General features: G+C 35.1%; 2 protein-coding genes and 2 long non-coding RNA genes across 5 annotated transcripts; 2 read left to right on the top strand and 2 right to left on the bottom strand.

Moving 5' to 3' along the window:
- Nucleotides 1–14,589: 14,589 nt before the first annotated feature.
- Nucleotides 14,590–15,702, top strand: LOC114308807 (putative fasciclin-like arabinogalactan protein 20). The gene has a single exon (XM_028254476.2). It carries the CDS (start codon nucleotides 14,590–14,592, stop codon nucleotides 15,700–15,702), a length of 1,113 nt encoding a protein of 370 aa, XP_028110277.2.
- Nucleotides 15,703–39,553: 23,851 nt separating this feature from the next.
- On the bottom strand, nucleotides 39,554–45,992 carry LOC145807498 (uncharacterized). Its single transcript, XR_014350639.1, has 2 exons — nucleotides 44,295–45,992; nucleotides 39,554–39,856 (listed from the first exon to the last, which is right to left on the bottom strand). It is a non-coding gene; the product is annotated as an uncharacterized LOC145807498 (long non-coding RNA).
- A 972-nt stretch (nucleotides 45,993–46,964) lies between these two features.
- On the bottom strand, nucleotides 46,965–48,789 carry LOC145807499 (uncharacterized). Its single transcript, XR_014350640.1, has 2 exons — nucleotides 48,528–48,789; nucleotides 46,965–47,100 (listed from the first exon to the last, which is right to left on the bottom strand). It is a non-coding gene; the product is annotated as an uncharacterized LOC145807499 (long non-coding RNA).
- Nucleotides 48,790–51,586: 2,797 nt separating this feature from the next.
- Nucleotides 51,587–61,627, top strand: HDA9 (histone deacetylase 9). Of its 2 annotated transcripts, none has more exons than XM_028254491.2 (14): nucleotides 51,587–51,864; nucleotides 52,093–52,205; nucleotides 52,305–52,422; nucleotides 52,897–52,971; nucleotides 53,055–53,274; nucleotides 57,102–57,165; nucleotides 57,780–57,872; nucleotides 57,976–58,084; nucleotides 58,265–58,314; nucleotides 58,401–58,491; nucleotides 59,880–59,950; nucleotides 60,096–60,194; nucleotides 61,105–61,171; nucleotides 61,307–61,627. In XM_028254491.2, the coding sequence occupies exons 1-14, from the start codon at nucleotides 51,828–51,830 to the stop codon at nucleotides 61,390–61,392; spliced, it is 1,293 nt and encodes a 430-aa protein (XP_028110292.2). In that variant the 5' UTR covers nucleotides 51,587–51,827; the 3' UTR covers nucleotides 61,393–61,627. The 2 variants fall into 2 exon arrangements, 1 of the variants encoding a protein (XP_028110292.2); XR_014350636.1 differs by having other exon boundaries at nucleotides 51,610–51,864; nucleotides 60,096–60,720.
- Nucleotides 61,628–69,225: the final 7,598 nt, after the last annotated feature.

A 69,225-nucleotide genomic window follows, 5' to 3' on the forward strand; every position in this document is an offset into this window, starting at 1 on the left:
GTCAAGGCAAGGTTGCCGCTCGCCGGAAGGCGAAGAACACCAAGATCTTTAACCTATAGCTCTGATACCATGTAAGATAAAATGATAGAGAGAGAAATTGATAGTATTATGATTGATGTATTGAATGTTGTATTACAACTCCTATATATAGAAGAAAATGTGGTAGTAGGTGTAGTGTAGTGGAGGTGGTAGGTGGAGTGGGTGGTAGTGGAGATGGTAGGTGGAGTGGGTGGTAGTGGTAATTTACATTTACACAATTTACATTAACATTGTAAAAAGGCATGACAATATCTAACAGACCGTTACGGTACCACTACAATTATTACATAATATCAAAATAATTATTACATATATAAATTTCTGTCACGCCACTCTAACGATTATAATAGGCGACCATAACTACTACAACAACTACATAACAATTGCAGCCATTTTTTTAATGCTTGCCTCCAACTGATGATTTTGATGAATTAAAAGTGTTGTGGTACTAAAATATTAATGGATATGTTGGACCACACAGGCCTCACCTAGAAGGGTACTATATTTAGCTATGATTTAGGGTTCCTTTGGAAAGTTAAGTTAATTTTTTATTTTTTTTTAAAAGTGTAAAAAATAAAAATAAAAATAATATAATCCAAAAAAAAACTAGGCCTAGTTTGGGAAGACTAAATAAGTGTACTTTTTGACTTTTTATGAAGTATGGGTTGGGTTTGGGTTGGGTTTGAAGTGATGTGTTAGAGAGGTGATGTGACTTAAATAAGATGATATGACTTAAATAGGATAGCGACTTTTTGACTTTTTGTCTTTTTTTAATTATGCCAAACTTGACCTAAAAGTCAAAACTAACTTTTTAACTTTTCCCAAAAGAGGCCTTTAGTCACTATTTAGACCAAAATAAAAACAAAACACATGATATTTAGGTCTCATTTAGAAATGTGTTTGGTTTATTTTTGAAAGAGTAATTTTAAAAAAAAAATTGGAAAGAGAATTTAGAATTTTTTTGATTTGTTTGATTGTATATTTTAAAACAGTCCCGCTACATTGCTCGAAATCAACATGGCTCAACTTTTTTGAAAATCAAAATGATGTCGTTTGGGTTTGGATTTTGATTTTTTTTTTCTTTCTTTCTCTGTTTTGATCTGTGTCTTCTCTTCTTCAACAAAGAAATAAGAAAAAAGAAAGAAAGAAGAAAGAAGAAAGAAGAGGAAAGAGAGAATCAAAACTAAATCATCATCATCATCAACACCAGATCATCATCTATACACACACATATCTATCTATATATATGTTGGCTTATTTTTCCTACGAAGGAAAATATTATAAATGCAAGCGTTCCAGTAAGGATTGAAAAATCCTTACAAATTAAATTCAAGCCAATTATCAAGCGATTGTGTTGACAGTTCTTTTGCCTCAACAAAGAGGACTTCAAAATTGCCAAAGTGTAGAGAAAAGAAGAATTAAAAGAAGAATGAGGGAGACGAAGAAAGATGATTGAGTGAAGAATCAAAGTAATAATTACTTATCTCTACTCCTATGCTGCGAAAAGGAAGTGCATTAAATGCTTTGAAAAGGAAATGCTGAAAACAAATGCTTTGAAATATAAATCTATGTTAAACTACTCCTAAGATAAGAAAAATGACAAGAAATATTGAAATCAATTGTCTTTGATTTGAATTCTGGATCCTTTACAATGTAGCCATGAATGGCTAATTATAGACAAATATTTGTAGGAAAACACTTCCAGCAATAACTACCCAATAACCCCCTAAAACTACTCACTCTTCCATCTTCATTCCCACAATGTCACATATCCCTCTATGTCTTCATAACTTCCTTTAACTTCCAATTCATGCTCCATGTTCTCCACTTTATTTTCTATCATCTTTTCATATTTCATAACTTCTCATAACCTCCAAATGAGTAGGAGGATGTCACATGTCGTATAATTATATAAAAAATAAATAATAATAAAATTGCAGATTTATGGTGCTAACAATATATATATGAAAGATCTATACATTATCACCATCATCATCAACACCAACACCAACACCAACACCAGATCATCATCATCATCATCATCATCAACAACATAAAAAATGAGCCAAATCATCATTGTCATCAACACCAGATCATCATCTATGCACATACATATATATATATACATGAGAGAGATCTATATATATTTATATAACTTTATATATAAATAAATCTAAACTCAATAAGCTCAATCAATAGAAAGAAAAACCTAAATCAAAATCAATAAACAAGAACAAAAAACGATAATGGAGATAGATAATTTGCAGTGCTGTTGATGTGCAAAAGTTGTGGTCGGTTTTGTACTCGGTTTCCCTCTCTCTCTCTTTCTGTTTCCCTCTCTCTTCTCTTTTTCTCTCTATTTCTCCCTCTCTCTCTCTATCTCTCTCTCTCTCTTTCTCTTTTGCCCTCTGTTTCAGATATAGGTGGGGGGAAAAAAAATGCCCAAAACGACGTTGTTTTGGGCAGTCAGGCCATTTGAGCCGAAACATTTTCGAGTGACGAATCATTTTTCATTTTGAAAGTAGTTTGGGAGTTTGGGATGATTTGATATTTTGTTGTAATTGTGTAGATGCATGTGAGAGAAAAAGTGATTAAGAAAGAGAGATGGGCGAGAAAAAATAGTTGATTGATGTGTAAAAGAGAGAAAGTGATTGTGAAATTTTTTTGAGAAAAATCACAAACCAAACAAAATTTTCAAATTTTTTTTCGAAAACAACTCTCCAAAAAACAAACCAAACAAGCCCGCTATTTTAGTAATTTTTTAGCTTTTTATAAAAAAAATGTGTAAAACAGTAGAAAGAGTGATGTGACAATTTATAGTGACTTTTTGACTAAAATAATTACACTCTAAAATGATATTTTAATAATTTTTTCAATTTGCTCGACTTTGTTCTTTAATTTAACAGATTGTGTCATTTTAGTCTAATAAATAATGGTCGTTAAGTTTGGTGGACGAAAAATCTACATAATGTGTCAATTTGGTCATTGTAATTTACAAAATGTGTCAATTTGGTCAATATTGTTTTAATTTGCTCGATTTTGATAGAAACCAAATTGACACATTATGTAAATTATAAGGAACAAATTGACACATAATTTCGTCTATCAAACTTAACAACCGTTATTTATTGGATTAAAATAACACAATTCGTTAAATTAAAGAGTAAAATTGAACAAATTAAGATAACAAAAATTAAATTGACACATCGTATAAATTATAAGGACTATTTATAAAATTTACCTCGTAGAAATTTATCATAACGTTCTCATCCATGCTTAGACGTTACAAGTACCCAATTGTGGCAATGAGTAGTGTGGGTGTCAATTTCCGACCACACTGCCAAACAGGTACTCAGCTGGAGAACACCGACAGAATAGATTAAGCTCGAATGACCTGTCAACAAAAAGAAGAGATTCCGACAGTGGTTCGTCCACCCGGGGGCACTCCGACGATCAAGTCAGTTATCTCTCAAAGATAGCAAAAGTGCTTAACTCACTATTCAGAGCATAAAAAGCATACTTTAGACCCATGGGGGTGCCTCATTTTTATAGTCAACACAATTCTAGTCCCAATAGAAGCCTAGCTCCAATGGACTTAGGATTACTGCTAATCTTGGACTCCAAGTAGGATTAGGATAAACTCTCTAAGAGTCTTATCTTTACCCAAACTGAAATCTTCTCCCATTCTAGGACTCTTGTCCCTTATCCACTTATCCTATATTCCGGTATTCTCGCAGATAACCTCGGCCTAGCCGAGATCACCTCGACATCATGACCAGGACACGTGGCACCTCAGCTGGCACTTCGGTGACACCTCGGCCACGTGTTGTCATTCAAAAATTATGTCCCCACAACTGCCCCATAGGTTCTATTACCTCGGCATCCTGAGGTGATGGAACCTATATCATTTCTTTCATTTAACATGCCGGCTAAGCTCGCTTCATCATCTATTGCCGAAGTCAGAACTCGTCGGCTCAATATGACCAAGACCTATAGTCTGCTTTCATCAATGTCTTAGAACCAACGACCAAGTTTGTTCAAGTTTCTCAGCCGAAATCGTCCTCCTAGCCGAGGTATTTGCTTCATTGAATCAAGAACTCCAAGAGTTCCAGCACGCGTATGAGCTGGCACACAGTATTTCAACTGTCTTTACCATGCGTCTTTCCCCTACTGGACCGTACCTGATACGTGCTATCAAGTCGCATCACTTTTGCGTGCGCTGTTTGACAAGCACGTCGTGCAAGGCATCATAATTGCCATTTTGCCACCATTTTATGCTTTTGATCAAAATCAACTCTTTCTCCGTCTTTTCACTTTTGCATCTTCGTTCTTGTTCAAACTTTCTCTCTCAAATCCTCCATTGCTGCTTTTGCGAAGCTTTCTGCCACCAGTTTCACTCTCTTCCTCTGGTGAGGCTTTCGTTGCACTTCTTTGCTTACTACCACCGTCTGACACCGGCGTACACCGACCTTTTTGTAATCTAAACAATCATTCTTCAATGTTAGGCCGAAGTTCCTTCTTTCCTTTTCTGAATGCATTCTATACTTAAAATAATTTGCATGTCTTCAAAATACACCTTAACTGTGCAATCTCCTCGGGGTGCAACACCTCGGTTGTACCCACTAATCGGTTTATCTCAGCCTCAGCTTAACACTTGAAAATATTTTTTACAATATTTTCACAAGCGTTATTTACAACTTGGTACTTCACTCTTAGCAAGACTTCTGTTTTCAAATTTCTTCCAAGTCTTGGCAACATGGTACTCTCGGCAAGTATGTAGATATTTCTTTCAACATAACCTTGGCTTAACTTGTAAATTTTTCTCAAAATTTCAACAAGTGTTTAAACCAATCTTCTTTTAACATAACCTCGATTAATTTCAACTTGTAAACTTAAATTTCAACAAGCGTTAAACGTGACCTCGGTTTAACTTCAACTTGTAAACTTAAATTTCAACAAACATTAAACGTGATCTCGGTTTAACTTCAACTTGTAAACTTAAATTTCAACAAGTGTTAAACACGTCATCGGTTTAACTTCAACTTGTAAATTTCAATTTCAACAAGTGTTAAACACGACCTCGGTTTAACTTCAACTTGTAAATTTCAATTTCAACAAGTGGTAAACACATCCTCGGTTTAACTTTAACTTGTAAACTTAAATTTCAACAAGTGTCTAAACCAATCTTAGCTTGTGAAATTCCGACTCCCAAGCATTGTTCTTCAGCCCTTTGCCCCCTAATGTGAACTTAAGTTCCACTTGGGTTCTCATTAGGCACGTGGCTTTGACCTTGTCGCTGATGTAATATTTGAACAAAGACTGGCCGAGGTTATTAACCTTGGTCTCTTTACTAAGGCACTTAGCTCAAATCTGCCCCTGATTTTGCCGATATGACAAGTCCAGGTTAACCCAATTTAGTTCAACTTTATTATATGCAAATAAAGTTTCTACTCTGCCATATAATAAGTCTAAGTCATTCGTCATGTTTCAATCAGAAACATCGTCATAGGACTGGTCAGTCCTATCGGACAGATTTCAAAAATCAAACTAACACTTCAGCCGTTATACCCCATTGCCGGCAACCTTTCTCAGGCTGAGGTCCCTAACTTTGAACTCTTCTGGGCTGACCTTCTTGTTGTAAGCTCTAGCAAGTTGTTGCTGGTATGCCCCCAGCCAAATTGCTGTTCTGCCACACGTTGTAGGTGGATTTCAAAGCTTTTTCATGCTTTTTTACATAAGCTTCAGCTTCTTTTTGCATGTAAGGCCAAAAGAATCCCTACGATATTGTTCTATGGGCAAGGGATCTGCCCCTGCATGGCTTCCACATACTCCTTTGTGGACCTCATATAAAAATTCTTTAATTTAGGCCAAGCTATTCTCTTTTCGGACTTAATCATCTAGGCCGAGATCTCGTCTTCTGGGATCTGGGATTTGAGATCTGGAATCCGGGATCTGCTCACTTGGGCTAAGATCTTGTCTTCTTGTATTTAGTGTTATCTCGGCTTCGCTTCGGCGAACCATTTCTCTTTTCTTGTTTGGACGCCTTTGTCCCCGACGTGTCGTCCTCGACTCTGGCATACTTTTCTATCCTGGCCATCAGCTCCTCCATGCTTTTCGGCAATGTCTTTGCCAGTGATTTTCGAAGCAGGCAGTCATCCTTCAAGCCGTTTTTAAACGACACGACCGCCACCTCTTGGTTGCATCCTGGTATTCGGTTGAATACCTCATAATACCTTTTGGCATAGGCCATAAGGCTTTCATCCTCGCCGATCTTCAAGGCCATTAGGACGTCCACCCTCGATGGCTGTAGCTTGTTTGTCACGAGCCTGGCCACAAACATTTCAGTCCGGCCTTCCCAGGTTTTCACAGTTCATTTCGGCAACTTGTGAAACCAGTCCAACGCAATTTCTCCAAAGGATAAAGGGAACACCTTGCAGAGCAATGGCTCGTTCTCAGTGTACAACGCCATCGAGTTCAGGTACAAGCCGACGTGAAGGTTGGGGGCCGACGTGAATCTGGAATCTCGGCATGCTAAACCTTTTTGGGGCTTCGAATTTGTCCAATTCTATTGAGAACGGCGTTCTTGGCTTGACCGGGGAGGTTACTTCGGCATCTTGTTACTTCCTCTGTAGGTGATCCCCCATATCTTCTTTGGTCCGTCTAGGAGCTCGGCTATCTCCAGACTTCAGCCTTTTCGGTGCACTACTCCCAATTTCATTATGGGTTCTTTTGGACTTCCCTCCATTGGTTGCGTCGAAGCACAACTCCTCCCCTTGAACATGCCGATGTTCTTTGGGGTCGGCTTCTTTGGTGCGATGTGTCCTTCTCGATTCTTCCCTTCTTGACTCTCCTCACTCGACCTCTCTTGAAGGCCAGTGACAGTGTTTTTCGATCCTGGTGTGCTGGGGGACTGTAGGGACTGTTTTCTGCCCCTCTTTTCGGGCATCCTCCTTTGCCGCTGGAATCGGCGTATCTTGTAGTGGGAACGGTGGCTGTATGACGCTATTCTGCATCATGAAATTGACCACTGTTTGTAGGTCCGCCAATTTGTTCACCATGGCCTTTACCTCAGCGTCCCTCCGTAGGCATCTTTTTTTCCATACCTGGAGGTCGTCCTCGTTGTAATATCTGCTCCGGTCCGTTTTCTTTGGTACGTCGCTCTCCTGGCTGACGTCCTTTCCTTCGCGATTCTTATCACGAGTCTCTTCGTTACAGTTGACTTCTTCGACGTTAGAGTCAATATGTTTCCCATTCTCGGTAGGGGTGTCGTCCCCAACCTTCTCTTTCTGTCCGTCGTTGGCCATCTATTCTCATTTCTTCCCACAGACAGTGTCAAATTGTGGGTGTCAATTTCCGACCACACTGCCAAACAGGTACTCAGCTGGAGAACACCAGCAGAATAGATTAACCCCGAACGACTTGTTAACAAAAAGAAAAGATTCCGGCGGTGGTTCGTCCACCCAGGGGCACTTCGATGATCAAGTCAGTTATCTCTCAAAGATAGCAAAAGTGCTTAACTCACTATTCAGAGCATAAAAAACATGCCTTAGACCCATGGGGGTGCCTTACTTTTATAGCCAACACAATCCTTGTCCCAATAGAAGCCTAGCTCCAATGGACTTAGGATTACTGCTAATCTTGGACCCATAGTAGGATTATGATAAACTCTCTAAGAGTCTTATCTTTACCCAAACTGAAGTCTTCTCCCATTCTAGGACTCTTGTCCCTTATTCGCTTATCCCGGATTCCGGTATTCTCGCAGATAACCTCGGCGTAGCTGAGATCACCTCGACATCATGACCAGGACACGTGGCACCTCGGCTGTCACTTCGGTAACACCTCAGCCACGTGTTGTCATTCAAAAATTATGTCCCTATAAGTAGGAAAGGAGGTTGATCCTAACATTAAAAACATATATATTTTTTATTTTATTTTTTTGTTTTTTTTGTTTTTTTGGTACATCGGAAAGAACATTAGAAACATATCACAAACCACTTGCACAGTCTGTCCACATCTCACAATTGTGATATGTTTGCCATTTTCCACTTGGGTTTCATTTGTTTAGTGCAGTGAATTCTTACAAAAAAAATTCAGTTAGAATGATAATTGTTTTGGGGGGATGATTATATCCAAACACATAAAAAAAATGTTCAAATCTTTTAAATCTTTATGTTTCCTTGGCCCTGTTTGGCAAGAGACTTTTTGGCTTTTTTTTTTTGGGACTAAAATCTACAAAAACAAAAAATAAGTTAAAATAATTAATTATACAAAATATTACATTAAACTCATAATCATTTTACTTTTTCTCTTACAATCATCACATCTAATTACAAAAAAATTCAACCATCTTCTCAAACATTAAAATTTTAACCTACTAAAATAACTAACTTTCCAAATGAGGCCCTTATCTCAATGTGCTCTTTATTTTAAATTCTTTTATTTTTCTATCTCAATACACTTTTATTTTAAGTCGTTTTGTTTTCTTATCTCAATACAATCCTAATTATTAAATCTTTCTGTTTCCAATCTGAATCAATGCATTCCTAATCATTAAATCATACCAGTACTAAGTAAGCATTTATCTGACCCGTTAAGACTAAATAGCCCGAACTAATCGTCTACAGGATAGATGGTTTCAATCGTCTAAGAGGATGGATACAAATATATTTTTCAATCCATCTAAATTTAAACAAATGGTGGATGGAAGACTATCTAATTTAAACCGATTCATCAACACTCATAAGAAAATGATACCATGCTTTTTTATGCTTTGTGTGAAAAACAATAGTTAAAAGAAAAAAAAAAGATAAAAATGTGTTGTTTAGAGAAAATTTTAGAGACCAAGAATACTGGGCCTCCAAACATAAATTTTTGTTATGCGGCCCAAACAATACCTGACGACGTGCAATTAGTAATTGGAGATTACCGCACAAAAAGTCACCGGACAGGACAGCACCCCCAAACACCCAGCGGCACTTCACCATTTGACTCGTTTCCTATCGGCAATAGTCGGCTACGAGTTCGCTCAAACCCTTCTCGACTCTCTCCGACTCTCTCGCTTTCAAGTAAGTTCTCTCTCGTTTTTCAAACTGTGCTTGAAGATTAAGCCTCGTCTATACATATCAGCTTCATCTGATTATATTTCAATTTGTTTCTTATGATTCGATTCGGATGATTAACACTTGTGTATTTGTTTGTTTGTTGTTTTCTCCGATTAGATCTAGTTTTATTAGTTTTTTTTTCTTCTTCTTCTTCTTCTTTTTAGTGATGTTGATTTCATTTCGGCAATTGTATTGATTGGTTTGTCTTGTCTGCTTTGTTCTGGATAACTCATTCCATATATAATAGCTTGAAAAAGAAAAAAAAACAAAAATACTGATGAGCAGTTTTGGGAAATTTGGTGGAGAAAAATTATTCAAAAACAGTACTTGGGGATGGAAAGGGTATCCTTAGAAAAGGGAAAAAAATTTACAGTGTTCACACAAACTCAGGTGTACACTTTATATAACAGAATAGATATATATATATATATACACACACACATATATATATATACACATATATGTGGTGTATTGAGAAGCTCACTAGGGCTGTCAAGGTCTCACTCAGGCTCGCCTTTGCTTGTCATGTGTGAATTGGGTCAAAATTCAGAAATTCAGATGCCCCTCCTCAAATTTGAAATTAGGAAAAAGTTTTTCAAATTGCCCCTTTAAATTGTTTATAGACCCTAAACCCCTATTTAAATTTAAATCGTTTAAATTTATATTTCTTTGAAGACGCCTTTTATATACATTATAGACGTACATAACTTTATAGACATACATAGGTGGACGACAAAGTGTCTTAATTCTCGCTGACTTTATTAATAAATATGTACTCTTCTTCTTTTTTCTTTTCTTTTTTGATATTATCTTAAATAGTTTATATGATTTTATCATTGTTCATTACCCAAAAACAAGCCAAAAAAAAATCTAATGTTATGATAAATGGTTTCCCCCTCTGACTAAATTTTGTGGCAACACCACTGGACCTACATGTTTTTTTGTTGTCCCCTAAGCTTATGCTTGTTTAGATAAATGGCTTGGGATTCGTAGTCCCATGATATTGTTAATCACATGGCCATGGGATTCATAGATTAGCAACATCAATGATAAAAAATAATAATAATCCTTTTAGTCCCATGGTATTGCTAATCTCATGGCCATGGGATTCATAGATTAGCAACATCAATGATAAAAAATAATAATAATCCTTTCCTCTTATCTCATCATACATCCTATCCAAATTAAATATTGACAATTACTCCCATGGTATTGCTAAATCCCATCTATTATCCTACGTATTACTAACCCTGTCCATAATCCCATGGTATTATGAATCTAGTCAAACCCCAAAAACCTATACTAGTTATGAAACATGGCCTAGGTGTACTCTTTGTGAAATTTCTGGTTTTTCCTTTTTCTTCTTTTCATTCTTGGCTGGTTTCCTCCGGGATATTGACATGAAATTGTTCAGCGTATATAATTGGACAATTTGTTTAAATGCATGAAATTTAGTGGGTCCATATTATCTTATTCATCATTTGAAGGTTTAAATCTTTCATTTAAATGCAACTCTTAACCATAATTATCTCCATTACCAAAATTGGTTGAACTGTATTTGGTGAAATGTTGCCACTTCAGACTTCATGTATTTACCGCAATTTGTTCCCAATGGGACGTCAAAGGTGGTCCCTAGTTCAACTCCAAACCTTTAAGGCTGGGTTTTGAACTCGAGCTTGGTTGTGCCTTTCCTTCCTGCTAAAATAGGATATCAAGTTTTTACAAGTAGCAAAAAATTATATGCATATCTTAATCTGTACTTATATATTTCTTGTAATTTATTGATAACAAAAAAGTATGTATTTGACAGTTTATTGTTGATATCTTTATCATATTTGGATGTCTAAAATCACTTGTATAAATTCTTTTGCATGTAAAATCATTTTCATGCTTTCAGATGGGTTGGGTATTCTCTATAAGCCTATCTAAACATGGAACTAGGTCAAACTTATTTACTAAAAATTCAACCAATGTTTTGTATTTCAATGTGACTTGTAGATTTGATTTGGAGTATATTCTGCTTTACTATAGTTCCATTCCAAATATGTAGGTTGGATGTTTAATAGAAGCAAACATAAATTTGTATACGTTCATACAATATAAAGTCTGTTAAAATAATGATTGAATTTGATGTAGTAAAAGTGCACCTGTCTTCCATTATTCTGTTCCGGTAGAGCGATGTAGTACCTTTGTTACCTTGCTTGATGCTGTTAATACCGGACAAACATCGCATCATGGTTGTCTAGTGATGCCCAAAAGGACTATTGGCAATACCTCAGACTATTCCAGTGTCTTTTATACCCAGTTAGGCTGTAAAACGATCAAACTATTCGAGCTTGACTCTTGTTTGGCTTGTTAAAAGCTCGTTCAAGATCAGTTTGTTATGCAAGCAAGTCAAGCTTGAACGCATTTTAAAGCTTGTTAAGTTTTTAAGTCAAATTTGAACAACATACTACTCGGCTTGATAAACTTATATGTATTATGAAAAATCAAGCTGCTCGTGTTTGGCTCATTAAAAGATTATTTGAAATCGGCTTGTTATGTAAACAAACCAAACTTGAACACATTTTGAAGCTCGTTAAGTTTTGAAGCCAAATTTTAAATGACCTAGCACTTGACTTGATTCATTTACAGCCTTTTATCCAAATAGCATTCTATTGTAGAAAGCTTAACATTGCTTAATATAATGTTGATGTGCCTAACAAATTAGATAACCAGCCTAATCTATTTTATGGTACGAAATTGGTAAAAAGATTGGACATTGGTGAGTGTTAACATTCTGTAGCTTTAGTCAGTACAGAATGCAATGAAGCTGTGTACATACTCACAAATATGAGTTTGTACTACAACTCACACACAAGAATGCATATGACAACAGAGTGAGAGAATGAATAGAGTGCAGAAATTGTTTTGATGTTGAGATTTATTTTTGGGGGGTGGTACCAAATGATGCAGGATGTCTGAAGCTGAGGCACCCTTTAGACCAAGAGAGAAGATATTTGAGAAGCAAAAATATTTTCAAAGCATCCACAAACACACATATCTGAAAGGTCGATATGATAAGATCACCTCTGTTGCCATTCCGGCAGCTCTGGCAGCTACTTCTCTATTTCTTATTGTGAGTTCATTTCTACTCATTCTTCCTTTGAGTTTTTTGTTTTTTTGGGGCCATTTTTATGGGATAAAATTCTGATGCATCACTGTTCCTGTTAAATTTTATGCGTTCTATCCAGGGACGGGGCATCTATAACCTGTCTCACGGAATTGGAAAGAAAGAATGACAAGTTGATCTCCGCTCATTGATGGCCTGTCTGGTAGCTCAAATTCTAAAATTATGACTGGTTTTGTTCTTGAAAGGTTATAGTAGCATGTGTTTTTAATAATTGCATAGTTGCACCCTTGTTACTAGCAACAGCTGTTTGAATCTACTTCATTGATTACTAATTTGCTTGTTTGTTTACCTGTTTTAGTTACTATTTTATGTATGTTTGTTTTTTGTTTTGGTGTGGCTTTCTGTTCCATAATCTGGCTTTGTAAAAGGTGCAGACTTGTGTGTGACAAACTCTCAGTTTTGAGAGAGAATGGAAATGTGATTCTAGGTCTTTTTGATTTCATTGTTTGGAACGAATTGGGATAGAATAGTAATTTACTCTTATCTTTCATGGTAATTTCACATTCTTGGGGAAATGTGAATCATTTACGATGTATTTGATTGGGGAATAATTTGGTGAGGGATTTGGAAAGAGAAAGAGAAAGAGAAAATGTGTGTGAAATTAGGTCAAATATAAATAAATTTTATTCACATTTCACTTACTTTTTTTATTTTTTCTCTTTTCAAATCCTTCCTTAAATCCTCCAACCAAACACATCATTAAAATTTTTAAAAAAATTAGATAAATTGATAATATTTAAAGTTTGATCATTTTTTTATTAAAAGTTTTATAGCTGGATCAATTGCTTGAATAACATTGGTCACATAAATTTTATTATTTGTAATGTAATTTATGTAAAGAGATTTTGAGGAAAACGTTCCATAAATTGAAATTTTTTAAATTTACGAGTCAGTTTAGATTTGAAATGGAATGTGTTAGATCTCAGTGTTTTATTTACCCAAAAAAAAAAACAAAACAAAACAAAAAGAGTAATTTGTAAATAAAAATTTATTAAAAAAATATCACTATGTATTTTTGAAAAAATTCTTTACTTTGATAGGTCTTTTAAGTTGAAATAAATCAATATTATTTTGTTTTTGGGTATAACATTACTCCAAACAAAATTATTGTACGAAAGTCTCATACAGTCATCTCATTAAATCAAATCTTTCTAAAATATTTTTTTTCAAAGTGTTTCTGAAAAATTAAGAATTAGTTTGATAAATAGAAAACTAATTATAAAATTTATTTCTCCTTCCAAAAAAAAAAAAAAAAAAATTATGTCAGAATAATGGTTTTTTAAAAAAATAAAAATTACCTAACTAATTTTTAAAAATTTATGAGAAAATAGATTTATTATAGGAAAAATTAGTGAAACACCATTCTCTAACTTTAGATAGTAGGAGAGGCTCAATATTTCAATATGTATTTTTTATTAGGTAAGGCCAATTAATAAAATTTCTTTGTAAAATCAAAGAAAATTTTGAAATTTCTCTATAAAAATTGAAATTTCTTTGTATCGAATTTTCTTTGTAAAATATTGAGGACCCCAACTATTATAAAAATATTATATGTTATTTATCTTATAAAATCTTAACATTAGAGATTTAAAAAAAACTCCCCTTTATTATATCACAAATCACCTTGTTTGGTTCTAATTTTCTGAATTCAATTTTTTAAAAATTGGATTTTGTTCATATTTTTATTTATTTATTATTTTTAGTAATTTTTGTGATATTTGAAGTGTTTTTTTCTTTTTAGATACATTTAATATAAATACAATTAAAAAATATAATATTTGTGAATTTTTTAAAAAAAAAAATCACTAAGTGCAAAAAAATATAAAAATTATCAAAATTTAATATATTTTCATATTATTATGTATTTATTATTTTTAAATATTTTTTATAATTATTTTATTTTTTAGATACATTTAAATTATATGTATTTAAAAAGTCAAAAATTTACTTAAAATATTTAAAAAATTTATTAAAAAAATTCAATTTTCAAAAATGAAAATTAGAGCTTGTTTGGGTATGCTATATAAGTACATTTTTTATCTTTTTATTTTTTTAAATCATATCATCCTTTACTTTTTTTTTTTACATCATTTTATAAAAAAATTAAAAAATATATTTATTTAAATAATTCCAAACAATTCCTCAAATTTAAACAAGGTGAATAAATAAATATACAACGAAACGAATCAACCTTGTTATGGGCCCAACTAGTCTAACTAACTATACTGTATCATTTCAGTTACATAACTGCACCACTCTCTCTCTCTCTCTCTCACCATGGCTACTCCTCTGCAACTCTCCCTCCTCCTCCTGACCTCCATCTTCTTCTCTCCCACAACAATCGTCACCGCCATTGACTCCCCTCCATCCTACTCTTTCCCTCTCCTCTCCCCCATCCTCTCCAATCTCGGCTTCCAACAACTCTCCTCGGCCGCCGCCTCTCTCTCCACCCCCACCCCCGCCACCATTTTCGCACCCACCGACGCTTCCCTCCTCATCTGCCCTTCCTGCTCCCTCCCTCTCCTCCTCCAAGAACACACCATCTCTGGTCTCTACACCCTCCCCCACCTCCGCAATCTACCTTTCGGCACCAAGATCGAAACCCTAGCTCCCAGGCACTGCATCACCATCACCGACGATGAAATCAGCGGCAAGGTATTCGTCGGCGCCATGGAGATCACCATGCCCGACCTCTATAACGATGGATATGTCGTCGTTCACGGCATCCAAGGTTTCGTCGCTCACCTCTCTCCGCTTTCCTGCAACATCGAGCGAATGAGTTCTCTCTCTTTCCCTTCTCCTCCGCCGTCTACGGCGGTGTTCTCTGATATGCCTCAGATGCTACAAGACGCTATGCTCCGCCTCCGCATCAGTGGATTCAGCGTGCTTGCTCTCTCGCTGAGAGTCAAATACTCGGAGCTCTCGGCCTTTACGGCTATGACGGTGTTTGCGCTCGATGATTCGTCGATCTTCGCTGGCGGACACTCGTACGTGTCCGATTTGAGGCTTCATATTGTGCCGAATAGACGGTTGATGGGAGCTGATCTGGAGAGTTTGGCGGCGGCGACGGTATTGCCCACGATGGAGAAGGGGGAGAAGCTGGTGGTGACCACCGCGAGCGGCGGAGGTCCGTTGGCGCCAATGAGAATCAATTACGCGAAAATCACGAGCTTTGATTTGATATACAACCTCAATATTGCGGTTCATGGAGTGTCAATGCCGTTTACGCATGTTAATCAGACGGATGGAGTGGATTCGAACAGGATCAGAGACTGCAAGCAGGATGATCTGGGTTCGAAGGTCGCCGCGAAATCTGGTATTTGTCAGATTGATACCCCATCGATGAAAATTGAACGGACGGTGGAGAATGAAGATCATCGTGGTTTGTGAGGTTTGTTTCCCCGGCATTGATTGGTTAGAAAATTAACTGTGTTCTCTCTCATACCTGGGTAACTCCTTGAAATTACTATTGAAAATTGATTTCTTTTTTTTTTGGGTGTGTTTACATATAATTAGCAATGCCATGTGATTTTTGGGTGGGTTTACATTGAAAATTGATTTCTTTTTCTGCTGGGACCTCCCGTGACTAGGCACTCCAGCAACAGCAACCCCAAGTGTCGCATGACACACTGACACACTGTCAGTAACTAAATTTTAAAAAAATAATAATAATTATTTTTTAACCATTCAGCAAGTACCCAGCACCCCCGAGGGTCCAACGCATTTTCCTTACATATAATGGATTCATTCTGTTGACAAATAGAAATGCCATGTAATTTTTCAATGTTTGATACTCTGGAGATTTTGCAGTAAGCATATGTAAATTTAGGATATTTGCATTATATCTTACTTTTCATATTTGCTTAAAGGATTATAATTAAAATTTAAAAAATAATAATAACAACTAAACAACACAAGATATAATTAAAAAATTTATACGTCATAATTAAAATAGTATCATAGGCAAATTATATTAATAGTCCCTATAGTTTAAGGCTCGTGCCACTTTGGTCCCTGACTTTTCAATTGTGATACATTTGATCCTAAATTTTAAATTTTGTTTCAAATAAAGACAATTGAAGATACCATTGTTCAATTTTAAGGATATTAGTAATGATTCAGACCCCACAACCCTCACTTACTTGTGATTAGTCCAAGTAAGAAAAAAAAAAAAAAAAATACAAACACATCATTGGTCCACATCACTGTAGGGGTGGTGGGGTCTCCCCAAAAGGGAGTCCCAAATATTTTCTTAAAAACAAAGTTGTCAATTTGATAAAATATAAACTAAGGCCTCGTTTGGGAACAGGCTAATTTAGTAACTTTTTGACTATTTGGCTAAAATATGAGCTAAAAAAAACTAATCGGCTTACTTGTTTTCATTTTTCAGAAAACAATTTTCAAAAAATTTTACTTTCTTATTTTCCATGTTTTTTTCTTTTTACTGAATTTTTTTTAATATTTTAAGCAATTTTTTTTATTTTTTAGACAAACCTAACATAAATACACCTAAAAAGTAAAAAAATTGTAAAAAAAATCTTTTAAAAATTCACTAACTACCAAAAATATAAAAAAAATACAAGAATTCAGTACATTTTTTGTATTTTTATGTATTTATTAATTTTTTAAAATATTTTTTCACAAATTTTTTACTTTTTAGAAACATCTAACTAAGATGCATCTAAAAAAAGTAAAAAAAAAATGTTTAAAATTTAAAAAATATTCACTAAAAACAAAAGAATACGAAAACTAAAAAACTCAATTTTCAAAAAACTTAATCCAGAAAATTCAAACCAAACACACTGAATATGTTTGGGATTAATTTTTAGCTTTTTATGAAAAGATGTGCCAAAAGTAGAGAAAAGAAAATCTTTGACTTTTTGGTATGGGTTGTTGTCTTTTTGATTTTTTTAGTGACTTTTTGACTTTTTGGCTAAAAAAGTCACTTGCCAAACGAGGCCTAATTGTCAAAAAAATATTTTTGAATTTTTAAAAATAATTTCTACACACCAAAGATAAAATTATATAAAATTGATAAATCTTTTAGACATTTATTTATTTATTTTATCAAATTAATTTTTATTATGTGTTTGGATGATAATCATGTAATGGGTGGTTGTTAGACTTTTAATGTGTAATCGACATATTTAATATATAAAATGTTTTTAGTTTTGGATTTTTGGATTTAATAAATTGGTTTAATAATTATATCAAAGTTATCGTCATATTTGACTTTTGGAAAAATAAAAACTAATTTAATGAAAATAAAAACAACCACCCATTATATGATTATCATCCAAACACATAATAAAAATTAAATTTGGTAAAAAAAAAATAATAAATGTCTAAAAAACTTATCAATCTTACATAATTTTATTTTTAGTGGATAGAAATAATTTTTAAAAATTCAAAAATATTTTTTTGACATTTATTTTTGTCAAATTAGTTTATATTTTATCAAATTGATGATTTTGTACTTGAAATTGAGCAATAGTATCTTCAATTATTCTTATTTGGAACAAGATTTAAAATTCAGAGTTAAATGTGTCAGAATTGAAAAATTAGAAACTAAAGTGATATAAGGCCCAAAGTATAGGGACCGTTAATGTAATTCGCCCTAATATCATAACTAAAGAAGATTGGTTATAACTGACGAAAAAAAAAATGACATAGCTTAAAGCAACATATAATGCGGGGTGTGTATAATAGAATTTCCCTTGCTTCAATCAAGATTTGCCATGTTATGTACCTTATATATACTAGTGGTTGGGCACATACGTTGCACGTGACACATGATTTTTCATCAATTATTAATACTGTAATTATGCGTATATCTTAAATTGGTATATGATATGCATACAAAGTATGCAGACTAGTATGGGTAAATTGATCTGTATTCAAAATACAATTAAGTAATAAATTAATGTATACTCAGTTGAAGAATTTAAATGATAAATGAGAAATTTTATAAATATAAATATTAATTTATAACTAGATTATTGAAATTACAATCTTATCTAAAACAATAAATAATAAATAAGTCTTTATATATATAATTATACAAATCTTTTTCTATCAACTTCCCACTTCAATTTTTTCATAATTCGTATATGTAATACAATTGAAGGTATAAAATAAATTGCACAATTACACAATTTAATTTTAATAGTTTATCTCATAATACAAATTTATTGAACCAACTATTGCATATTATGTGCATACTATTGATGTAATATTACATTAATAAAAATATATAATATATTTTATACATCAAGAGTTTTTGAGTTTCATTTTTTATGTCACAAATATCTTGCATGATGAAAAATATAACATTAGTCATTAGTAGACTTTCATTTATGTAGAAAATGTGTAATGGTTTTTTTAAGAAAATAAAATGATATTGTAACTTAATATTTCAATCGATATAGGAATTTTATAATTGTTTTTACGATATTTATAGATCTATACTTATAAGTGTTTGCAGAGTCACTTTCATGAAATTGTTAAGTTACATAATTTATTATGTCATCTGTAAGTAATCAGTATATGACAAAAATTGATCTAAATTTTTTATTTGATGTACTTACTTTTTGCATCATTGAGTTGCTGTAATAATATTTGAGCATTATTTATTTTTTTTTTCCTTGTAATTTGACTAAAATGTGTGCATGAGGTACATTGTTTTTCTTGAACTTCACAACGGATAAGACAACTCCTACTTCAACTCATCTAATTTTGCTTGGAGAGCATGTTATCTTCTGTAGTTTTTGTTTCACCATTTTCTTATTTTTTTTCTTGCCCATCATTATAACTCATTGCAATAAAAATATTTTGATAAGTAAGAGTTTGAGGCGATATTATATTGTTATGAATTTCAAAATTCATTTTTTCTCAATAATGTGATTTTTTTCTATGAGGGGGAAAAAAGTACAATTATTGTCGTGATGGAAGTATTTTGCAATGTCTTGATTTGTTAATGAAAGTGTTTGTTGTTTACACTTGTTTGTATGACATGTATTTATATATGTATTAAACATAAGTTGATAGGAGAATAATACAAAATTTCACAGTTTTTTTTCTAGCAAATATAACTATATTATTAAAGCGATACATGTTAGAAAATTAAAGTATCTAATGATAATATAGTATTACAGATTGACGATGTATAAATACAATTATATATAAAAATTACATTTATATATATATATTTTATATATTTATATACGACATTGACATATATAAGATATAATAAAAGTAACATGTGAAATCTTTTGTAGTAATATAATACAAGTAACAATGTGAAATTAATTATTCATAATTAAATGGGTAGTCATAATGTAAATGTTTAGTGTTACGTTTTTTGTGTGTATGCACCATCTTTTAATTAGATTATTAAATTCACATAAAAACTAAAAAGAATTTGTAAATAATTTCTGTAAAATTAAAAATTAGGGAAGAAAGATTTTTAAAAAAAGAGAAATTTATATTGTTTGGCTTGATTTGTTTTTTCAAACTTTTATTTTGAATTTTTTGATTTTGATTTGGTTGTCTTTGACACTGTTTTTTAATAACATTTTTATTTTCTTTTTAAATTCACTTAAGTTAATAATTTTTTATTTTTTTAATTTTACTTTTACATTTAGATATACTTATTAATATAAACAATAATGATTCATCCCTCTAATTTGGGAACTCTAATTGAGTACTAATGAGGTAGAAATTCAAAAAGAAAAAGAAAAAGAAAAGGAAAAACTAAAGCCTAAATATCACATCCATGAGTGGGGTCTACCCCCTAGAGCTCCTTTAGAGCTCATAGTTTCGAGCTCCAAAACATTTTTGTAATCTAAATACACTTACAAAATAATTTGTTGTATATTCTTTTTGAAAAAAATCATTAATATTAAATAATAATAATAACAAAAAATATATAATAAAAAAAAAATAAGTACATGTTTGAATTTATAATTTTTTTTTACCAATGTTTTACCTTTTAATTCTATTTAGATTGTTAGATATTGGATTTTTATGTAAAAGTATAATTTAAATATTAAATATGAAGAAATTTCAGTCTCTTTAATCACAAAAATTGAGAAAATATGAAAATTAAAAATTTTAAAAAAAGATTTAAAAAAATAAAACCAACGAAAGTAATTCTTGTTTAGAATTTTGACATCATACCGTGGTTATAAAAATATCATGTAAAATATTATAGTTCATAAAATATAATTTAAATAAAAATAAAGTATATAAAGATGACCTGCGAATTTTTGAGATGCAACACAAATATTTTTTTAAAAACGCATATGCTTTCCTCTATCTAGATTTACACAAATACTTACAATTTTAATATTCAACCAAAATTATTCACAATGATTTGATTCATGATGGACAATTGTAAATATTATGTAAATCAGTATAGAAGCAGACATAGAAAATAAGAAAGATTAATTATTTTTCGCTCTTCAATCATCATCAATGTAAAAAATAAGGAGATGACTTTTTTTTTTTTCTTTTTGATAAGAAAAGAAACGGTTTGTTTATATTTATATAGGATTCTTGAAAATAAATATATCATTTTTGAGTGTTCAACAACAAAAATAAATAAATAGTTGGTTTATATAGGACTTTTCATGATTTTTAGAGATCTGAGAGGGTAAAATTGAAGTTTAAAAAAAGCAAAAAATATAACAAACTTTTCACACTTTTATAATAATAGTAGATATATATTTGTTACAAAAGGAGTTTGTGGGATATAAATAAGTGATTTTAGATTTGCTCGCATAGACATTAGAGTTTCTAATGGTTTTGTTTAGGCTCTTGATGCTGACTACGGGTTTCTTTTCGATAAGGGTGAATTACACTAATGGTTATGTAGTTTGGTACTTGTGTCACTTTGGTTTTCAACCTTTCAATTGTGATACATTTGACCATGAACTTTGAACCTCATTCCAAATAAAGACAATCGAAGACAATCGAAGACACTGTTTTCTTTACAAACAAAAAAGACTCAATTTCAATGGTAAAGTCGTCAATTTAATAAAATATAAATTAATTTGACAAAAATAAATGTCCAAAAGTTATTTTTGAATTTTTAAAAATTATTTCTACCTATCAAAAATAAAATTATATAAAAATGATAAATCTTTTACATTTTTATTTTTTTACCAAATTAATTTTTAGTATGTCGTTTGGATGGTGATCATGTAATGGGTGGTTACTTTTGTTGATATTTTTGGATAGTTATCATGTAATAGATGGTTATTTTTGTTGTTAACAGATACTTTTGGATAGTTATCATGTAATGGATGGTTAGGTTTTTAATGTGCTATCAATATATTTAATATATGAAATATTTTTAGTTTTAGTTTTAATTTAATGAATTGATTTAATAATTATATCAAAATTGTTGCCATATTTGATTTTAAAAAAAATAAAAACTAATTGAATGAAAATAAATATAAAAAAATTAATTTAAAAAAATTATTCCTACTATCCCAAAAGATAAAATTATATAAAAATGATGTGTTTTTAATTTTTTTCACAAATTTAAGTTTTAGTTTCTTTGAAATTTTTTCTAAAAATAGATTATGAAAATCAAACTAAACAAACTTTATAACCAAGAAAGTGCCAGCATTATTCATTAAAAAGAAGTCCATTACATTTCAAATAACATACAAATTAACCAACACAAAAATAAATTGTATAACGACTTTGCTTTTGAAATGGACTATTTGTAAAGGAAACATCTTTAAATGTCTTTGTTTGGAATAAGATTCAAAATTTAAGATCAAATATATTATAATTGAAAGGTTATGGACCAAAGTGACACAAGTTTTAAACCACAACAACTATTAATGTAATTCGCTCTTTCAATAATTTGCGTATATATATTATTCTTTAAAAAAATTAAATTAATCTGATAATCATAGTCTTTTTATTTTATCATGTATATCTCCATAAAAAATTGATATTTTATTTTCAAAAATACATTTATTATTTATTTTTCTAAAGACAAACATAATAAAATTGAGAGGTTACGATTATCGAATTGATCTAATTTTTTTCTAGGAATAATATATATAGTGCCCTACAAAATAAACAAACATGCTCGTGGTAGGCCTCACGGGCATAGACAACATTCTACTGTCTAAATTTAAGACTAGAGAGAAGTAGATTCTATACATCAATTTCGTCTTACACTTAGGCTTATCAATGGTTAAAACTTATGGTTCAGGTAAATATGTCTTTTTGGCGTCATATTTCAACTCAACAAATATATAATAGGGTTTGGCTACTCTCCAGTTGAACTTTCAATTAGACCAGACAATTGAAGTTTCTTATCGGTAAGAGTCATTATACGGAGATCTCTTGTCAGTAGAAGTATATGAAAATATGACCTAGTCAAATTTTTTCAAATATTCTTATCGATTAAACTCTTTCGTTTAATGACTCTTACCGGTTAGAATCTTCCGTTTATAAATTCTTACCAATCAGCAAGGCCGGCCCTGAGTTATTAAAGGCTTAAGATGAATTTTTTAAATTGGGCCCTTCATATATCATTAAAAAAAAATTGTTTGGATAAAACAAAAAGGATAAAAATTTATTTCTATTGCATTATAATTTAACAAAATTTAGTTAATAAATATATATATGTATATATATATATATATATATAATTAGCAAGTTAAGGTTGACTATTTTTCAACATGAATCCAAGTAAAACACGACTCAATGACATGAATTATTAGTTATATATTTTAATGTTCATTAAGGCATGCCATGACATACTTTTAATCTTTTATTTAACTTCATCTAACTGAATAAAAAAATATGCAAAATAATAATTAAGGCTAATATCTTTTTTTCATTTAAGATATGTATTTTTGTGTTACCTATTTTAGAGTCAATCTAGAAAAAAAAAATATAATAATAAGGTACAATTTTTTTAATTAGAAAAATGCAATTGAATTAAAATCAAACATTCTATGATAATTTCATTTAGTAGAAATAAATTTTATAACATTCAACTTATGGGAAAAATTTTAATCTCTCCATACACTTGCTAAGTTATTTTTAACTAAAAGCGAAAGTTTTCATATTAAATATCAATCGGACACGAATCAAAATAACACTATACGATAACATGAAAATAACTGAATTAAGCTAATATTGAAGTAAATATGAAATAATACATGATACACTTCCCTAGTTGGGGGCCCTAAATTTTGTTTAAAATTGGGGGCCCAAGGCGACCGCCTTAGTCGCCTCACCCCAGGGCCAGCCTTGCCAATCAGAGGTTTCAACTATCTGATCCAGTTAAAATTTTAACTGGAGATAAGTCATTCACAATATCATACCACTTAGAATTGCACGTAGTGCCATTTTGAAAAATATGTTATACATTTAGATATTATATCATGTCTTTAAAAAATTATAAACAATGATATCATCTTCAATCCTATATTCTATAGCCCACCATCAGACATTGCTTGGATAGGAGTAGGGTTGTGTTGTAACGTCTCGAAATAATTACAATAAGATCAACCCAATAAAGATACTCTAACACGGTGTATGAATCTTAACAGAGTTATGAAGTGAATGCATATGCAATGCTCATGTCAAAACATTTTATATCTCTTTTTAAAACCATGCTATGCCAAGTTTACATATCAAATTTATGAATTCATTTCTTTTACAATAGAAAATAGGGCAGTGGATACAATACTGAGAATCTCTAGAACGTGTCTGCAAGTAGGCTACAAGCACTACCAATTTGTCATTTTTACTAGTATTAACCGGAAGGCTCGACACTTAACCGCGTGGGTTTCTGGACTTTCACCAAGGACATACAGATCAATATAATACCACAATTACACTCCTACCCAGATTTACCAAGGTATTCACCATTTTTTCTCAAAACGACGACAATTCCAATGTGTTAAATATGTTACAATGCTCAATTCAAATGGATGAAAAAATAGTTTCAATTCACTTAATTCTCATACAATTTTTACAAACGATCATAGTTATCCTCCACCGATAGCCCAAACAGATATCTCTAAACAAATAATTAATTTTCAACATAGATATACTTTCCAATATTTCTAAGTAGGGGCGATAATTTATATCCAACTCCACCACCATCATCATCAGTGTTACAATTCTATAAAACCAACATCAATTTCATTTCTCTGTACAAAATCAAAATTTAACAATTTAGGGCAAAATCCCTATTTTCTTTAAAAAATCAATCCCTATGGGTAAAATTTATCATTTAGCTCAACCCAATCATTTTTAACCAGCCACAATCATATATAAGAGCTCAATTTGAAACCTCTCTTTTGATTTCAAAGCCAAACCTTAGGTTTTATCCAAATTTCCCCCAAATCACTATCTTGTTTAGAAAAATGGTCAAAGTAATCCCTACCTCAAAGACAAGAACCAAGTAAATCAAGAGTTGAAACTTGACGAAGTCGAAAACGAACTTTGCTCCGATCGAAACGAAGCTCTAGGTGAGCTCCACCTTTTTAACTAAGGAACTAGGGTGGAGAAATTGGTGGATCAAAGTGTATTTGGGCCAAATAATCAAGAACTAGAGAGAGAGGAAAGAGATCTGCGAATTTGAAGTGTTTAGAGAAAGAGAGAGAGAGAGATGTGAAAAAGTGATCCAAAAAGGTGACTTTACAAACTGATATACGCGTAGACCACTCGAGCGTAGAAATGGTCGCTTGACCGACCAAACATAATAAATAATACCGCTCGAGCAAAGAACACCACCCTCTAGTACTTTTGTAGGCTTGCAAAAGTACTGTAAAAGTACTGGGAGTTCCCAAAGACCGCTTAAGCTCAAGAATGACAGCTCGAGCCAAGACTGCTCAAGGGCAAGAAGGATCACTTGAGCTATAACACCACCCTCCTAGTACTTTTGCAGACTTGCAAAAGTACTGAGAGTTCATATGGACCACTCGAACGACAAAAAGACCGCTCGAGCAAAGATGCCAAAATCTAGGTTGACTTTCTTTTGAAAAACAAGTTGCCAATCTATTCCAAACACGACAATGATACTCTAATAGCCAAACTCAAGATGAACAAGGACATAAACAATGATACAAGACAAGATATCACGAATCCAAAATAAGAAATGGGTTGGGTCAAATCCGGAATCGTTATATGTGTAGAATACCGCCCAATTCGCTAAAACCATATCGATCTGCATCAATCCGCACCGCTCTATCCGCTAACCGTGGTTTAAACTTTAAAATTTATAAACTGCTTTTGACACCGCTCCGCTTCGCTATAGTTAATACATATATATTTTTCAACCTATAATGAAATATCAAAATAAAAATAAGTGTGAGAAAGATTTAATATGTGAAATTTATTACAAATTAATAGTTATATATATGAAAAATATTATGTAAAATTAGTTTGTGTTATAATATATATATATATATATATAATATTATGCAAATTAGTGTTATATATTATACAAACGCTTAATAATTGGTTAGAATATTTTTCAATTCGCCAAACCGTCCAAAATCATAATTTGTCAATCTACTAATTCGCCATTCGGTTTATAATTTTACTATATAATTGCCTGAACTACACCATGTACACCCTTAGATAGGAGTGAACACTATAAAAAGAAATTGCAAATTGGTAAAGAACCTATTTTGAATAATCAAGGAAAATTTTTCAGTATGCAATGCACACCGTGTAACAACCCTCGCCACTGTTTACCGATTAACCACTGATTACTGCTAAACTGAGACTGATTATGATTGGTAACTGAATTGATTGAAGTACTGAACTAACTGACTGAAATCTGGAACTGAATTGATTAAGTATATCTGTTTAATTGTGTGTCTATCTGTTGACTGTTTGATTATCTGTTCATGCCTTTGTGTTTAAATTGCGAATTGAAGGCTTTATCGGCGGCCGAATCTGAAATTGATTGATGATTTGTGATCCTTAAAATTTATATGATTTTATGGCGTATTTATCTAAAATGTGATTTGGTATGATTAAATTAGATTAAAATAAGCTTAATGTCAAGAGTTGGCGTAATTATCATTTTGCCACATGAGTGGCCCACTACCTAGACTATATTTGAGCCTCACAACACTTTAACAAAACATTTCATCAGTCCATTTCTTGTTCTTACCGACTTGAGAGAGTGAGAGGTAAGAAAGCTTGAGTTCTTCACAATTTGGCTTAGAGTCTTGTAGAGATTGAAGGATTCTTACATATTGAGCCCTAGACTTGTAATTAAGGAACCTAGGTATGAATTTCATCCTCCTTATTGTGTATTTAAGTTCCTTCTAGCATGGATCATGGTAGTTTAAAGAGTTAAGTCAAGAATTGGTTCAATAGTGTTGAATTAGAGCTCAATTGTTGCATGCATGTATATGTATTGGAGTTTTGAGGTTGTAGCCCATAATTCCTCGCAGGCATGTCCATGTTTTGAGAGTAGACCATGATTTCATCATGTTTTTGTAAGAGTTAGCTCATTTGAGCTTGTATTGAAGCTTTGAATTGGTTAGATTCATACATGTTTGCATGTTTTTCATAATCTTGAAAGTTGGTTTGAAATTGAGTTGTTTGAAACACCCTTGGGCTTGATTTTACAATTGAGCTTTGGAATCATGTTAAACTATGAGTTTTGGGATGTTTTCTGGAAAATTGGCTCAAGATGATCGAAATTTATGTTTTAAAACTTGGATTTGAGCTTGAGGTTCAAATCTGGGAATTCCAGATTTTGAACTCACGCTTGAGCGGGGTGACTGGCGCTCGAGCGTGAAATTCGTGCTCCCAGTACTTTGCACTGTTTTGAATTCCGCTCGAGCGGAATAATTGACGCTCGAGCGGGACATTGTGTCTCATGCTCGAGCGGGTGTCGAGCGCCCAATCGAGCGTGATTTTCACCTTTCCAGCACTTTTGACTGTTTTGCAGAACGCTCGAGCGGGTAAGTCTACGCTCGAGCGGAAACTTTTGTCTGCATGTCCGCTCGAGCGGAGTAATCTACGCTCGAGCGTGACTCCTGTTTTCTGAAAATTCTGAAAATACTTTTAAAGGGCATCTTTGCATTCTCATCTCATCCTAGGCATTCTTAGGCCTAGTTTAAGACATCTTAATGAGGATATAGAACACACCAAAGCAAATTAGGGATTAAGTTATTATCTTTCCCAACTGTGGAGCTTAGTGTGTGTTCAATCTGTAACTGTGTAGGGTTGGCGACTGGGGACGCGCTCTAGCTTTACTGTAGCCCAAAACTCTGTGAGTAACAACTGTGTAAAGATATGTTCAAAATGATTATCTTCTGAACAATTGAACTGTACTGCTTTCTGAACTAATACTGTAAATTAAATGAATGTATATCCTATATTCTGAACTGTATTGTGGCATCCTTAGCAACTACTGTTTACTGTTACTATTACAGAGATCTTTGTCGGCTCCCTTGTTGGAACCACTACTGTTTACTGACCGATGGCCATCATTTACTGTTCGGTCTTTTAAGACCTACTGTTTACTGTACTGTTATGCTAATGGATGTACCACATATGACTGAATGACTGATATACTGAATTAACAAACTGTTTTCATTACTGTAAGGACATTCATTCTTAACCTCCTTACGCATTACGTTATTCACTGGGCCTTAGCTCACTGCTCATATATATATGTAGGTGTACAGGCACCAAACTGTGGTTAGAAGCGTCGGGGTAAGCTCCAATTTTGTCAAGCCAACCACAGTGCCTCACTGCGAGGTTCCGAGCCTGTCAAGCTATGGCTTAGGGGTGCTTTAATTTCTCCCGTTTGTCCCTGTAACTGTTTTGTAAACTGTATAGACTGTTACTGTACTGTTTGATAGGGATTAGGTCCCTGAACTGAATGATTGTTAATATGTACATACTGTTCTGTACTGTTCATATATATGTGTATGAAAAGTCTTTTTGGCATACAGACTGTCACAGCTCATTGGACATTATTTATTTACTGTTTTGGCTTCCGTTATGCCCTTATACTCTGTTTTACTGTAGTACTGTTAAGCAGGCCTTCGGTAATCTTGGATTACTGGCCGGTTACAGTGCTAAACCCATAGGGGCGGGTTTGAGTCGTGACAGAGTGGTATCAGAGCGATACTTACCACGAGTTATACCGCACACACGTGTCCAAATGAGCTATAGGATATCCTAGAAAAGCGATTAGGGCATTACATGAGCATGAAAAGTGTGTGTGGCTATGACATGACTGAATAGTGCTAATGTGATAAACTGTTTAAGTATGCAACTGCTTATGTTTAAAATTGCTTTAACTGCTTATAGCGAAATGGATAATACAAGAACTGCAAATGAACCTGAATCCTCATCCTCTGAGGCAAGAATGGCAAGACTGGAAAGAATGATGGAACTAATAATTGAAAGACTAGATCAACAACAGAATCAACAGCCCCCACCTCCTCCTTCGGTACAGCCGGAACAGAATGTGAATGTTAATGATGGGGACATAATTGCTCTCACCCATAAGTTCAGCAAAATGAAACCGCCATCCTTCCAGGGAGGCCTTGAACCGTTAAAAGCTGAAGCATGGGTTCTCGAGACAGAAAAATTGTTTGAGGTCTTCCGTGCTCCGAAGCACATAAAGTGCTATTGGCCACCTTTACTCTGCAAAAAGAAGCCAGAATGTGGTGGATACTTATCCGTGATGACAACACTGTAATGACTTGGGCTCAATTCAAAGGAGCTTTCTTTGAAAAGTACTTCCCTCAGTGTGTTAGGGACAGAAAAGTAACTGAATTTGAACAGCTGAGACAGGGCACAATGTCCGTTGCTGAATAAGAAACAAAGTTCACCGAGCTTGCTAGATATGCACCACATATGGTTGACACTAACTACAAGAAGGCCAGAAAGTTTGAAGGCGGACTTAATGTTGCAATACTCGACAGAATAAATGTTCTGAAATTACCGAATTATGTAAATGTTCTTGACCGAACCTTGATGGCTGAATCGAACATCGAGGCACTGAAAACTGAAACACCAGCGTCTGAATGGCTTGGTAAAAGGCAGGGTTTTAAATTCAAGAAAGGCAAGCATAACCCATTGAACAAAAACATAATACGGGGTCAACAACTAGCCCCAGCCAAGGGAGTGGTTTCATACCACCCTGTCCTGAGTGTGGCAAGAAGCACAAAGGGATCTGTTACAAAATATATGGAGCCTGTTACAGGTGTGGCAAGGTGGGCCACATGGTTAAAGACTGCCCCTCTGCTCCACAAGCCAAAGTAAATGCCCTACGGGCTTACATTTTCCCAAGCTATTACTTGGGTACAACAAAAGAAGAGTTTTAACTCTATTACAAGTAAAGCCCTCAGCTGGAGTTTACATTTAACAACAAAAATAAACCGATAAAATGGGGTCTTCAACTCCTAAACCTCCCAAGCTAAGATCTTGGAGGCGGCATCTCACCTGTACCTGAAAAATGATATCCCAAATAGGGTGAGTCAAAGTCTAGTAGAGATATGCTAAATCAAATATGAGAAATAACTAAAACATTAACATTCGATAAATTGTTAACACTTATAAACCAACTTATACAATTTCCATAACCAATCAACGTTTACATCATATTCGATTCAATTAACTCATTGATGTAGCTCAATATTATCCAAACTGTTTATAAATGAGACTACAACTCATGTATCAACACTTCAAGAACAGACGTCATTCGATACTTCCGTTCACTTACCATTTTACAGAACTACGTCTGAGGGAACCAGCACCCAAATATATATAAGGTTTCGGAACTTTCACCCTGGACACTCCGGCCAACTTAGTTATCAATGGAGTCCATCCCCTATCTCATCCCACACAATGGAGCACATCCCCTATCTCCTCACAAACAAGATACATATACAATGTATTTAATACGTTGTCATATACAATGACCAATTAAATCACATATTCAATGACATATTCAATCACGTCGTCATATTCAATGACATATTCCCATTTGATTAGTTCCAATTTACCTAATCATCATGCAGTTTCTACAACAATCATGGCTGTTCTCCACCGATAGCCCAAAACAGTTATATCTAAACAGATAAATAAATTTCTCAACAGATAATTTATTACATTTTCCATAGGTGAGTGATTTATCGATCCAACTATACCATTCAATCACAGTTTCCTCTAATTTCATGATTCTCCAACCAATTTCACATTTCCACATTTATTTTACTATTTATACAAAATAGTCATTAAATTTAAATTAGGGTATTTTTCCCTTTTCCTCAAATTTCAACCCTAAGGCTCAATTTCATCAATTACACACAAGTAACCCCATTTTCAAGACCTCATAGACACATGGAGCCCACAAATATAAAACCCCTCTTTCACAACTTCAAACTCAAACCCTAACTTTCACCCAACGTCCCATAACCCACCATTTATACAAAAGAACCAACATTTATGTTAAAACTCATAATAAAGAGTAGTTTATCCCTACGTCAAATGGAGAAGCTCAAAGGAGAAGGAGAAGTAAACTCAAGATGCTCCAAATCCACACTTTTTCGAATCAAAGTGAAGCCCACGCAATGCTCCACCCTTTTTACAAAGGAAGTAGGGTAGAGACACTCTAGATCAAGTGTATTTGTAGAGAGAGAGAGAGTTTAGAGAGAGGCAGCCGAATTTAGGGTTCGGAATGAAAAGGAGATGAAAAAGTGATGTGGAAACCCGCTGCTGCGAACTAATATACACAGGGCTCGCTCGAGCGAAGGAGTGGTCGCTCGAGCGACCAGACACATAAGGACCTCGCTCGAGTGCAAGAATCGTCGCTCGAGCGAACAATGAGAAGCTTCAGGTCTGAACCAACGCAGACGCACGTTCGAGTGCAAGAAAGCTCCCTCGAGCGAAGAGACACAAAACACAAGGCTCGCTCGAGCGCAAGAAAGCTCGCTCGAGCGGGAACTGCGTCTGAAAGAGAAACCTGAAGACTCACAATACTCGCTCGAGCGCACAAGTCCTCGCTCGAGCGAAGAAGCAAATACCCAAGGCTCGCTTGAGCGCAAAAAGCCTCGCTAGAGCGAAGAAGCCAAATCCTGGGCATCAACCATTTGTTCTAACTCACAACCAACCTGTTCCAAACTCACCCAACTCATCCCAAAACTCAATTACAAAGAATCAAAGGATGGAAACGAGATACAGACAACAACATCCAACCACGGAACTTGAGTTCGGAATATAGTAAATGACAGGGAAAAAACCGGGATCGCTATAACTTCCCCCTTTTAAAGAATTTCGTCCCCGAAATTTTATACAAGTTACAAAATTATGCTTATCTCAATTTTCAATATGATTACAATACACAACTTACTGGCATGATCCACTACCGATCATTCTATTTCTTCTCGAGAGAACCACTTTACAAAATATAGCTCATTATGCACTATCAACATGCATCCTTTCAAAATTCAACTAATCTCAACACATATATCTTGTGCTTTCCAAAACATATTCAATGTTTACAACAACTTTATATTTTCGAAACTCAAATAACATATGCAATGTTCAAATTCAACTCGTGTTTCCGAAACATACTCAACATTCATACTACTTTCATAATCTCAGAACATATACAATAATTTATAACCCAAAACATATACAATGTTTTTATAGTTCATTAACAAAACAGAATTATCCACATAAACTCAAATACCCACAAATAGGTCTGGATATTTCTCTCGGACCTCCAACTCACGTTCCCAAGTGGCCTCCTCAATCTCGTGATGTTTCCACAATACTTTGACCAAGGGAATTGTCTTGCCTCGCAAGACTTGGTCCCGTCTATCCAAGGCTCGCAACGGTCTCTCCTCATATGATGCATCCTCATCAACCTCTAAGTCGGTCCAATCCAATACATGTGATGGATCCGACTCATATTTCCGAAGCATACTAACATGAAACACGTCATGCACTCCGAACAGTTGCGGCGACAATGTTAAACGGTAGACAACCTCCTCAATCCTCTCAAGGATCTCGAAAGGGCAAATAAACCGAGGAGATAACTTCCCACTCTTCCCAAACCTTATCAAACCCCGCCTAGGTGATATTTTCAGAAAGACGTGATCACCACCTCAAATGGCAAATGTCTCCTCCTGCGGTCAGCATAACTCTTCTGGCAACTCTAGACTATAACTAGCCTCTTACGGATAAGTGCCACTTTTTCCGTCGTTTTTTGCCCCAACTCTGGACCCAATAAAGGTGCATCACCCACTTTGGCCCAACACACTGGAGATCTACATGGTCGGCCATACAAGGTCTCAAACGGTGCCATGCCAATACTCAATTGGAAACTGTTATTGTCAACAAACTCCATTAAGTGTAAGTGTCTCTCTTACGACCCCTTAAAGTCAAGGATACAGCCTCGAAACATATCTTCAAGGACCTAAATAGTATGCTCGGACTGTCCATCAGTCTGAGGATGGTAAGCCGTGCTAAAAGTTAATCTAGTGTCCAAGGCACTCTACAAACTCTGCCACAACCTAGTAGTAAAATGCGGATCTCTATCTGAGACGATCGACACTGGGACCCCGTGCAACCTGACTATGTCCCTTATATACAAGTTAGCAAGATGATCTACCGAATCTCTCACGCACATAGGAATAAAGTGTGCTGACTTAGTCAACCGGTTAACCGCCACCCATATGGTATCACTACCCTGTTGAGTCCTCGAAAGACCCACGACAAAATCCATTGTGACGTGCTCCCATTTCCATTTGGCTATAGGTAAGGGTTGCAACAAATACGCTGGCCTCTAATGCTTGGCCTTCACTTGTTGACAAGTAAGGCATTTTGACACAAACACCGCCACATCTTTCTTCATACCTCTCCACCAAAACTGGCGACTCAGATCATAACACATCTTCGTGCCTCCTAGATGCACCGCAAGGCGTAAATGGTGAAACTCTCGGAGTACTTCCTCTCAGCAAGACTCTGGCACAAACAAATGGTCTCGGTACCTCACACTCAGGTCGGGATACACAGTCAAACCTTTCTCTACCTTCCCACTAAAGATCTTCTCCCGGAGGGATTCTACCTCGAAGTCACCTTTTTGTGCCTCTAACACTCGATTCACAAGTGTAGGTTGTGCAACTACAGAAAACAAGGCTGCAGATTCAACAGACTCACTCAGATGCAAGTCAAACTCGCCAAGAACACCCAACATCTCCCATTCTCGGATAGCAATACAAGCCGCATCACTAATAGACTTCCTACTTAGGGCATCAGCCACAACATTGGCCTTCTCCAGATGATAATGCAACTCGAAGTCATAATCTTCTATGAACTTCATCCACCTCATCTGCCTCAAATTCAAGTCCTTCTGTGTAAACAGATACTTTAGGCTCTTATGAGCCGAGAACACCTCGAATCTCTCACCATAAAGATAGTGTCTCCAAAACTTCAAGGCAAATATCACAACTGCTAGGTCGTGAGTAGGGTAGTTTTTCTCGTGTGTTTTCAATTGACGTGAGTCATAAGCCACTATTTTCCCTTCTTGCATCAATACACAATCTAAACCCTCTCGTGAGGCATTACAATACACTGTATAACCCAAACGTCTCTCCGAAATAATCAAGACTGGAACGATGGTAAGTCTAACTTTGAGCTCTTGGAACGACTTTGCACAAGTCTCACTCCACATAAATTTTACCCCTTTCCGCATCAATCTAGTCAAAGACGAAACTAGCCTGGAGAAATTCTTCACAAATTGACGGTAATACCCGGCCAACCCCAAGAAACTACGGATCTCAAAGACATTCTTAAGTTGTGCCCAATCCTGCACCGCCTCTATCTTGGATGAATCTACAGTCACCCCTTCTTCGGATACCACGTGACCTAAGAATTTAACCTCTCTTAGCCAGAACTCACACTTTCCAAACTTAGCATACAGCTTATGGGCTCTAAGCAAATCAAGCACCACTCGCAAGTGTTCCCCGTGCTCCTCCTCAGAAGGTGAATAAATCAGAATGTTATCCACAAAGATGGCTACGAATCGGTCTAAAAACTCTCAAAAAATCCAGTTCATCAGATCCATGAACACAGTCGGTGCATAGGTGAGCCCAAAAGGTATCACCAGAAACTCATAATGGCCATACCGCGTACGGAATGTCGTCTTCGGGATATCCTCCTCCCTGACCCTCAACCGATGGTAACCTGATCTCAAGTCTATCTTAGAGAAACAATGGGATCCTTTCAACTGGTCAAACAAATCATCTATACGAGGCATATGGTACTTGTTCTTAACCGTAGCCCGGTTCAATTTTCGGTAATCAATGCAAAGTCTCAAAGCCCTATCTTTCTTCTTAGCAAAGAGGGTCGGTGCTCCCCAAGGCGAAGTACTAGGGCGAATAAAACCCTTATCTAGTAACTCTTGGAGTTGAATCTTCAACTCACTCAACTCGGCTAGGGCAAAACGATACGGTGCCATAGAAATCAGTATTGTGCCAGGCACTAAGTCAATAGAGAACTCGATCTCTCGATGGGGTAGTAAACTAATAAGATCCTCGGGAAAGACATCCGAGTACTCATAAACCACTCTTGGCAACTCAGTCCTGACCTCATCACACTCACTACTCATAAAGCTAGCGAGAAGACAACAAAGCTCACTCCGCCCTCGCGGATCATACATTGGTGGTAAGACTCTACCAACCCAATCTCCCAAGAAACGAAAACAGTCCCCATTCAAGGTACATACAGTAACCCTCTGACAGTAGCAATCTATAACAGCCCGGTATGACGATAACCAGTCCATACCGAAAATCACATCAAACCCAGACATATCCATCACTACAAAAGAGAATGGAAGCCGGCGATCGGCGACCTCTATATCACAACCTCGCCACCCTCATTTCAGAACCATCTCGCCCCCAATAGGTGATACAACACAAATAGGAGATGCTAACTGCGCCAACTCCAATCCCAAAATAGATGCAAATGCAGAAGATATAAAGGAATGGAATGCACCCGTATCAATTAACACATTAGCAACCGAGTTGCAAAATAAGAAGGTACCTCTCACAACAGATGGAGCCGGTACAAGATTCGGCGCAGTAACAGCATACATGCGCCCTGTAGGTCTCTGGTCTACCTGCTCACCCCTTGGAGCATATGACTGCTGCACAGATTGAGCCAAAGAGGCTCTCTAATTAGCCCTCGAGGCCTGTACTGACTGCGCTGGCTAGTGACTCTGTGTCTGTCTCGAGCCAGACGCACCAGCTGTGCCACCCAACTGCGGGCAAAACCTCTTCAGGTGCCCCGCCTGCCCACACTGATAACAAGCAAGCAGCTGGCTTCTGTTCTGACTCTGGTCCTGAGAACGGGCCGAAGATGATGCTGTACACTGCCCTCCTCCCTTCAGTAGGCAAGTTGGAGACTTGTGGCCCAACTGATCACATTTAAAACAGGTGATGTCTCTCTAACCGCCTCTCCCAGAACTCGAACTCGGTACTGGACAGGTAGACCTCGACTGCACTCCCTGAGACTGCTGAGGGTTAGAACCCCTCTGCCTCTTACCGTCCCCCTAGCCATCTTGACTCCTCCTAGAGCCCCTTATTCTCTCCTCCTCTACATGCATAATAGTCTCAAGATGGGCAGCAGCCTCCACAAGGCGCCCATAATCTCTAATCATGGAACCGGTAACCCTAAACATGAGTCCGGTCCACAACTTCTTCTCAAACTCCAGACAGCGGCGTTCCTTAGTCGCCACTAACTCAGGTGCAAACCTAGATAGGCTAGTAAAGGTGGCCTTAAACTCTGCCATTGTGGTGTTCAGCTGCACAAACTTGGAGAATTGATCCCTCAACTTCTCCCTCACCGTAGTCGGCAAATATTTGTCCTGGAAGGCTTCAACAAAGGCTTCCCAAGTCCCTCAAATGTGCCCCTACGCATACTTCCACCACTGACCCGCGTCTCCCTTCAGCTGGAAGGACGCCAAGGTCACTCTCAAACCTCCGTCTTCGATGCCAAGCATCTTAAACGTCTTCGTCATCTGCTCTAGCCATTCGTCAGCCTTCAGTGGCTCCTTAGGATCACCCAAAAACTCGTCCGGATTCGACCGGAAGAACTCTCACTTCAGAAAAGACGGCCCTACCTCAGCTACTTACGCCTGGACTTGATTCTCAGCCCTGAGAATGTCCATAGATTCCCTCCATGCTCCAGCCATTTCACGGGCTAAGGCGCCCATGGCCTGCTAACCTACTGGCTCAGCCACGTTGGCCTGATCAACTCCTTTCTCTTGTGCCGGAATCTCATCCGGTATAGGCATCTCCTGCCTTCTAGTCCTACCACGCCTACCACCACGACCTCGTCCTGACATCTTAATAAAGGTAACAAAAGACATTAGCACATTCACAAATGTGTCGAAGCTATTTCACTCGTGTCCTAATACAATGGACAACAATAATTCACTCCACATAAGCACATAATCACATAAATACATACGAATTTTATTTTCGGATAATGACCGTCCCATGGGGTTACTAGAGTAACAATTAGAAACGACAGTGATCAAGTGCTTTTCCAACAGGACTCCCAGGAACCCATAGACCCGATCAACATCCTAGAAATTAAATTCCATACCCATACAGTTACATAAACATGTTATCACATAAGCACATAACATTATACTTAAGTCTCTAACAAGCGAGACAAATCCATTGTGGTACTAACCACTTCCCACGTACCCAAAGTATTCAAATCCGGTACGCTCTGATACTAAGTTGTAACGCCCTCAAAATAAAACATACGACAATCATGCATAAGATCTATAAACATAATAGGAAAGTTACCTTTTATCAGAATCTTCTTTACAACAGATATTACATGCATTACATTTTCATTGATGTTTATCCTGAAACTATAACATGTAACTCTAACTACTAATAACAAAGTAAATGCCCTACGGGCTTATATCTTCTCAAGCTATCACTTGGGTACAACAAAAGAAGAGTTCTAACTCTATTACAAGTAAAGCTCTCGGCTTGAGTTTACATTTAACAACAAAAATAAATTGACAAAATGGAGTCTTCAACTCCTAAACCCCCCAAGCTAAGATCTTCGAGGCGGTATCTCACCTGTACCTGAAAAATGATGTCCCAAGTTGGGTGAGCCAAAGCCTAATAGAGATATGCTAAACCAAATATAAGAAATAACTAAAACATTAGCATTCGATAAATGGTTAACACTTATAAACCAACTTATACCATTTCCATAACCAATCAACGCTTACATCATATTCGATTCAATCAACTCATTGATATAGCTCAATATTATCCAAACTGTTTGTAAATGAGACTACAACTCATGTATCAACACTTCAATAACAGGCATCATTCAACACTTCCGTTCACTTGCCATTTTACGGAAGACACCCAAATATATATAAGGTTTCGGGACTTTTACCCTGAACACTTCGGCCAACTTAGTTATCAATGGAGTCCATCCCCTATCTCCTCCCACACAATGGAGTACATCCCCTATCTCCTCCCAAACAAGATACATATACAATGTATTTAACACGTCGTCATATATGATGACCAATTAAATCATATATTCAATGACATATTCAATCACGTCGTCATATTCAATGACATATTCCCATTTGATTAGTTCCAATTTACCTAATCATCATGCAGTTTCTACAACAATCATGGCTATTCTCCACCGATAGCCCAAAACAGTTATATCTAAACAGATAAATAAATTTCTCAACAGATAATTTATTACATTTTCCATAGGTGAGTGATTCATCGATCCAACTACACCATTCAATCACAGTTTCCTCTAATTTCATGATTCTCAAACCAATTTCACATTTCCACATTTATTTTACTATTTATACAAAATAGTCATTAAATTCAAATTAGGGCATTTTTCCATTTTTCCTCAAATTTCAACCCTAAGGCTCAATTTCATCAATTACACACAAGTAACCCCATTTTCAAGACCTCATAGACACATGGAGCCCAAAAAATATAAAACCCCTCTTTCACAACTTCAAACTCAAACCCTAACTTTCACCCAACGTCCCGTAACCCACCATTTATGTTAAAACTCATAATAAAGAGTAGTTTATCCCTACCTCAAATGAAAAAGCACAAAGGAGAAGCAGAATGAGAAGGAAACTTAAGATGCTCCAAATCCATACTTTTTCAGATCAAAGTGAAGCCCACGCAATGCTCCACCATTTTTACAAAGGAAGTAGGGTAGAGACACTCTAGATCAAGTGTATTTGTAGAGAGAGAGAGTTTAGAGAGAGAGGCAGCCAGATTTAGGGTTTGGAATGAAAAGGAGATGAAAAAGTGATGTGGAAACCCGCTACTGCGAACTGATATATACAAGGTTCGCTCGAGCGAATAAGTGGTCGCTCGAGCGACCAAACACATAAGGACCTCGCTCGAGTGCAAGAATCGTCACTCGAGCGAACAATGAGAAGCCTCAGGTCTAAACCAATGCAGACACACGCTCGAGCGCAAGAAAGCTCGCTCGAGCGAAGAATGCCATCCTTTAGGTCTAAAAGAGACGCAAACGCACGCTCGAGCGCAAGAAAGCTCGCTCAAATGAAGAGACATAATACACAAGGCTCGCTCGAGCGGGAACTACGTTTGAAAAAGAAACCTGAAGACTTACAATACTCGCTCGAGCGCACAAGTCCTCGCTCGAGCGAAGAAGCCAAATCCTGGGCAACAACCATTTGTTCTAACTCATAACCAACATGTTCCAAACCCACCCAACACATTCCAAAACTCAATTACAAAGAATCAAAGGATGGAAACGAGATACAGACAACAACATCCAACCACGGAACTTGAGTCCAGAATATAGTAAATGACAGGGGAAAAACCGGGATCGCTATAAAGTCTCTACGTTTTAATTCAGCACCAAATGATCGAAATTTGGGTGCATCCATCCGAAAGATCTCTCGAATTATGCACGAATGACCATTCAATAAATGTTCAGTATACATTTCTCCAGTGTAGGGACACGTCTGTTGCGGCATCTTACCCAGAAGTCCATTAGTTAACTTGTATATCTGACATACCATTGCAAAGTCGATATCATCGTCGTCAGATGCAATAAATGATGATCTCACGTGCCTTACATTACTGTTGTTGTAACACTCCGAAATAACTAACAGTAAAACCATCTCATGATAATAATGAAATAAAGATGCAATACATAATATAATGCCCCATCTCATATGGCCTCGAATGTAAAAAAGATAACATATGTGGTTATACATTCACGAATCCTAACCCTAAATCTATAGAATGTGTTATAGACAAAAGATATGAAATCTAAGCTAAACAGGTAATTAAATGCGTTAAAGGCTACAACCTTCCAAGACGATGCTTAGTTACAACAAAAGTGAGTCCAAGCTCAATACAGTTAAAGCCCTAAGCTTATACAGAAAGAAATACAACGAATGAATAAAAAGAAGCCTTCAACTTCAAGTTCCTCCCAAGCTACGTTCTTAGTGGACCTGAAAATAGTTTTCTTACATAGGGTGAGCCAAAGCTCAATAGAATACTCTTAACACAGTTTATGAATCATAACAAAGATATGAGGTGAATGCGTATGCAATGCTCGTGCCGAAAACATTTTATATCTTCTTTCAAGATCATGCAATGCCAAGTCTATATCACAATTCAAGAAGTCATTTCCTTTATAATAGAAAGCAGGACTGTGAATTCAACTTTGGAAATCCGTAGGTGTCTGCAAGCAGGCTATATAAGCGCTACCAATTGTCATTTTTACCGATATTAACAGGAAGGCTCGACACCTAACTGCACGAGTTTCTGGACTTTCACCAAGGACAAACAGGCCAACATAATACCATAACCACACCCCTTACCCAGATTCACCAAGGTATTCACCCATTTTTTTCAAAACAATAGACATTTTCATTGTGTTAAATGTGCAACAATGCCCAATGCAATAGATGAGAAAATTGTTCCAATTCTCCTAGTTCTCATGCAATTTCTATAATAATTATAGTCATCCTCCACCGATAGCTCAGAACAGATATCTTTGAACAGATAAATAAATTTCTATGAAGATAAACTTTCTGAAAATCTCAAGATGGAAATAAAAATACATATCCAACATCAATTCCATTTGTCATTACAAAATCAACATTTGATAATCTTAGGACAAAATCCCCTTTCCTTTATAAATCAATTTCAAAGATAAAAATCCATCATTTCATCATAACTCAACAATAAATACATTTCCTCAACCATTTCCAACAATTCATTTCAAAACCCTTTTTTTTTTATTTCAACCCAAAACCCTAGGTTGTTCAAAAATCCCAAAATCATAATGTTGTTTCAAAAACACAAATAACTAAGTTAAAAATCATAAGAATGTGCAAAGATATCTCTACCTTGAAGCTAGAAGGCAAGAGAGAGAGTGATGGAACCTCAACAACGTCGAAACCCAACTTTGTTCAGATCAAAAGAAAGCTCTCGGAGTGCACTACCTTTTTGTCAAAGAGACTAGAGTGAAGAAATCAACGGATTTAGGTATTTTTGAAGAGAGAATGTGGGTTATAGAGAGAGAGGGCCTCAACTTAGGGTTTTGAAATGTTTAGAGAGAGAGAGGGATGAAAAAGTGAGCCAAAAATGTGAGTTTATAAACTGATATACGCGCAGACCACTCGAGCGCAAGAAGTGTCGCTTGAGCGACCAGACACAATAAATGGGATCGCTCGAGTACAGGAATCACCGCTCGAGCAAATAATATCAATTCCCAGAAGTTTTGCAAATAGAAGTCTACCGCTCAAGCTCAAGAAGGACCGCTCGAGCTCAAGAATGACCGCTCAAGCGCAAGAATGACGGCTTGAGCGAAGAATGCTACCTTACAGTACATTTGTAGACCTGCAAAAGTATTGAGAGTCTATAAAGACCGCTAGATCACAAGAAGTGTCACTCGGGCGAAGAAGTCAAAATCTAGGCAATAACAATTTTGAAACACAACCTACTAACCTGTTCCAAATGCAACCAAGGCACTCCAATAACCAAACTCAATGAGGAATAAGGAGAAATAAGATATGAACAACCATATAAGATAATGAAACTCGAATGCAGAACATCAAATGGGTCAGGTCGAAACCTGAATCGCTATAGTCGTCACTGTCCTAACTATCATCACTGTCCTCCCTGTCTTTGTTATCCTCGCTGCCCATGTTGTCCCCACTTGAATCCATTTCACTCATGTTGTTATAGTCGAGAAATTCATTTTGCTGATTGTACATTTCATCATCTATATGAATATCAATTGTTGTGTTACTCGTGTCCATTTCTGTAATTTCAAAGTAACTAAAATGAAAATCCAATTTTCATCCATACCACAAAGAGGTAAAATTAATTTTACCATACAAAAGTATAGACTACTTCTTTGAATATGAAATACTTATGTCCTGATAAAAAAGGAAAATATGAATACCATCAAGTCACTAGTGTAAGATGACCAATATAGATTTTCACTTATTATATAAGTGACATTAATTATATATGAAAGTGGAGCGCTCACCTATTTTTCTATTTTCACTAGAAGTTTGCAACAGAGGCCATGTAAAACAAAATAAAAGTTGTGGAAATATGGAATCTTTTGGGTTGTGTTCAAAATGGAAGTTTGGAAATATGGAATCATTTTGGTTGGATGGATTTTGTTCAATTTGTCACCATTTTTTGTAGTGCTCTTGTTGCCGTGATTTAACCATGTAATTCATATTGTGCTGCATATAATTTAATTTAACTTAGTTTTTCATAATTAGGAATTTGAATGAATTTTCTGGCTTCTTTTCTTCATGGGTTATTTCTGGCAGGGTTCCTACTATGGAAGGAAAGGCTCTAGACAGAGTACCTGCTGAGACAATGTAATTTACTCTGTATTGTGGATTTTCAATTCACTTATATTAACAGCATGTAAGGGAATATGCAATCTAACCAAATGGCATACACATCAAGTAAAGATTGACAGATATGAAGCTATGGACAATTGGATTACACATACAACAAAGTTCTTGACAATATGCTAAAGAACTTATTGTTCATAGCACAACAACTAACAACACAATTTCATAACAATCCTAAACTTGATGAATAAGGTCCATACTATTCATAACACAACCCACACAAGTCTACAACCACCAAGTTCCTTATATATCCATAGTACACATAAGAAATACGGAAAAAAGAAGAAGCAATTGTTTAATATTTAGCCGCACACATTGACTTCCAGCAAACTGGATGCTAAACAAAACAAAATTGCATCCATTTTCCAAGTTAATTCCTAAGCTAACTTAAGAACCCAATGCATCTTTATATTGGAGGGCATCCTCATGAACATTCTTCTAGTTACTTTATCGCAGAAACTCTCACATGCCCTTACGTATTGGTCAGCATTGATTCCTTCCATTGTTGCCAAACAGCCCATACATGCATCGATGGAGTACTGTTTCTTGTCGGCGTGACTCGCTTCAGACATTTGTTTTGATGAATGTAAAATTCTTTTTTGTAAGATTCGTGGCAATCCATGTATCAATTGCCAAATCTAGGTGTGTACCTTTTTGCCCACCATTATTATCACTACTCCCACCTACATTCGGCTTATCATCTCCTTCAATTTCGTCACCAACATAGAAAGAATCAATATTAGAATTGATACCAACACCAAAGAATGCAGTTTGGATATCCCTTTCTTCATCAGATGTTGAGGGTCCCAGGATTGAAGCACGGGCAAGTGCGACAGTGGCTTAGGAGTTTACAAAGAGGACATCTAACAAGTCAATGTTATCTAGTCCTTTTTTTTCCTAAAAACTTTAGCTTTGGGATATGCCTACAAAATTAAGACAACCAAAGATGTGGTGAAAAAGTAATTTGTATTTAACTAAGTGCACTACAAAACTTGTAGTCAACTCTAAGGTGGTGGTAGTTACCTTAACATATTGATCCCGAATGTCATCTGATGCCGTGACCGTTTTTCTCTGGTCATCCCATTCGAATCCCGTATGGTTCTTCAATTTCACAAAGGTATTGTAGGATTGCCTAATGCGATGGTACTTTTGCTTCAAACGGTTAACTGTGTACCTAACTTTAAACTGATTGTATAGCTCATCATCAATCCGACTCCAATGCCTTATAGTGAAAGAGTTTTTTCTAGTTAAGGAAATGTCTTGTTTCACCTCTTCTACCATCATTTGTATGAAGGCCAACTCAGGGGTTGTTTGGGATGATCTAAATAAGTGCACTTTTTGACTTTTTACGAAAAAACATGAAATATGTGTTGAGTTTAAAGTGATGTGGTAGAGAGATGATGTGATTTAAATAAGATGATGTGACTTAAATAAGATATTGACTTTTTGGCTTTTTGATTTTTTTGTATTATACCAAACTAGGCCTCAATCTTGTTTGGCCACAACCTCAACTCTTGCGCATTATCTACGATACCCTCACTGTCCATCTATGAAATACACGCACCAATCCTTATATGATACCCCAAAAAGTGATGGGTTTAATTAAGTCATGACGTCTTAGTTTTTAAAAATACAAGTCTCAAAATTTGAAAAGAAATGTTAAATGATCAAATTATACATGAATGAAAACTGATCGAATTTGTAACGAGACAACATTTGATTGTAGACAAATTTCATATAGAATACAAGTGATTTTTGTATAGACTATAACAGTATTGCACATGTCAACTATAACCAGAGCATAACGTCTACCAGTTGTACAAAATTTAATTGACATGTCTAACATTTATACTTGTATTCCGTATGTGTTACTATACAGGTATGGTACAAGGTATTATGACTAAAAAAAAAAAATCAAGTCAAATGGCACAGTGAAGAATGCAATCCTCTTTTGGTAAACATTGCATATCTAACATTTATAACATTCAGCAGATGAACATACCTCAACATCATTTTCACTACAAAAAGATGGAATGGAGTCCAGTGGTTCTCTTGTCTTCTGCTTGTTCTTCAAAACTTCTTTACAAAATCAAGGTCCTGGTAAATGAACTCTACAGTGGACTTTAGCATAAGTAGGAATGAAGTAATTAATGGTAAAGTAAGCAAAATTAGAGAACGACAAAGCATGTTGTTAAAATTCACACTGCCTTGTAGTGTAACCTTTTCTAGAGTTATGCTTTTTCTTTGAGGGCATTCTTTGATTTTCAAAAATCATGAACTGCATAACACTGAAAGGTACACTTATTTTTAATATAATGCTTTACACTTTATTAGCATGAGCATATCATTAAAAACACAAAATGGACTTGTTATCATTAAAATCAATAGGAAATAGGGGTTTCCGTTTACCCATTGGATAAATCGGAGATGGCATGGCAAGCCAATAACTGATCCTAGTATAGTTGTATAAATAGAATTATTCAAGGACTTCAAATAAATATAAATTCACCAAGTTACACTACAATGTGGATGGAATTGAACAATGTTGAAAAAGAAATTGTACAAATTATTGCTCAGCATGATATCAGATGGCTTGTCAAGGGGGCCGCAACAGATAAGCACTATTCAAAGTATGAAACATCCACTACAGTTACTCAATATCTTTTAACTAACAGTAAAAAACAGAAGATCATAAATAAGTCCTGTAGGGATGTAAAGTACGTTGGTGCATTCCTCACATTAGGTTGTTGGCATATTTATTGGCATAGGTTATGGTGAATTTCAATGATCTTGCTGGGAAATCACAAGTATTAATGCCTACGTGCCTGTTTAAGACAAGAACTTCACATATTTGTTCTATTTCGTCATGTTCCCTATTACTAACCCAAACTCATCAAATGTAACTAGTAAGAAACTGTCAGAGCTCAAGTCCAAGAAAACAACCTTTGTGTGCCAGCAAACACCAGTGTCCTGTCATATTTGGTTTGCTTGCAATGGATGCCTCATATATACAAGGTATTTGGGCATTTTGAATTGACTTGTTATCACTAAAATCACAAGGGAAGAGGGGTTTCCGTTTACACATTGGATGAATCGGAGATGGCAAAGCAGAGAGTAACTGATCCTAGTATAGTTGTACAAATAGAATCATTCAACCAAACTATTTCACACACATTCCTAAAATATAAATCTAAAAAACAATCTCGAATGAATGAGTTACGTTGAATCCATAAATCCAATTGAAACCTTACTTTGTTTCTACTCTCTTTCTATTTTTCAAATCAAAAATAATTTATAAACTTCCCTATGATATCTGGCAATATGCCGATACCTACTTTACCTTCCATCAATGCATAGTATCCCCATTTAGGACATAATTAGAGGGCACTGCCCCCCATAAAGCTTCTATCAAGATCCATCACTTAAATAATGTCCTTAAAAAATTACTAAATCAATAACTTTATGGCTGCATCTATACCCCTACTCTCTCATAATCGCAAGTGGATCTCAGAATAAGAGAGACAAGAATGCAGGTACAACTATAATGCTCTTGGATTTAACATTCCCTTGCAACTAAATGTGATTTTACAATTGAAATCCGAACAATATCCTTCCATCATCTGCTCATTATCAGGAGCCAGATAGAAGCACTGAAACTAGACCAGAAAAAGATGTTCTAATAACAGTAGTGCAATTTTACCTCCCGGGCAAGGTTTTAAAAAGCGGCCGCAACCGTTACGTAACGCCGTTACGTAACGGTTGTGGTAGTTACCGCCACCCGTTACGGTTGCTTTTGCAGTGTGATTGAGATTCACAGGTGTATCGGCCGTAGCGGCTGCTATAGCGGTCATAACGGTGCCGTAACAGCCGTAACGGCTTGTTACGCACCGTTACGTAACGGTTCCGAATTGCTTCTTTCGAAAAACACAAAAAAAAAAAAAGAAGTTGAAAATGAGGGAAGAGAGATAGAGAGAGAAGAGGGAAGATGGAGGAACAAGAAATAGAGAGAAAGAATAGGGAAGATGAAGAACAAGTTATTGATTTGTTGAAGTTGTAAGACCTATGCTATTCTATTCAGCTGCTATCACTCAACCATTTTGTTTGTGTGTGCGTATCTATATATTGTTTGATAATAATAATAATAATAATAATAATAATAATAATAAGTGTGGTCATTATCCATTTGGCTTGATTAATATATATATATATATAGGCTTTTATTTATTCTTACTTTTGTCATTGTTTATCTTATATATAATAGTTAGTGATTGATTTTTTGTATAATATAAAGTCATTAATTATTAAAATAAAATGTAAAAAACTTAGTTTATAGTCATTTAAAAATATGAAATATATTGGATCAAACTTAAAAATTTATAAAAATTGATCAATATTTATTTTAAAACCCAATAAATATGATCATGGAAAAAAAATGTGCGTATCGGTAAGTTTTTTTCAAATTGTGCGAAAAATAGAAAAATTCACGGTTTCGGTTACCGCAACCGTTACGCTACGGCCTTTACACCCCGCAACCGCAACCGCGCCACCGCCACCGTTACGGCGACCGCAACCGCTTTTCAGAACCTTGCTCCCGGGGGCATTCTTGAATGGCAGATACCTGCTTGTAAACTCCTCTTCTTTATTGAACCTGCCAAATGACAAGCCAGCCATCTTTACCAATGTACTGGGTGGCTTTGGTTTTCAAACTCTTCTTATTTAGTTGTTCCTCAGTTTCTCTTAGCTTCACTAATACACATTTTCTTACTGAAATTTAACCAGTCTCATAAGCATTTCCAAGCCTTTTCTAACTACACAAAGCTTTAATAAGAACCAATTTGAAAGTATAATGAGCAAACAAAATATGAAGGCATGCAATCTATACAATGACCTTCTTATTTACACAAAGTCTAAAAAAATAAAAAATAAAAAGAAAAAAGTGGTAGTGTTCACTAATGCAGTATGCATGTCCTTAAAAAGTAGAACTTCAAGTGAAAGGATGCAGTCAATGTTGAATCATGTTCGTACGGCAAAGAATTTTCAAAAGTTCACCAATGCAGCATGCAATTAATGAAATGCATATCCACAAATCGGTTACCCTGAATTTTTGTACATAACAAACACAAGTGATTCCACTGAAGAAAATTCCAAAGCACAATTAAGACACACATTTCAAGACAACATACATATATAACTGGTACATAATTGCCATATATACATACAGATTTGTATGTAGGAGAATTGAAAAATGTTAAGGACCATAACAATATAGCGTGTAATGAATTCAAACCCAAGATGAAATGAATTTAAATACAAATAATAGAACACAACTACAAGGATTCACAAAACTAACTCATTTCCTCTCGACTCTTCGTATAGCAAAGATCGAATCGACCACAAGAAATTAAGGGTTTCACTACATCAATAACGGCGAGAAGAATAAATAAATCTACGAAAATGGAGAGTTGGTTCTAAAATAATGACGAAGAATCAAAATGACAACCGCAAAATTGAAAGGAGAAATAAGGATTTGGTTCAGAAATGATGAAGTTAATTTTTGAAACAAAAACCAGAAAACCTGAGCTCAGGAAATCTGCATTTCGTATGAAGAATACTGAACTTAATTTGCGAAATGAAAACCACAAAATGGAAAGGTTTTGACTTTGATTTGGTTCGAAAATGATGAGCTTAATTTTAGAAATAAAAACCAACAAAATGTAAGCTCAAAAAATCTATTTTTGCTTTGAAAAATGCCGAACTTAATTACCGAAATTGAAACCACAAAACCGAAAGGGAAAACTGTGATTTGGTTCGAATATGATGAAGTTAATTTTCCAAATAAAAATTAGAAAATCTGAATTTCGTTCCAAAAATGTCGAACGTTACTTCCTGAAATCGAAACCATTCACCAGTAGCTCACAAACTTGCATTTGGTTTGAAAATGATGAAATTAATTTTCGAAATCAAAGCACAAAACATTAATTTGTATGCTGAAAGGGATTTTGAGATTAAACTAGGGATTTAGTTCAGAAATCAAACCACATAAGTTTTAGGTTTTTCGAAAAACATCATTTTCGAGATGAAAGTTTGATTTTGTTCGAAATGAAACGAGAAAACCTACATCTTGTTGGAGAACATTTGTTTTTTTACAAATTGATGATGAAGAATGAAAATCAAAATCCAAAGGGGAAATTAAGATGAAATGAAAAAATTATGAAGACCAATCAAAATGTCTAACCTCTTTGTCGTTTGATCTTTGTCACCCGTAGCTCAAATCAGCCACACTTGAATAGCGTCTTGGTCACTGGCCTGAGTCATTGCTCCATTGTTGCCGACCTTGGTATAGCAACGAAAGCCAAGTCCTCAATTAGTTTGGTGAAGATAATAAAGAGAGCAATAAGCGAAGACTATTACGAGTAGAGTACTAGACTGTTCTGATGTCTGTTTTTTCTTCACATCATGTGAAGAATAAGATCGAAAAAAGGATCCAGAGCATATCATTTTGAAAACTGTGTTTGGTTTTCTGAATAACCAAACAAGAACTCTAAAATTTTCAAAAAACTGTGTTTGGAAAACAGGAACCAAACAGAATGATTAACTAATTAAGACATGTCATTTCCAATTAAAAAGACAAAAAAAAAAAAAAAAAACACATTCCTTCTTCCTTTATCTTTCTTTCTCTCTCGTCTCCTTCTTCTCCTCCCTGCAACTTCGATAACCATCATTTGCCGCAAACAAACCCTTCCAGCCAACACCTTTCCCACCTCCCGACCACCTATCTCACTCTACCTACCACAATCGTGTTACCCCTCATATACCCTCTAGCCACACATCACTCACCTTACCCACTGCAATTTTATTGACCCTTCGACGGGTCTACTATCATCCACTATTGAAAGCCCTTATACTCCTTCACTTATTTTTCTTATCTACCACAAATTCGCGACCTCCTTGCCATTAAAACTCCCAATACTCTTCCACCACTAAATGCCTTACTTCATCCACCATATCTCTACCATTAAACCTCTTTCCACCATTAAAAAAAATAAAAAAATAAAAAAATCAAGACATAAGAGAGAAAACAAGATATTGAGAAAACCTCATATCATCTCCTTAAACAAAAACCAAATATAACAAAAATCAGATTGTAGAAACTAAAATATCCACTTTTTGTCACCATCATGTATGGAGATATTTGAAAGAAACGAGGTAAGGAATCTAGTTTGCAGAGATTGGGATGATGGAGAGGGTTGTGAGGCTCCGTTTGTTTTAGAGATAGAATGGAGTGATTAATAGTAAGGAAATTAAGTAAAATTATATTTGTTTTAATGATAGTTGTTAGTGTGAGAATTGTTAAATTATTTTTATATAAAATAATAAAATAAATAAAAAAATATTAAACATTAATGTTTTAAAAAAAATACCTAATATGTAAAAAAAATTAAAAAAATAAAATAAAAATTTTTCAATAAAAATAAAATAAATAAAATAATGATTTTTACTTAACAAAAAATACAAAAAATTAAACATTAATGTTCAAAAAAATACCCAACATGTAAAAAATAAAATAAAAAATAAATTAAAAAAAAAAATTTAATCTGCTAAACTATTTTTCTAATACCAAGTCTTACAGGCCTATCCTAATCCCCTCCCTAAAGAGATTCTTGGAAGAGATTACGAATCCCTTCTCTATCTTTTAAAACAAATATAATATTAGTGAATTATACCTCACTATAAATTTCAATTCCCTCCTTACAAACCCAAAATAAACTGGCCTTAAAAGGGAGGGCAAAAGAGCCTATAGGAGATGACCAATAAAGGTGAGAGAGGCATTGGTGGTTGTAAATGAAAGGTGAGTGAGGGATCAACAATAGAAGAGGTAAGAGAGCAGCTGGCGACAATAGAAAAGGTAAGGTAGTGATTGCAAATCGATTAAGATTTCAGGGACAGGGCCAGCTAGGATCCAAGGAAAGAGAAGAGGTTGGAGAAGACATATGAGAGATTTTTCCAGAAGAGGGTGATTTCCCATCTTATTGCAATTGTTTACAATTTTGAAGTTAAAAAATAAAAGAAAAAATTACACTAAAAAATGAAAAATACATGAGAACTTGGGGGGAAACCATTATAAATTAATGGGGAATGAATTTTAATTATGAGTGAAAATAATATAATTCAGTGGGTTTGGTTTTAATTTTCTAAATTCAACTTTCTAAAAATTGAGTTTTTTTTTTGTTTTTCGTGTTCTTTCATTTTTAGTAATTTTTTTTAAAATTTTAAACAATTTTTTTTATTTTTTTAGATGCACATTATTTAGATAAATCTAAATAGTAAAATATTTGTGAAAAATATTTTTAAAAATTAATAAATATACAAAAATATGAAAAATGTATTGAATTTTTTTTTTTGGTATTTAGTAAATTTTTTAAATTTTATTTTTACAAATATTATACTTTTTAAGTGCATTCATATTAGGTTTGTCTAAAAATTAAAAAAAAAAAATTACTTAAAATATTTAAAAAATTCAATAAAAATACAAAAATACAAAAAACAAAAAAATAAAATTTTCTAAAAAATAAATTCTGAATATGAAAATTAAACAGAGTGATTTATTTATTTACTTATTAAAGCTGAAATCCACCCTTCAATTTCCTTAAAATTTTCATAATACTTAAAAGAAAAATGCCCCAAACCCCCTTTTCCCCACCCCCACCATCCTTACTTTTTTTTGATTGGCTCAAAAATTTTTTTTTTTAATCTAGCTCACAACCCCCACGTGAAGGTGGGGGTGCTGGGATCCCCAGTATGGTTGACACTTAAATTACCTAGCTAAATGCATCTACTTTTTTTAATTTTTATTCATATTAACAAAATAGTGAAAATTCTTTCTTTTTTTGTGTGTGTTTGTTTGTTTCTTTTTTTTCTTTAATCAATTAAAGTGAGACATCATAATTATCTATTTGTTTTTTGGAAAATATTTGGGACCCATTGGGGGATGACTCCACACTCTCAAAGTAATATTGACCCTCCATATATGTGGGGTTCATTTATATATGTGTGGGATCCACACATCATGAGTAATTCAGATTTATAGGAACTTGTTAGCGTTGATAAGGGTCTCAATCATTACTTTTATTTTTTTATTACAAAAATTTTAAAAATTTTAAAAATTCTATTAAAAATTTTATCAAAAGTCTCATGACTCACATGAGACCTATATTATAAAGATTCTACACCATAAAAACATTTAATAAAAATTTTAATAAAATTTTTGACATTTCTAATATTATTTATTTATTTATGTTTATCACAATTCTCTAATTTCTCTCGCCCACTTTATCAGAACCAACTGTTCGTCTGGACTACTTATATCTGCGCTCTCAACTCTTCTATTTCCTGAGTTTCGCAGACAAACTCAGCCGCAGCAGCAGCTTTGGGAGAACTCTGGCGGCGGCGACGGTGGTTCCGGCGGCGAAATCTTTCTAACACGATTCGATCTTAAGTATACTCAGTCGTCTCCTTCGGTGTTCCTGCAGCTAAAATGCGATCCAAGGACAGAATCGCCTACTTCTATGACGGTTCGGTTCTCTTGATTTCGATTCACCATTTCAATTTTCGTCATATTCGACTGTATCCACACACATACTTTTCTTATATTTGGGTTTTGATTTCGAGTCTCTTGACTTTCCACTCTACTTCCCGGAAAATCACAATTACAATCAGAAACCCTAGCTTTCGTGTATATGTATGATTTGGATTTTAATTTTTATGGGGAGTATGACTATGGAGATGAGTGTTATTGGCAGGGGACGTTGGAAGTGTGTACTTTGGGCCGAACCATCCGATGAAGCCGCATCGACTTTGTATGACTCACCATCTTGTCCTCTCCTATGACCTCCACAAGAAGATGGAAATTTATGTCAGTATTGTGTTATTTTTGGAAATTCATTATTGTTGCATATTCAATTTTGGTTGTTTGTATAAATTGGTAACTTGGGTTGTTATTGCTGTACGACAGAGGCCTCATAAAGCATATCCAGTCGAGCTTGCGCAGTTTCATTCAGCTGATTATGTTGAGTTCTTGCACCGGATTACCCCTGACACTCAACACTTGTTCTCGAATGAATTGGCAAGATGTATGAGTTAGTTTGTAGATCCTGCTTGTTTTTATGTGTGCCAAACTCTTTCATTTACTGTTTTTTTAAGCATATTATGAGAATTTTTATAAGGGTTTGCTACCTAGTTGTGTGAAAGAATGACTGTCTTAGTTATTTTGCATCAAGGTATGTACTTTAAGAACTTGGTGAAGTTCAGGTGTAAATGGAAGTTGACTGAGTGGATAACTTGTGGCTAATCTTTCGTAACAAATTACTGGTGTGGAAATTATTAAATTGGGGGTGTGATTACCATACCTGAGTGACTGACTGCAATAATTATTCGCTATGATTCTGCTGATAATTTTTAGTTCTTTCATCACTGCTTCTGAATTAATGTGCTATTAATTGGGTGGATCGGACCAAGTGATGAGTTTGGCACTATGTTGGTTTAATATTCAGTCTTATTGACTATCAAATAATGTCAAGTTTTGTTTGTCCACCTCACCTTTTCAGATAATCTTGGAGAAGATTGCCCTGTCTTTGAAAACCTGTTCGAGTTCTGTCAAATTTACGCTGGTGGAACTATAGGTAAAGTATGCTCAAATAGTATTGTAATTTAAACTTGAGTGGCATTAAGTTTACCTTGACTAGGGATTGAAGTTTTTTGGCAGATGCTGCACGCAGATTGAACAATCGGCTTTGTGACATTGCCATAAATTGGGCTGGTGGACTACATCATGCCAAGAAGTGCGAGGCATCTGGTTTTTGTTACATCAATGACTTGGTTTTGGGGATTTTGGAGCTTCTAAAATATCATCCACGCGTTCTATACATTGATATAGATGTGCATCATGGTGATGGTGTTGAAGAAGCGTTCTATTTTACAGACAGGTAATGACAACTCCCTCTCTCTCTCTCTCTCTCACACACACACACACACACACACACACAATGAGTGTGAATGTGTTCTTGAAGTGGGAGGGGGTTGAATAGGGCAACCTAAATTTTTAGGCATTATTTCAATCTTTCTTCCTAACTTGCCTTTATTGTCTTGCATTGAGCCTATTTCAACTTTTTATGTGCTGCTGTTGAATTTGATATGCAACTTTTTCACTCACAAGTTAAGTGTTTGGTTGGGTAGAACAATTTGTTTTCTTCGATTTATTTCCCCAACCCAAGCTATGCAAAATTTTAAATTTATTATGTCTTCAATTCAAATTATAGACCAATTAGTGCTTAATCATCACACTTGTTCTCAATCATAATATTTTACTTTTCATATTAGAGCTATGTTACATGGATTTGGATTCAAGTATTCTATGCAGCTGCGTGTCCAAGCATCGTTTTTCCTGAACTTAAATTTTATGATATTGGGATATACATCTAAAAGTTGGGTATAACTATAGGAACTTGTTTCAATCACTTATATATATTGCATATTGTATAATAGTATTGGATAACATGTAAATTATTTAGAATTGTATTTCAAATTAAATGAGATTTAGAGAAATATGGAATTTATATCTCCCATTTCTTGCAAGAAGCTACAAATGTTTATTTACTTGCAAATGTGAGTGTCTTCTTTTTCAAACATTATATAAAAGTAGAGGATTCAAATGTGTAAAGTTATTGAACACATATCCCACGCTCTTACCCTTAGTATATTTGGTAGGCATGAATACCCTAGGAAAGTAAAAGAGTCCATGTAACATAGCATAAGAGTACCACCGATGCATCATGCACTTAAAGTTCACAAACATTCATGGCAAATTTATGCATGAATCATGTTCATCTCAATAACATGGAAAGATATAAAACAATGTAAAACTCATGAAGTTTATAGATGACCACAAGATTTTATAGTGGTTTGGTTATTTGCCTACATCCACTCCGAACGTACCTTACCTGCATTATTCCATCCTAAAACTGTTTCACATACAACAATACAATGCGTTTAAACCCGCCCAAAATCACAAACGTCCAAATCTCAAACTTAACACTTCACTAAATTAAAACCCATGAAATAAACTTCGAGAAGGAAACCGATTCCCACAAGCCCACATGCCTTTATGTGAGACAAACTATAGTGTGTGATATAATTATTGTACGAACTACACTAAGGGGATGAGGTTTATATCTTTCACAAGCACAAGAATTTCGAGACTTCTTGGAGCAATCTCTTCCACAACTTGTGTTGAAGGTTGAAAATTATTCTCACTCTCCATTATCCAATAATAGAATAACACTCAAAAAGTGTTTGTGAGGGTACAAGAGAGATATAAACTCTCCAGGTGTCTTCCTCTCATGAAAAAACTCCAATTGAAAATGTTGGGGTATGTATAGACATGGTCCCTATAGTTGTTTTTTCAAACTGAGCCTAGTTTAGCTGGCCAAACATTGTTCTCCGGTTTGGTCAGATCAACCTTTGATTGCTGGAAATCCAGTATTAGATTCCACTTTGGTCAGCCAACGTGTAGTTTGGCTGACCCAACTCGTGGGTATGACAAACCAGCTATGGACCTACCTTCTTCAACCAACTTATATGGTTTAGTTGCCAGCTGACCAGACCAAGCTAATCGTATGGGTTGTGGTGCCCATTCTTCGTGGTCTTTTTGGCCCTCGTCTTGTCCAAAGCTTTCTCCATGCCGATGAAGCTCTCCCATAGCACTTCTTCCATGCCAAGAAGTTTACTTATAGCACTTCAAGCTTTCAAGGTTTTGTAGGTAGTCCAATGTGCTTCCAACAGTCGTGGTTAAAGTTCCTACCTCAGGTTGTGCACAAACAATCATAGAACTGCCAATCTATGCTAGTCCTAGCACTAACAATGTGTATTTGTATGATTATCAAGCTGTTCAGGGATGCGGTGGTAATGGTGTTGGAAACTTGTAGGTAGTCCAATGTGCTTCCAAAGGTCCTAGTTAAAGTTCCTACCTCAGGTTGTACATAAACAATCATGGAATTGCCAATCTATGCTAGTCCTAGCACTAACAATGTGTGGGTGTATGATTATAAAGTTGTTCAGGGTGGACTGGTAATGGTGTTGGAAAACCAAACCAAACCAAGCCTTAAGGCCCATCAAATGGGGGTCGGCTACATGAATCTTTCTCCTCTACCCGACTCGTGTTGGAAACTTTGGACTTAATAAAATATGACAAAAATGAGAACATCCCCTAACTTGCTATAATCTGTGTTACATGGACTCGGCATTTTGGGGCAAAGTACTTGTGTTGACACGACACGACACGGGTGCGGATGTGGGATCTTTGTCAGATTCGCGTGTTCTCTCTCGGACACGGCTCTTTACAGACAACAAAAGAGATGAAAGAGGGAGTGAAAGAGAGAACCTAGTCACCTGTTGAAATGGGGAAGACATCGGTCGCTGCTTCGACATGCTCGATGCTCGATCTCGATCTCTTGCTCGATCTCGATCTCCTGCTCTATCTTCTCTCTCGTCTCTCGATCTCGATCTCCCTTCTCTCTTTCTCGGTCGCCGACTTCTTTCTTCTCTTCTTTGTTCTCTCGATCTCCCTCTATTAGTATATAATATTAGTAGATAATATAATATATTAGTAGATAATAATATAATAATATATTGGTATATAATAATAATAATAATATATTTATTAGTATATAATATTAGTAGATAATATAAATCTCATAATATAATAATATAATATATAATATTATTTTTTTTTTATTCAAATATAATATTATTCATCCATTATTCATATTACATTTATATTAACATATAGTATAAATTACATTTATATAATAATATATAATATTATTCATCCAAAAAAATTATATAATACAATATATCATAAATAATATAATTTTTATGTCTAAAATAAAAATAACTTATTTTATCATATATGATATAATCTATTTTATATCTAAAATAATTTTTATTTGTTATTTATATAATATAACTCATCTTCATATAATAAATATATTTTTTTAAAACAAACTATTTAACGTGTCCCTGTACCCGTATCCAAATTTGGATACATATCCACGCATCCTTAATTTTTAATTTTGAAGTATCTGACCCTTAGATACGCACCCGCACCCGACACCCGTACCCGCGTCCGTGTAACTTAGGCTATAATTGGATAAAAGATTTGACTACTTTTTTTTTTTTTTTTGATAAATTAAAAGATCTGACTACTTAAAAAATGAAGATGCGTCAATGTGGTATTGTTATTTGATTGAGTTGATCTAAGCAATTAAAAAGTGCAATTCTTGTGCTAAACAATGTGTGCATGATTGCATCTTCAACCTTGAGACTATTAGCTAAAATTTGTAGCTTACAATTTGCCAGCTGATCCTTGTCATGATCACTTCTAATGGTAAATATTTTGTTTACACAGCAGAACTATTGTGTCCTTTAAAAAAATAATACCTCCAAACATGGCATTATTTGTGAGTTAATCTAGATGGTTTAGTTGATAGGTGACAGAGATATTTATTTTGATGATACTCCCAAGTTCCAACCATTATGAGCAGAGATTGTTGTTTGATCCATTAAAAATATATAAGATAAATTTCTCATTTGGTTTGTAGGATTGTTCTCTGTGTGATTTAATTTTGCCTTTTTCTTTAGAATCTCTCTCTGTAAAAGGGAATTTTTGAAGTGATTCACATGAAATTGACTTCTAAAATAAATTGCCATGTCCTTCTTCAGAATTCAATGATTTTGGTGAATTTCAAAATTACAGGGTGATGACTGTTAGTTTTCACAAGTATGGAGATTTATTCTTTCCTGGAACAGGTGATGTTAAGGTACTTTTCTTTTCTCCTGTTTTCATATGTTATTTCTTAGCAGTGACAGTGACAATTGTTTATTTATCATGAGTTAAACTTGTATGCCTATGATGAGAATCTTTGTAAGGGAATTAGGAAAGGGTGAGAGGATTTCTCCCCGTCAAATGACACCTTTTACCAACCTATTATACCAAATATGTTTCTTCTCCTTATCAATGTTATATTGGTATTACAAAAGTGACTTAATTTAGGAAACTGGGGTCCTAAAGGTTTTCAGTTTATTAGATATTTTCTGTTATTTAAAAGGTTTCTACAATCTATTGTAACTTTTATTGTGTATCCTGATTGAAGCATGGTATGCTGGAAATGTAGCTTTTGTGCTCGCCATGTAATACTATTGTTGAATCATGCACACTTATTCTCCCTCTCAAAGCGACCGATTATTCCAGATGTTTTTCTTCTCCCAAATAATGTTGAATTGTTATTACAAGAGTGTCTTAATCTAGGATATTGGGTCCTAAAGGTATTCAGTTAATTAGAACTTTTGTTATTTAAAATGTGTTTACTATCTATTGTTAAGTTCTACTTCCAGTCAAAATCGGGAGTGCTATTCATGCAATGTTTTTCTGAAGGAAATAGGACAAAGAGAAGGAAAATTTTATGCCATAAATGTCCCACTCAAGGATGGGATAGATGACACCAGCTTTACTCGGCTTTTTAAAGCAGTAAGTCATTACTAAACACAAATTCAGGACTGCAATCTCTTTATTTTGTTTATGGTTTGATAGCATCAAGGGTAAACTTTTCTGCTCGCTGTCTGTTGTGCAGATCATTGCCAAGGTTGTGGAAACATATTTGCCAGGAGTGATAGTTCTCCAATGTGGGGCAGATTCACTTGCCGGGGACCGCTTGGGGTGCTTTAACCTCTCCATTGATGGTGCTAGTCTACCTGTAATTGAAACAATTTTTTTGCTTTGAACTTCTTAATAATTTGCAAATTACAGTGCATTCTCTTGCTTATTCTTTTGTGAGGATGTTGATAAGGTGTTTAGTTAATGTGCAGTGGCTGTGATGTTTTATAGTGTTATTATTGAATTTATTGTGATGATTTTTGCAGGACATGCTGAATGTGTGAAGTTTGTCAAGAAATTCAATTTGCCCTTACTGGTACGGGCATGATTTGAATTATTCTGCTTGGGTTTCAGTATTTGTGCCATATGTTATACATAATTGAGATATATTTATATCTGCAGGTAACGGGAGGTGGGGGATACACGAAGGAGAATGTTGCTAGATGCTGGACTTTTGAAACCGGAGTTCTTCTGGATACAGAACTCCCCAATGGTATGCTAGCATTGTCTCTTTGTATTTTGTTGCTTGTATTCTATAATATCATGATATGCAGCAATGCAATTTGAGTTCTATTAGTCAAGGTCTAAAGTATTTTGAGATGTTGAGCTTTTTGGAAAAAATGTGTAATTTGTATTCATGCAAAACTGTCCAGGTTAGTGTGTTTCTTTTTCTTTCATATGCAACACTGATGATGCTTTGACTGAGGAGAATTGTACTTTTCTCCATTTTGTACATAACTCACATGTACTTGGGTTGCTCCCTGTATTTTGGTGTCAAAAAGAAGAAAAAATAAAATAATGGAAATTTGTGTATTTCATTTGAATTCCTACGTACTTGTTGTTTTTGTAGCTATTTGAGCTTTGGTGGTATATTTATTTATTTTTCAAAAACTTAAAAAGAAACTCTGAAATTGGTTATTGTTTTTTTCTCTTCCCTTATTATTTCGTTAATTTGAATATCTTGTCTTTGGTTAAATATATGGGAGTTTGAAAAGTATGCTCGCATATATTCAAATATTAGAATTAGAGAATAATATGGTAGTGCATTAGGTGAACTGGCAGTTATTTCATATAATTAGTTAACACTAATTAATTCTATATCCAATTGAGCCCATATGGGTTCTTAGAAATGCAATTTTTGCATTTCAGTTCAGAATCAGCAGCATTTGTGGGAGACATTCAACAGCAAACTAGGATATATTAACAGATTATCAGATTTTGTGTCCTTTGATGGCTAATGCTGTGTGATCAAGATCACAACAAATGGGGGCTGTTTGGAAAAGTTGAAAAGTGGTTTTATGTTACCAAGCTTGAACTCACTATAGCTCTACAGTTTCGAAAAAGTATAAAAATTAAATTTGAAATCTTTCCCAAAATGTTGAGCCTATTACATACTTAAAGCCAGAATATGAATTGCTGGCACCTGCCAAACACTTTCAGATTGCGGTATTTCTTGGCTAAACCAATTAAGAACTTCCCAAAAATCTGTTATGATCTGCTGTTAATCTTCTTTTGGATATCTTTATTTTTTTTATTTATGAGGTTTATAAGGATTAACGTTTCAAATGCCAATTGTCTGCTGTGCATGTGATAGACATCATCTTTATCAATAAACAGTAGTGGGTTATAGAGATACAAGATCCATTGACATGGTCATTCGTTTTAAAACTTATTTATTGCTACAAAATCTTCTTTTTAAGGTTTTGGCCTCTTCTCTTCTGTTCCTAGAACTTCTATAGTATGACTCTGTTTTTGTAAAGAATTCTTATTTCAGCTTTTATAGAAGGGGTCTGTGATGTGAATGACTTTGTAATTATTGAAAATATGGTTCATTAAGTTCTTCATGTGACTTTATATGGCAGTTTGAAAATTTTCTTGCAGAGATCCCAGAGAATGAGTATGTCAAATATTTTGCCCCAGATTTTTCGTTGAGGATTCCTAATGGGCACATAGTATGTACTATTTTCTTTTCTTTTGTTTCTAATTCCATTGCCCCTGATGCATCAAAATCTATGTTGTACCAATTTTTCACCAAATACTATATACTGATATATATTTCGTCTTTGTTTTGATATTTTTATTTTGTTGATTGTGCAGGAGAACTTAAATAGCAAGTCATATCTTAGTATGATTAAAACGCAGGTGTTGGAGAATCTTCGTTGCATTCAGCATGCTCCAAGTGTGCAATTGCAAGAGGTAAATAGCATAAGTTTGCAAACAACAAGCCAGCGAGAAATGCTCCAAAACCACTTCAAAAACCGTTCATACAGCTTGTTGGTGCATTTCATCTTAAAAAGCTCTTATCTAAATCATCTGATATAAAGGGTTATTTAAATGAATCTTCAATTGAAAGTAAAAGTTGCCAAGTGTTGAATTTCATTAGTTTCCGATCCAGTGATGGATCTGCAGCTTGTGGAAAGTCCAATCTCCTCATCCACCTGAATATCTGTAATAATTTCTAATTTGATTCCATTATGCCCCCTAGTTCAATAGTCTTCATGAAATTCATGCACTTCTTTCATGTTCAGCTTCATATTCTACCTTCTTCATTATTTCATTTGTTTTAATGTATATCCACCATTAGATATCTTTGACGTCAGCATGGCATCACTGTTCAAACCTAGAGCCAGACGGATAAGCCAGTGAACTGTGAGCTATAGTGCCTTTCCAAGTTGATGAACGTTCTGGTTTTTAAACTTCGGTTATAGCTTTAATCTGAATGGTATGATACTTGTATTGAAGAAACTTAAAATGTGCATGAAATATAGGCCTCATTTGGGAAGTGGCTATTTTAGTTTTTGGCTATTTTAAGTAGGCTAAAATTTTTGTGTTTGGGAAGATGATTGGATTTTTTTGTGGTTGGATGTGATGTTTGTGAGAGAAAAAGTGAAATGATTATGGGTTTGATGTGATATTTTGTCTTATTAACTATTTTAACCTATTTTGTCTTTTTGTGATTTTTAGCCTAAATTTGGCTTTTGTTTTTCTTCCCAAACGACCCCATAAGCTAAATATTTTTGACCTGGCCCATACCAAATTTGTCTTATGTTTGTCAAATAGATTCATAATATTAGTGGACTGAAAAACAATGTTTCATATGTTGCAGGTTCCACCAGACTTCTATATTCCTGATTTTGATGAAGATGAGCAGAATCCAGATGAACGTGTCGATCGTAAGTTGGAACTTCAACAATTACACTACACACCTCTGGGCATACTTGTTTGCATGTGCATTTTCGTTTAGTTGCATCCAGCATACAATGCTTAATCTTAATTGAACTTTTTTTTTTTTTTTTTTTTGGGTTTAGAACACACACAAGACAAGCAAATCCAGAGAGATGATGAATATTATGAAGGCGACAATGACAACGATCATAATATGGATGATGTGTAATGTTTAACCCGGGAGAGACTTTGTTTCGGTGATCGGGAGTATTAGATTTTGACTCACATGGGATTTTTTAGTGTGGGATACATAAGTAATATTCCAATTGATGGACATACATTAGCATTAGAAATACTTATATGTTGTTCATATTGTATTTAGTTTTCTTCTCTATGCTTTAATTCTGATTGATGTCAAAGTATCATTGACTTTTTAACTGAAGATTGAGAATTTACAACCAAAAGAGTGGGCAATGATGGCTGTTATATTTTGAACTAGTTGATGAGTGACCAAATTTATCTAATGACAAACCTATGGACAGACTGTTGTAGTTTATTCCAAAATGTAAATTGAAAGCTATCGGCATCTTTATTCTAAATTCAAGATGGTTAACTTTTCAGAACCTACTTAAATGTTCCTCAATTTTTGAAAATGTCCTCAACTATCTTTCTTTTCATTTCTTCGCTTTTCTTTCTCTAGAACCACTCCACTACCCCCTGACCTTTTCTCGCCCTTGTCCACGACTCGAAACCCTATTCCCATCGCTCCCTCACTCTTCCCTGCTCTCTTCTTCTGTTCCAGCCCCTTTCCACTTCACCTAATAACCTAGTTGATCCAAACCCCAAAACCTTTAGAACCACCCAAATCTGAACTACCGAAACTGTACAAAACCCCTCCAGCTTTTAACGCGTTTTTCTTGATCTCTTGAGCTATAAGTGGACCTTTTGAGATAGGCTTGAGGGTTTTTTTTCCCTCCTTCTTCGAGGACTATAAATCATACTATATTACTTAAAATTTAATTACTTCATTTGTCAGTTCATTTATTGGTTGAATTACATATTTTCCTACCTTACTAATACAAAAATAGTCCAAACACTTTGCATAATATATAATATCATTAATAATAGTAGCAATCTGCCAATCTACCTCAATTCCCTTATTTTGGAGCATTCTCCATAATTTGGCAATCTGTTTGAACTGTTACACATTTCGTCCCATTGTTCACCGCCCATCTAATAGCTTCCAAACATGTTGTCGCTTCAACTGCCAATGGAGTTTGGAGTAGATGCATCGCTAGTGCTTTTTGATTGTTTGTTTGATTCTTGTTATCCAAACAAATCCACACTATTCCCGCCCTTTGATTAGATGATTTCCATGATCCATCAATGTCCCTGATTCCACCTCATTCCTAGGCCCCTGAGAATTCTGCAAAACACACAAATTAGATTGTTTATCCTCTATTGCAAACACATTATCAGTGTTTATAGATGATCCATGACGTGCATTATTAATAACCAAAACAGATAATGTCTTTGCTTCCTCTATTGTGCTTACAATAGTTTGAAAGCTCTGATTGAATACAACACTATTCCTTTGCAACCATATGGCCCAGAGAATGGCTACTGAGTGAATGATAATTTCATCATCCTTTACTTGTTCAACCAACTCCTTAAACCACTGAAAGAAAGACACCGGTGAGCCAATACTAAAATCAAGCCCCAACGTAGACCCTCTCCACACCCTTTGCTCCCAATGACAATCAAAAAACACATGTTCTAAATAGAAAAAAAAAAAAAAAAAAATTAGTAAAACATTCATCTTCAACATTGTGTAGTAGAAGAAATCCAAAATTTTATTTTTATTAGGTAAGGTTCCTTGATGAAATTTCTCTATGATTATACTAGAGAAATTTTGAAATTTCTCTATAAAATTAGAGAAATTTTTATATGACAAGGTTGAAATTTCTTTGAGTTGGGCGTTCTTTAAGTCGAATTTTCTTTATGAAAATGTTATGAGACCTTAATTATTATGAAAATATTATGTCTTTTATTTATAGAATCTTAAAAAAAAAATTCTTCTTTTAAATAATATTTAGTGCTTGTTTACATAAAATAATAATAATAGTAACAATAATAAAAAGAAATGGCCACTACTAGAAAATGTACCAAGTCGTCATTATGATAAAGCGGCTCAAAAAGAAAGAGTGATACGATTATTACCCCATAAATTATTTTAAATTTTTTAATTTTTAATTTTTTTATTACAATAATAACTTCAAATAAAATTATTAAAAAGGATATCATTAATTTTGGGAGACCCCATCTCACAATTAAACTTACACACCCACTACATTATGAATTAGGGTTTATGAGATCACCCATCTCTATCACCCTCCATCCATCTTTCCCAATCCCACCTTCAAAACCTACTTACCCTCAAAACCTTGAAAATCCTTTAGCGACAATATTCTGACGGTAACAGTGGCAACTATTTGACTGCCTATACTTCTCCGACAATGACAATAAGCGAAAGTATGTCTTGAAACTACAACTCCATAAGACGATGGGAGTATATCAATAAAAGCTTAGAAGAGATTCATAACTTTGAAATTATTCTTAGCTCAGAGGAGATTAGCCTTATAAAGGTAAATTTCTTGAAAAAAATGGCAAAAATAATAAAATATGTTCGTTTCGAGACTGAACTCCCGAACATATGACCGAAATTCGGGAACATAGGCTCAAATATTGTTTATTTGTTCGGGAAGGCATTTCCTGAACAAATAAGTAATGTTCAGGAATGCAAGTCCGAACATGGAAATTTCTTAACACATTGAACGGTTAAAATTGTTAACGCTTGCAGAAGTTTTCATTTTTTCAAGCTCGGGAATACAGGCCCAAACATTACTTATTTGTTCGGGAATTCCCGAACAAATAAGTAATGTTTGGGAATGCAGGTCCGAACATGAAAATTTCTTAACATATTGAACGATCAAAATTGTTAATACTTGCAGAAGTTTTTATTTTTTCAAGTTCAAGAATACAGGCCCGAACATGAAAATTTCTTAACACATTTAATAGTCAAAACTTTTAATACTTGCAGAAGTTATCAGAAGTAATCCAAATCTATTATCAGGTTCAAAAGTTATTCATTCATTGCGTAACTTTGCTAATATTGTTGCGTAACTCTCTATTAAACTCACAATTTTATAATATTTACCAACAAAACCAACCAAACCAATTATTATAATTTTTTTCCTACAAGAGAATAAATTATTACGAGAAAACTAAGAAATTATGTGTGCATATGCACATATATATATAGAGAGAGAGCATACTAACTGTGATAATGGTGGATGAGGAAGTAGAGACAGTAATCACATTAGCTCTTCTTCGTTTTGATGGATTTTGTTAGGTTTTTTGGAAGAGAGGTTTTTTTGGGGCGTGGGGAGTGCATTTAATGAGTGTAATGTTTTCACAAGGATAATTTTGGTATTATTATTTGGGAGAGAAGAAATTTTGAGGGTTTCAAAATTTATAAGTGAAACCTAAAGAAATGAGGGGTCTAAAATAATTCATAGAATACTAATAGCATCACTCAAAAGAAAATGACTTCTCTAATGTTCAAATCATAAGTGAATTGAACAATCTATTTGACTAAAAGTATCAACAACACGAAGAGGTGTGAATTCTACGTGCCCTCCCAAACCCATCACAATATTACACCAATGTTTGCTTAATGGAAACAATCTACTAATAACATTCAAGGTTCGTTTGGCATTGACTAATATAGTCAATTTTTTTGTGTTGGGATTTTTTTAGCTTGTTTTTTTCAGCCTCGTTTGATTTTTGTTTTGGGGTTTTTTTGAATTTTGTGAGAGAAAAAATGTAAAATTTATGGGTAAAAAATAATATTTTGTCTTATTAATTTTTGTAATCAATTTTATCTTTTTGTAATTATTTAGCCCAAAAAAAAGCCAAATTGGGGCTTAGTAAATTTCATTTCGAGCTGCAAAGGGTAGATATTGAATTATGGAGGGTGCTCAAAAAGAAAAAATTGGAGCGTGGGTCCTAACTAATTAAGTGAAAACTCTAGTAGCTTCTAGAATTGAAGTTATAGAACAGTCAAAGGAGAATATGTCTGTTGAAGGAGAAACTGGATCCCACGAGAGATCGGCTGAAGAAACTGATCATCTCAACCGAAGCACGAAGAAAATCAAGGGTTCGACGGAGATAGATGATGATAATATGAGGGAAAACACTGTAGGTGTAGACACCCCATTTTTTACCGCCCTTAAGATTTGGGCACTACTGATGGTTTACTTGGTGGAGAAATGTGTGCAAGGTAAAAGTTCAGTTTCTTCAGCAAGGAGAGAGACAAATCTCAACTTCATACCCCTTTTGGACCAAAACAATCTTGATCAAAAGATTTTAGATCTTAAAACCCTCTCTTTCAAGATGTTTTGAAAATAAAGTTCCTACGATGTTTCGACGCTCGCATTTCGTTAAATGTTGCACTTTTCGGTAAACCGAGCAAGGACAAAGTGGAAATGAATGAAAGAGAGATGAAATTTTTGAAAAATCTTTCAAAACACTTTGTTTAGGGGTTTGGAGTTGAAGAAAAGAGAAAATGAGAGAAGAAAACTAGTTTGGGAGTAGTTCGGCATGAATCCGGGTAGGACCAAAACTACGCGGCTTCACCAAAACAGGAATAACTTTTTGTACAGTTGGAATTTTGATGCGAGACTGGTGCCATTGGAAATCTTACTTCCAGGGCTTCAATTTAGATACAAGAATGACCTGAAAAGGAGTCCAGATGAAGGCGTTATGCCCATTTGAAGTTGGACCTGGAGAGCAGAATTTTCCTACCGACCAGAAAAAGTAGCTGGCTGACCAGAAAAGTGGCTGGCAGGTCCCAAACTCAGATTTTTTGAAGATATTTTCTCTCAAGCTGTTCTCCACAACCTCCAGCTGTCCCAAAAATAGATATTTCGAACAAACTCTTGCTTTTTGCTATATATGAGCCATATCTCCCATTTTGCAAAAAAAGACTTCTTGGACAAGCTTGAGAGCTTCTCCCACTAAACTCCCTCTCTCTTTACAAAATTTCCAGAGCAAGATCTCTGCCTCTCTTTCTAGAGCCTCTCTCTCTTGCTCCTTTTGTGCATAGAAATGTATAGAAATAGAGATATATAACTAGTTTGCCAAGGCATCCTTCATCAAAGTTGCATATCATTGGGCTGAGGTCCCTTGGAGCTCATTTTTGGACTGTTAAAAGGTCATTTGAGCCAGCAAAGAGGCCATTTTGCTGCTGTGCTACAAGGGTAAGCACATCTCCTCTTTTGTACTTGTTTTGCACACTTGCTTCACCACCCTTTTTCCCTTGTTTTGAGGCTGTTTTTGGGTTAGTGTTGAACTACAAAAACCTCTATTTTTCAGTCCTAAAAATGGTGGTTTAAGCCTTGTTTGGCTAGGGGGTTGTCTCTCCCTTTTGTTCTTTAGCTTGTATAGCTTTTGAGCCATCTTTCAAGGCCTTTCAAAACAACTTTTCGTGGCCTTTTTACCATTGAAATCCAGAGGATTTTTAGTGGTAAAAACCCTGCTTTGAGGTCCCAAATTGGTGGGGGTTGTCCCCCCTCCTCTTGTCTTGTTTACTTGCATTTTTGGCCTATCAAATGAGCATACATTTTCATACTTTCAAGGCTTGGTTCAGGCACTTTTTGGTGAATTTTAGGGCCTGCCTAGACTCTGTCCATGGTTGGTTTGGTCACCCTTGGCATGCTTCTCATACGTGTAGTGCAATCCCATTTGTGGCTCATCAAAATAGCATGTCTTTCTAGCATGTATGGGCTTCATTTCAGCAAGTTTTTGGTCATCATTTAGCATGTCATAACTCTGTCTAAAGTTGGTTTGATAGCCTCTTGCATGCTTCATGTACTTGTAGTATAAATTTTGCTTACTAGCTTTGTATGCATGTTGTTTTGACTCATCATTCTAGCAAATTTTGGCTATGCTCCAACATGATTTTATTCATATTTTAAGCTGTTCTAGTACTGTTTTGGGCGGCCATGGTCATATCACTCATGCTTTGTATAGTTATAGTGCAAATGCTTTGGCTAGTCTTGAGTTTTGAGGTCCCTAGTATGCTATATTTGTGATGTTTGCATACATTGGCATCGTTTGGCGTGGAATTTCAGAGCTTATATCTTTTCCATACTCTCATGTTTATCACTCTTTAATTGTATTTGAGAGTTGAGCTTTGTGCCTTGCTTGCGAGCCATCATTTGGGCATGCTTTTTTTTGCTTAACATGCTATCATTTCAGTCCATTTCAGCCACTGCTTTGACCTGTATTAGGTCTGTTTTGAGTGTTTTAGGTCATTTGAGCATTGCTTGGTATGGTTGTAGTGTAAAGCCCTTGACTAGCTTTATATTTCAAGTCTCTTGGCATGCGTTATTTGAGCTATTTGCATGATATGGCTTCACTTTGCATGTAATTTCAGAGCATATAGACTTGTCATGCTCCCACTTTTGTCACCCATTGAGTGCCCTTAAGGGTTGTGTTCTTGTTGCCTAGCTTATGGACCAATATGTGTACATGTGTATCTTGTCTTTTAGTGCCTTAGTCTTGGTGTTATGGCCACTGATTTGGGCATGACTGAGGTCAGTCCATTTTGGTTTAAGTCCATCGAGTATTGTGTATTCCATATGATTCATTGTGTTATGTATGCCATGTCCATTCGCATTGTGTATGCTAGTTATTGTTCATATTGTTGCATGCTTATGTTGTCTTGCATTGAGTATGCATACATTAGCATAATTTGCATGTCATTGGCTTTGTTAAGTTAATCATGTCACATTGCATTGAGTGGGCCATGTGGTTCTTAGCATTGTGCATTGTGCATGCCATTGGCATTGAGTATGCTAAGTTACATTGCATTGCATTTTTGCATGCTTGTTTTGTTGCATTGCATGTTTGCATGCTGGAGCCGCATTGTGTATGCCATGTTTTGTTGCATTGTGTTTGGAATAGGAGTTAGTCCAAACACGGGAAACGAGGGACGTTTCATACTCGAAGTGATGAAACGTGCCTCAATTCTCGGTCGCCGACACTCTTGACTATACATGATGGAGTTTTAGGCTTTAGGTGCTTGTATGTGCATTCATTTCACATTGAGTCGTGCAATTCGACTCCTCAGCCATCATGCATCGAGATGCGTGATTGGTGGCCCGAGGGTCAAGGACTACACTCCCTTGAGCTTATGCGATGATGGGGAGAGTGGTCGTGCACACATGTGTTGCGAATACTTTGCCATCTCTCTCTCTTGCCTTCTGTTGCAGAAAATCAGAAAGCAGGGGCAGAAACTGGTCGGCCGACCAGATTTAGTGGCTGACCGACCACTTTTTCTGGTTTTTCACCACAAAAGTGGTCGGTAAGTGGTCTACAAGGCCAATAGCTGGTCGACAGCCTTCCCACAGATTCCCAGGGTGGAGTTTCAGCCTTCTGGAGCTTTGTGCAGTGTTCTAAGGTCAATTGCAAACAGAGGCAAGTCGGCGCGTCGCGAGGGATTTCCGAACAAGGCAATTTAAGCATGCATGCATCCTTTGTCATTCAAAGCAGAGCTGGGACAGCCCACATTCATTTAGTTTGCATGCTCATTTAGATTGCTTACTTAGCTAATGTTGTGTAATAAGTAGTTGTAACTTGTTATTCTTTTCGTTGTGTAATAACTAGTTTAATTAGATTAGCTTAGATTAGCTAGTTGGTTCTGTATTATTTATTTGGACCCTCCGTCGAGAGGGCACATTTTGTAATAAGTGTGTTTGTGTGTGTGATGCATGTCTTCTAACCCCATTTCTTTCTCCCTTTTATTTACTAACTTACGATGGTTAGTTTTAGGGCATATTTCAATTAGCATCTTTATGCTTCGCATGCTTGCATTTATTCATCTGTCTTGCATGCACCGGGCTCGGCGCATCATACTAACTGCATTGTATTTCAATTCTTGTTTGAATACATGTATCAAATTGCATTTCACATGACATTTTAGAATAGCCGAGCCTAT

This window comes from Camellia sinensis, chromosome 14, assembly GCF_055761805.1.
Source record: "Camellia sinensis isolate YWXY chromosome 14, ASM5576180v1, whole genome shotgun sequence".
Lineage (NCBI taxonomy): Eukaryota > Viridiplantae > Streptophyta > Magnoliopsida > Ericales > Theaceae > Camellia > Camellia sinensis.

Bases quoted from the DNA above. Each gene is read 5' to 3' on its own strand.
- LOC114308807 (XM_028254476.2), top strand. From the start codon at position 14,590: ATGGCTACTCCTCTGCAACTCTCCCTCCTCCTCCTGACCTCCATCTTC.
- HDA9 (XM_028254491.2), top strand. From the start codon at position 51,828: ATGCGATCCAAGGACAGAATCGCCTACTTCTATGACG. The intron at 58,315-58,400 runs GTACGGGCATGA...TTATATCTGCAG, and splicing joins AATTCAATTTGCCCTTACTG to GTAACGGGAGGTGGGGGATA. The intron at 60,195-61,104 runs GTAAATAGCATA...CATATGTTGCAG, and splicing joins CAAGTGTGCAATTGCAAGAG to GTTCCACCAGACTTCTATAT.